Source organism: Teleopsis dalmanni, chromosome X (genome assembly GCF_002237135.1).
Source record: "Teleopsis dalmanni isolate 2A chromosome X, ASM223713v2, whole genome shotgun sequence".
NCBI lineage: Eukaryota > Metazoa > Arthropoda > Insecta > Diptera > Diopsidae > Teleopsis > Teleopsis dalmanni.
Window position 1 is genome coordinate 55,717,406 of NC_051848.1, and position 72,089 is coordinate 55,789,494.

General features: G+C 29.5%; 4 protein-coding genes across 4 annotated transcripts; 2 read left to right on the forward strand and 2 right to left on the reverse strand.

Moving 5' to 3' along the window:
- Nucleotides 1-1,190: 1,190 nt before the first annotated feature.
- Nucleotides 1,191-1,985, reverse strand: LOC119688436. The gene has a single exon (XM_038103116.1). It carries the CDS (start codon nt 1,983-1,985, stop codon nt 1,191-1,193), a length of 795 nt encoding a protein of 264 aa, XP_037959044.1.
- Nucleotides 1,986-6,133: 4,148 nt separating this feature from the next.
- LOC119688437 lies at nt 6,134-6,928 on the forward strand. Its single transcript, XM_038103117.1, has one exon. It carries the CDS (start codon nt 6,134-6,136, stop codon nt 6,926-6,928), a length of 795 nt encoding a protein of 264 aa, XP_037959045.1.
- A 3,052-nt stretch (nt 6,929-9,980) lies between these two features.
- Nucleotides 9,981-39,465, reverse strand: LOC119687655 (very long-chain-fatty-acid--CoA ligase bubblegum). Its single transcript, XM_038102061.1, has 9 exons — nt 39,344-39,465; nt 23,624-23,884; nt 20,540-20,885; nt 19,933-20,034; nt 17,849-18,246; nt 12,542-12,842; nt 12,132-12,422; nt 10,166-10,415; nt 9,981-10,105 (listed from the first exon to the last, which is right to left on the reverse strand). The coding sequence occupies exons 2-9, from the start codon at nt 23,860-23,862 to the stop codon at nt 10,032-10,034; spliced, it is 2,001 nt and encodes a 666-aa protein (XP_037957989.1). The 5' UTR covers nt 23,863-23,884; nt 39,344-39,465; the 3' UTR covers nt 9,981-10,031.
- Nucleotides 39,466-42,759: 3,294 nt separating this feature from the next.
- LOC119688438 lies at nt 42,760-50,033 on the forward strand. The gene is made up of 4 exons (XM_038103119.1): nt 42,760-42,836; nt 48,405-48,509; nt 48,577-49,302; nt 49,369-50,033. Exons 2-4 carry the CDS (start codon nt 48,437-48,439, stop codon nt 50,031-50,033), a joined length of 1,464 nt encoding a protein of 487 aa, XP_037959047.1. The 5' UTR covers nt 42,760-42,836; nt 48,405-48,436.
- The last annotated feature ends 22,056 nt before the right edge of the window (nt 50,034-72,089 follow it).

Sequence of the window (72,089 nt, forward strand, 5' to 3'; positions counted from 1 at the left end):
CACTTCTGCGAACTGGTCTGAGATACTAATTTTACTCAAAACTCTGAAAGTACCCAATTATTTTTTACGCATTATTCGCAACTACTTCAGTACACCGATAATAGCAGAAAAATAAAAGAATATGATAAAAATTATATTTGGTGGATATGAAATATTGTCACAAGAGGCAATAACATACCATGAAGGCAGGATCGATGATTTAAGCTTTACACAGCATTTTACAGTAGTAATCTATAAGGCGTAAATAGTGCACTTACGCGAATCCTTTCCAATACAGATTCAAACCTTTGTTTCACCTCAAGGTGAAATAAAGAAGGAAGGTGTCTTCTGCCTATAATCACGGACTCTATTATATCTTATGCCGCTCCTATATGGGCAGCAGGTAAAAACCATCAGATACGACTGATACATCAGATATACAGACGTAGTGCGTTGAGTGTTGACTGCGCTCATAGAATAGTGTTCAATTAAGCGAATAGTGTTCAATTAAGCAATCTGTATTATTGCTAGAAAGCTGACAACACACATACATGCAAAAGATCTAAGACGCCATTATAGCACACAAGGCACGACACCGACGACAGATCGAAAATCTGCAGAACGCGTATACTCACTTAGAGAATTGCAGCGAAGATGGGAGTGGTCCTCTAATCAACGCTGGACCCATGCACTTATTCCCAATATTAAAGAATGGGTGCGAGAAAACATGGTGAAATGGACTACAATCTGACTAATTTTATATTTTAAGAAAATAGAATTTATTTTTAACATCATCATAGCAAAGCGAAATATTGATGGCACTACTCGAGTACTTCATGAATAATATTTATATAAAGTTAACCACATCTTTCATCAGACATTTTAACATTTTAAACGAGCCATTAAGATGCCCCCAATCTATTAATTCTATTAATCTATTATGACGTATGATTGGAAGTAGAATTTATAAACGCTTACAAATAAAAGTTTTGTTTTTACTTTTACAATTTTTTTAACTTTAATTTCGATTTGCTAAATGAATACAGTGAAATTTTTATCTTACTTGCACCAAATACCAATTTTTAACAGATTCCTTTCGTGGAGCCACTTACGAAAGCGATACAAAAGTACAAGTACCACACACTATGAAATTACTAAAACATCAAGTTTGCCGATTTCAGTATTCTTATCACAATAAGAACTAGCAGTAACTAGTAGTACATACACCGACATGGATCCAAACATATACAGCTTTCGAAATCATTGCGAATATTTGGTTTCGCCAAGTATTCCAAACGGTGCATATGTTCGATCCATTGGCGCTTAGACATTTTCTTCCGAACCGGTATTTCTTCACATTTCCGACCCGATAGCGGACAGTGTATATTGTAAGTATTCGGTATACGTGGTTGCGCTAGTTCCTTCATGTGTGGTGTCGCTTTGTAATTTCGTGCGTTGTAAGCAACAGGGAAACGTAATGTAGACCAAAACTCAGTTTCATTATCAATATGATAAAATTGTTCAGGAACTTTAGGTTTCTCAAAAGGACGACGGGGTTCTTTGCGTGCAGAGTTTTTGGTATTGGTCTTTGGTGAGTAAGAAAAAACTTTCTTTTCTGGGAATTTGTATTTTTCTCGAGGGTTCTTTGGTTTACTTAGTTTGTTCAAGTGCTCCATAGTTTTATTATCTGATTTTTTTTTGGTTTGTTTTGTATCTGCAGTTGCAGGTTCTTTCTTTGGCTCTGGCAGTTCACGTGGAACGGCATTTTTGGATGCCCATTTATAAAAGCGCACCCAATCATTCCGTCCCATGGGACCCGACTTTTGCCATTTTGTTATTTCACGCTTCTCCTGTGGATAATACCAACGTTTCGGTTGACAATTTCTTTCTATCCATTCAGGATCGAAACCTCTTCGCAGATTAATTTCATCTTCTTCATCGTCAGAACTTTTCGTTGCTAATTTGTCAGCACTCGGCGGTGTAAATAAATATTGACTATTGCTCATTTTTTTGTTTTCCAAGATAAATGACAGAAATTTTGCAGAATTATATATTAAACTATTGAATTTTTCCGTTTTTTCATGTTAAACCTCTTTGTTGTGAATAAGATAATAAAAATTTTTTTAGATGTTTAAATTAAATCCTATGAAGACTTGATTAGTTTCAATACAATTTTCTATAGGTTAAACTAATCAAACTGGTCAAGGATCGGATTTGTTATTATAATTAAACCCATGATGAACTAGAATCACAATATATTTATATATGTATATTTATAGATATATATATATATATATATATAATAAATATATATAATATATATATGAATGTGTACTGCATTCCATTTCAATCAAATATATCAAAAATTTGTTTCAAGTAGAAGTAACCAAGATTATCTATTAATTAGAAAAATTGGGAATTAATTTCGGATTATTATCTGATGCAAGGGTTGGAAGGCGGATAAAAACATAAAATCCAAAAGAACATTAAAGAAGTTCTTCTGAACATAGGCGTAAATAAATTAATGTTGCAAAAGTAATGGTTCAGCAAGTACTCTAAGTCAACAAAAATAATAAAGATTTTAAAATGACAATTTAATTAAATCAATACTTTATAAGTGCTCAATAAAGAATATTTATTGGCATAAGAATATTTATATACTATATATTAGTGTAGATTACGTACTCGTATCTGTAGGTAATATTGCAACTAAGCACTTAAATCGGTGAAAATCTTATAATTATATCGAAGCATCATTTTTAAACATCTTCTTTCCGTCTAGGAAGTTTCATCGAACAACCTTGGTTAATATTACCATCTTGTAGAGTATTGCAAATTTTTTATATTATAAATTATATATACATTAGGACTTGTTGATGAAGATACTATAATGTATCTATGTTCTGAAGACGTTTTCGATGACGGATAGATCTCTTTCCTACTGGCTCGTCACTGGTATTAAATGTGCTCTAATTACTTCAGTATAATACCGGACCATAACTGAACAAATATGAAAGTTCATTTTTATTCGATGAGCACACGTAATATTCGAAGACTTCTACGATGACGGATAGATCTGTTTCCTACTGGCTCGTCACTGGTATTAAATGTGCTGTAATTACTTCAGTACAATACGGGATCATAACTGAACAAATATGAATAGTTATTTTTTTTTGATGAGCACACGTAATATTCTTGCTAATCGAAAATTGGTGTGTTCGAAAATTGGTATATTCGAAAATTGGTGTTTTCGAAAATTGCTGTATGAGTTAATGAAACATTAAGTAGTTTTTGAAAGTTTTATAAACGTTTTACTTTTTGTTATGACGATTAAGTATGTTTATGTTGAAGACTATCTTATCTTTGAGGGATAATAAAATATATATGAAGCTTAGCTTGTTTAAAATGAAAGCAATATTTTGTTCACCTGCGTATTTATGATAAAAATAAAAGCGATATAGTTGTGTACTGAACTTTGAAATATATATAATACTTGTGTACTTCGATAATATTTTAATAGAATTATAAGACATTGTATAACTGACATAAAAAAGACGCAATCTACAAAAAATGCTACAAAAAAGGTAACATTAATTATTATAATAATTGCTTTTAGTAAACTAATTAAAAATTTTTTCTGTCCCTTAAAATGCAAATTAAAATTAATTAAATTAATTTTTACGAATCGAAGTGATATAATTATCATTTGTGAAGTACAGAAGTTGTTTTTTTTTTGCGAAGTGAGTGTGACGCTTGAATTGACAAAAAGGTTTACAACACAACAAATAATCACGTACACTCAGAAAAATAATTTAGTTCATTTAACTAGATTTTAACTAAATCTCAGGTCAAAATATTCTTACTCGACGCAAGATTTTGGTTCAACCATGTCAAATGTTGGTTTTCATATTATCTTTAATATATGAACTAAAATTTTTCTAACAAAATGATCTGGTCAACTTAACTAGTCGCTATACTAGTTAGAGTATATTTTTCAGAGTGTATTGATGAGAAACAAAATTATACACTCAAAGCCCCGCTTTTTTATTAGGGCATAATTCACAGATAGTTGTTGATATAATCAATGTGATAGCATAATTGTAGTTATATATTTGCATTGAACATATTAAAATTGAAAACACTTGAAGTCGATGATGGCACTTCAATTCTCCAGATGGCACTTGAAAGTACTCCGATTATTGACTTATTTTAGAATAAATAAGAAAAATATACATATGTAACTACAGTAAAAGCTATAGAAATAAGTTTATAAAATACAACAAGGTTGAAAACCGTTTCATATAAGGTTTTAGTTAATAAATCAATTTTTATTAAAAACTCAAATCTAATCATTACTAATCTTATGCTCCATGAAGAATCAATGGCAGCAAGGAGTACTATAAAATAAGCCAGTCTTATTACTTAATATAGCGAAAAATCATGATACTATCGTCTATGCTAAACTGTGTTTTAAAAATCATAAATAAATAAAAAAAAGCTTGAAAGCAAAACACGATTTATTGAAAATCTATTGGTTAATTGAACTAAAGCCAGCACGGTTTAGAAATCCGCAATTAAAAGAATTTACCTACGGAAAAAATATTAAAGTCATTCGTTATTTTCAAATTGCGCTAAAGTATCTGTAGGACTATTTAGAGAGAGGTGCCAGCCACATTCTTGATGACTGCTTTCTTACAAAGGCAGACCAAAAATCAAGTATTTTCTTAATGACTCATGCCTCATCAGACATTCACAAAATAAAACCCACATGATCGTTTTGTCAATTAGTTATTAAGTAACCTTAAAGAACTCGATGCAATTGCATATTATAATACTATAACTTCAATAATATTTGAAGGAAAAAATTCTGTTTTAATTAAAAAAAAAAGTTTAACAAAATGTAATATGCATTAAACAATCACAAATAACAAAATTGTAAAATTGTAAAATTATCTGCCAGAAAGTCCTTTTGAATGTTAATACTTATTTTTTGATATTATTATTCATTACGCATATATATGCATAAAAATGTTTAATTTTACTATTTGTTTATATAATTATGTTAAGGATAGTTGAGTCAGTGCACCTGAGCACTTTTGCTCTTTAATAACTGCGAGATTTCTTCAAAACCCCTCTTGCGCCTTGACTAGAATATTGTTTATCACTTCATCAGACTAAGCAATAATTAACCTCAGATCTGCATACCTCCCCGAGGAGCCTGTAACCATTCTGAGATTTGATAACGTGGTGTTAGTAACTCTGTCAGATTTCGCAAATAAATTCAGGGCTCTATCCTTTATGTATTTTTTGATCGAATCAATCTTGATGTCCCTGAGGGTGTCATTCTTCCTAATGTACCATGGTACCTTGAAAAGTCTTTTCAGAGACTGGCTTTGTGCAATTTCTAGCCGGCGAATAGTAGTGTTTGAAGCTTTGCTAAACGCTACACAACCATATAGAAATGACGGACAAATTATTTAGTTATATGTTATATCAGTTTTCTGTTCTTAGCATTGAGATTTTAATTTCTAAATAGCGGTTGAAGGTAATGAAGAATTTTGGCACAGCAAATTCTTCTCAGTTTTATAGGTTGAAGCCATGTGAATCGTTTGTCCAACATGATGCCGAGATATTTAACGCTATCCTCCCAGTTTATAATTTACATCATTAACCAGAATCATTCAAAGATCATCTTCTTTTACATATTGCTATTAAACTTCTCGAACAAATTTGAATAGTAGGAATGGTTCAATATTTCTGTAAGACTTCGATTAAATAGTTAGAAATACTGAAGTCATTTCTCCAAATGGTTAAAAATTGTTAAAATTGCGTATTTATTATAAATTAATTCCCGAATATCTAAATTCCAGGAAATCCAAATACGTACTTGGAAAGGAATAAAGCATACATTCATATGTATGTCATAGTTCTGTGAATAAAAATGGAATTCTTGATGAGATTAGAAAGTACTTACAACATTTAAGTTAATTTTATTGAAACTAATCAACTCTTCATAGGATTTCATTTAAACATCTAAAAAAATATATATTATCTTATTCACAACAAAGAGGTTTAACATGAAAAAACGGAAAAATTCAATAGTTTAATATATAATTCTGCAAAATTTCTGTCATTTATCTTGGAAAACAAAAAAATGAGCAATAGTCAATATTTATTTACACCGCCGAGTGCTGACAAATTAGCAACGAAAAGTTCTGACGATGAAGAAGATGAAATTAATCTGCGAAGAGGTTTCGATCCCGAATGGATAGAAAGAAATTGTCAACCGAAACGTTGGTATTATCCACAGGAGAAGCGTGAAATAACAAAATGGCAAAAGTCGGGTCCCATGGGACGGAATGATTGGGTGCGCTTTTATAAATGGGCATCCAAAAATGCCGTTCCACGTGAACTGCCAGAGCCAAAGAAAGAACCTGCAACTGCAGATACAAAACAAACCAAAAAAAAATCAGATAATAAAACTATGGAGCACTTGAACAAACTAAGTAAACCAAAGAACCCTCGAGAAAAATACAAATTCCCAGAAAAGAAAGTTTTTTCTTACTCACCAAAGACCAATACCAAAAACTCTGCACGCAAAGAACCCCGTCGTCCTTTTGAGAAACCTAAAGTTCCTGAACAATTTTATCATATTGATAATGAAACTGAGTTTTGGTCTACATTACGTTTCCCTGTTGCTTACAACGCACGAAATTACAAAGCGACACCACACATGAAGGAACTAGCGCAACCACGTATACCGAATACTTACAATATACACTGTCCGCTATCGGGTCGGAAATGTGAAGAAATACCGGTTCGGAAGAAAATGTCTAAGCGCCAATGGATCGAACATATGCACCGTTTGGAATACTTGGCGAAACCAAATATTCGCAATGATTTCGAAAGCTGTATATGTTTGGATCCATGTCAGTGTATGTACTACTAGTTACTGCTAGTTCTTATTGTGATAAGAATACTGAAATCGGCAAACTTGATGTTTTAGTAATTTCATAGTGTGTGGTACTTGTGCTTTTGTATCGCTTTCGTAAGTGGCTCCACGAAAAGGAATCTGTTAAAAATTGGTACTTGGTGCAAGTAAGATAAAAATTTCACTGTATTCATTTAGCAAATCGAAATTAAAGTTAAAAAAATTGTAAAAGTAAAAACACAACTTTTATTTGTAAGCGTTTATAAATTCTACTTCCAATCATATGTCATAATAGATTAATAGAATTAATAGATTGGGGGCATCTTAATGGGTCGTTTAAAATGTTAAAATGTCTGATGAAAGATGTGGTATAACTTTATATAAATATTATTCTTGAAGTACTTGAGTAGTGTCATTATAATTTTAGTTTAAGATGCTTAACGTGAAAAAAACTCTACTTTGTCAAACCCGTTTAGGTTCACGGATATCATTTATATGTTAACCGTATTATAATCACATCAGAAAAGAAGAAAACCGTGGTAGTATTAATACTTAATATATTAAGTTATTTTACTAACTATAACTGCTGACGTTAAGATACTTTTCAGTTTTCTTAAATGATTGATATAAAGTATTTATTTAGTGAAAAATGTTAATATAATAAAATAATATTTCATAAATATATAAAGACAATTTTATATATCTTCCAGGTTTCTGTAATATTTAATTAATGTTTGGTTTGCTAATTTTGGATTGTAGGTGCATCAGAAAAAATAATTTTTCCACATTTTCAATATATTTAAAAGTGTTAAGTATATCTAGCACATTTCTTAACTTGCTGGTTACTTTTTCTATTTTAAGCAATAATATGGTAATATATATACAGTGCACTGCGATAGGAGAGCAGCCTAAAATACACTATTCTCTTATCAGAATAGAAAATGTATTAATAACATATGACACACTTTGCAATGTGAACTCTTGTATAACAGCATATCTGAAGTTTACAACTCAGAGTGAGGATGTTGATGTTGGACCTCACGCTTTAATAACCGTTAACCAGATTATATAGCCAAGACTTGAAAAAAGCCACAGGAACACACATTTAACGGACTTGAGCCACTTTGAACGGTTTCCGTTGTCACTCTTTATAAATTCAATTATTTATTTGTCTATACTTTGGTTCCAGAAAATTGCTGGATAGTACGCCAGTAGATTCGCTATATCAAAATTTTATGAGTATATAAGATCGTAGATGATAAAATCTGTCTCTTATATAAATATTTATTAGTTTTTTGAGAGGATTTAGCAATTTTTGCGATTTCAGCAAACATGATAGTTTGGTATCCATCATTTAAAAAATCATATATTAAGATTAGCCTACGCAAAGAAACGCGATGTGTGGACACCACATGAATAATTGTTAAGAAATTTGTTTGACCAAATTACCGTCAATGAAATGCAACAAAATAGAGTCATTTATTTCATAAGTCATCAAAGATATATGTATATACTGCAAATCGTTAAAAGGTTTTAAACAAAAGATTATCCAATGCAAGCGATCAAGATGATCCACTATAACCATAACCAACAAGGTTATGTGTTTGGTGCGATTGTTTATAACAAGCTACGCCAACCTGGTGCAACAGCTAATTCGATTCTCTACTACTCACAGACCAACCAGCTAAAGGCATCAGTCAAAGAAAAGCAACTAAATTTCCCTAACAGAAACACATATACACATATCTTTGATAACTTGAAATAAATTGCTGGCACTTGGTTGGAAAATTTTGAGGCATCTACTATATAGTCCGGACCATGCCTTGTTAGACTAACATATTTTTCAGTCCCTGCAAAACTCCATTATTGGTAAAAAAAAAAAGTAACCAAGCGAAGACCTGCTAAAATCACTTGTCAAAGTTTTTCGCCAATAAACCAAACAAGGTCTACACCGATGATATTATGAAGCCACTCGAAACATTCTAAGAAAGGCAATTTATATATAAAAATATACCAAAAAACAGTCATATATATATACGGCTATATATATATGTACGGTTATGTATTGTGTCCATGTTAAAAATATTTTATTGTATTTTGTAACGTTATTATATTGTTTAGATTTACCCTAAAAATGACATGGACTATATAGTCGAAATGTTGAAAAATACTTCTATTTTAATAGAAAATATATATAAATTTTTTTTTAATTAATTTTTACGACCTTAATTATGTTGAAGCTATTTGAGCCAGTCCACTTGAGCACTTTCACTCCTTTTTAACTCGAGGTACTTTTAAACCCGTCTTTACGCCTTGACTGTATTATTGTTTCTCACTTCATCAGACTAAGCAATAATTTACCTCAGACCTACATACCTCCCCGAGGTAAGTCTGGTAAGTCTGTGTTTTAATTAAAAGCAATTCAAAAAACAATTTATTAAAATTAAAAATAAAATTTACTTAATTAACCTATTTTTTTTTTATAGAACGAAAAAACACAAATAGAATTTAACTAAAATAATTCATTTTATTAAAAACATTTTTACTAACAAGTTTTGTAAATATTTTTAAAATCTTAAAAAACTTAAGACTTATATAATTTATTTATTTCAAATCTTATAACAATAAAAAACAATATATGTATATATATATCCTTGGTATTTATGTTGAAAATAAAATTCATTGGTCTTTTTTAAGTCACTGATGCAGTTAAATATATTTCCATCAAATGTGTTTATTTAATTAAAATAGTTTGGAAAATGATAAAAAAAAAATATTAATTTATAGATCATCAAATAGTATAGATATCTGAAATATATAGTTGAATTAGACTGATCATTAAAAACTGAATTTCAATAAGATTTCTAGAAACTTCATTATTGCGTGCGTAGAGAGTAAGTTTACATAAAAACATTAACTCAAATAAACAAGTCAATGTAAATATAATACAATTAAAATATATGTATTTTCCAATAATTCAGTAATTTTAAAAAATATAATATGTAATAAATTTGGTAGTAAGCCTCTACCCTACCTATAATGAAAAATTCATTAATAAAATGTACAGGAGTTAATTTTTGGTCTTTTAGTTTCAGGATTTATTTTTGGTATTTAAAACGTTTCAGGCGTACAATTTCTCAATGACGTCTTCGTATTGCTTAGAAACTACATTGCGTTTGACTTTCAGGGTAGGACCTAAAAATAAAAATTTTTTTAAAAAAAATATTTATATCATATAATCTATATATTTCTTACCTAATTCGCCAGTAGGAATGGAGAAGTCATGTGGCAAAATAGCAAATTTCTGCACCTTTTGCGCATTGGAAATGGAATGCTTATTCGCAGCCTTAATGCCATCTTCAATTGATTTCCAAACCTTTGGACAAGGGCCGGCATTTAAAATATCGCTAAGTGTTTTATGTTCTACTCCTAACTGTTTCATCCACATTAAAGACTCATGGGAAAGCTCATCCAATGGCGCACCAGTGTCACGATCCATTTCTGTCTACAATGCATAAAAATATATATTAAATTATTATACATCGTAATTAAATAAATTAAATTACAAATAATTTTTATCATTATAGCTTCTTTTATATTTTAGACTTAGAAATAATAATAGATTATAAATAATAAATTTTAAAAAATGATAAATAATAAGATATACATCATAATTAAATAAATTAATTTACAAATAATTTTTATAATTATAGCTTCTTTTATATTTTAAAATTAAATATAATACTAGATTATAAATAATAAATTTTAAAAAATGATAAAACATAGTAAAAATATAAAAATCATATTTTTAATTTATTTATTTAATTTTTTAATATATATATTTTAAATTGGTATTTTTTAAACTTATTAACATGTAAACCTATTTATATTTATATTTATATTTATATTTATATTTATATTTATATTTATATTCATATTTATATATTTATATATTTATATATTTATATATTTATATATTTATATATTTATATATTTATATATTTATATATTTATATATTTAATTTATATTTTGATATTTATTATTATATATTTATTATTTATAATTTATATATTTTATATATATTATATATTTAATATTATTATATTTATATATTTAATATTTATAATTATATATATATATTATATATTTAATATTTTATTTGTTATTTATTAATATATTTATATTTATATTTACATTAAGACTGAAAAGTTTTCGGAAATTCTCATTTAAAATTCGCGCGCTGTATATTTTTCGATATTTTAAGTTTATGTAGTTTGGCAGCACTGTCCTTAATTACTATGCCAAAAATGAGCGCGATCTGTCAGACAGTTCGTTTACGGCAGCTGTTGAAACCAGTCCACCTCAGTAGTGCGTTGCGAAATGTCTTCGACGGTCGTACGACCGTCCTGAAAGGCTTTGTACCACTCATAAACTTGAGTTTTCGATAAAACTGATTCCCCATAAACCTTTTGTAGCATTCGCAACGATTCTGCACACGAAATTTCGTTCGAAACACAAAATTTGATGCAAACTCTTTGTTCAATATTTTTTTCCATTGTTTTTTCGCAACGCACTACTGAGGGGAACTGGTTTCAACAGCTGCCGTAAACGAACTGTCTGACAGATCGCGCTCATTTTTGGCATAGTAATTGTCCCTAATTGCTGCCAAACTACATAAACTTAAAATATCGAAAAATATACAGCGCGCGAATTTTAAATGAGAATTTCCGAAAACTTTTCGGTCTTAATGTATTCTCAGATATGCTAATATGACAACAGATGTTATAGAGCCAGCTATTTCAAGCAACAACTTGGTGTATGGCGATATAGTTTAATTTGTGAGATATTGAGGTTTAAAGTTATAAAATTTTTATATTGATTACATTAACAAAAACTACACACATCATCTAGAGTGCACTAGTATATGGAAATTTTAAATCGATTATAGAAACTACGACTAACTACAAGCACCATCTGATGCATGTAGTTGCTGTTGATAATTTTCTTGTAAGATTTTCAACTTTAAATTTCAATATCTTGAAAACTGAACTATAATGACATATAGTATAGTGAAAAAAATTGCTCAAAAAAGCGGTCTGCTCTAAAAGTCCGCTTCAAATGGGTGTCCTTGCGAAATAGGAATTGTGCCAATTCATGTTATACTCGTAGCATCGATTTATATATTTATAGCCACTATTTTTCTAATAGTGATAAACCTACCTTAATAGTAACCATAACAGTTAAATATTTGCGCTGTTCGCCAACTAAGAACGCATTGGAGATGCCATCTAATTCCTTTTTGATTAAGTTCTCTATATGTACTGGTGGAATATTTTCACCACCAGCTGTGATAATAATTTCCTTAGAACGTCCTGTTAGATAAATGTAGCCTTTCTCATCTACATAACCGACATCTCCTGAATGTATCCAACAATCATCATCTAATGATTCTTCTGTTTTTTCTTCATTGTATATATAGCCCATAAAAATGTGACGTCCACGTAAACACAACTGTTTTAAAATAATAAAAAAAAATGATTATATTAATACCTAATAATATATATTATATTATCTACATACATTTAAATATACTTATATTTTAATAAAAAGGGTGATATGAAATAACATACCTCGCCATGTCCGTTCGAATCTTTATTGATTACTTTAGTTTCACAGCCAGGCATAGTTTTGCCAATGGAATTTAAATGTTGTGTATCGGGTTGACATATAGAGTGACAGCCAGCCGTCTCCGACATACCGAAAGCATCCAAAATTTTTAAATCCAAGCTGAGGAAATATTTCTTAGTTTCAGGTGACATAGGTGCTGCAGCACTAACCAATGTAATACAACGATCGAAACCAAGTGCTTGTTTAACTTTTGACATAACCAATTTCTTTGCAATGTTGTAACGGAATCCACCTGAGTTTTTACTGAAAATAACATAAAATAATTTTTAAAAAAGTTTTAAAACACAAAAAATAAATTTTAATTTAATAAGTAATGGATAGAAATATTAAATATTGATGTCGCTGTCCCTGTCGCTGTCGATCGATTGTAAATCTTAGTCTGCCATAGAAATATAGGAACCAACAGCCATATATTACAATATGAGGACAGTATATTATATATTTTTTTCTAAATATACTGGTAGCGCCTATATTATCCTTATGCTTTCAAAAGGCAACAAAAATAGAACACTGGAGCATACTAAAGATTGAAAGTGCAATTGGCAATGTACTTTTCCATCTGCACTTACGACATTATAACAGATCCCATTATATCATTATATGAGCACATGTCGTTGAAAATCATGGCTCAAATTAAATTCAAGTTTAAACATGCAACGATATATCTTAAGAATTTAACGACTTCAAGCGATATTAAGTCCCACTTAGATTCGCCTTTACAGCCTATAGGTTAGTATGGAATTAGTAACTCTTTCCATGACTTTAATTTTGGAACATTAATTATAGTGAAAACAACTGTATGGTCCCGCTGGGACCTGCTTGTAAAGTCCCTTTGGAAGATGTCAAACGGCACTTAGACGTCGATGGTGACGAGTGGCTCCAGATCGTTCTTAGAAGTATTAATCAGTCGCAGTAATTACTTTATCTATTGAAATGCAGGGAAAGCTTTTGAAAACAGTATTCTGAAATATTTTTTTAATAAGATTTACGCTATGATATATGTTATTTTTTCACAATCATCTGAAACATAATGTTACAAAAATTTATAAATATTTTTTAAATGCTAGTAATGCAAAGAATCCAAGAATAAATATTAACCGTCTTCTAAAGGCCATATGATTCAGTGGAAGAAGAGGACTGCAGTAAGGAGGTAGGAGGTAAGTAAATCTCTTAAAGGATTTCTTTGAACTTTTTAAAATTAAAGCAGTTTTTTAGATTAGTTTTTATATATAAAAACTTATTTTTATGCTATAGTTATATATTATATATTGTATTATATATTGTTATATATGCCAATTATATAAAATTGGCAACGCTTCAGAGATATTTGACTTCTCCATCAGAGCAGGATGCTATAATAATTAATAGTAATATTAATTGAATATATATATTTAAAAAAAGTAAGTTATATATATATATTTTAAAAAGTTTAGATAAAGCCTTGAAATGACGAGTACATTATAAAGAAACAATTAACGCAATCAAATAATATAAATATTGTAAATATTGTCATGTTCATCGTAAACCATGTTTCTACTTGTTTCATTTAGCAATTTTACTCATAAAGGCAGCTAATGAGTATAATTTACTATACAAAGAGCTTTTATATAAATGAGTTCATTATAACTAAATCAACTGATTTAAGGTGAAAAATGTAGAAGACAACCATTAAAAAAAAATTACCAAAATTTAAAATATTTATTAATTGATTTATGCTATTTCACATGCATAAATCAGTTTATGTCAATAGAAACGACCAAATCGTAACATAATCATTAACATAAGTAGTTTTAGCTGCAGTGGAAACATGATATTACGATATGTTTTAATCACAACTAGTCATACTGTTTTTATGATAGATAGATAAAATTTGACCTATTGACATTTTGATAGTGCATATATAACATTTATAATATAAATCGATTAATATAATTCGTGGTTACCCATGGAGATCTACTATATATAGTAGATAACATGAAAGCAATTTCCAATACGTATACATCAGTTAGGATACGGTTAGGTAAAGTAAGTGTGAAAGGGAAAGGGTTTGTTTGGGATAACCAGAGAGTACTCGATTGCTATTATCTGAAAAATATGTGTTTATGAATTTTTAATAGTTAATTATTTCTTTAAAAATATTGCAATGTTGTAATGAGTGGTTAAACTTTAAATGTTTAAAAGATTTTTAAAGTTCTTCTGCTATTCGGTTTCCCTATTTAACTTAAACATTTCTGCATAAAAAACCATTTTCATTATTTAAATGTAATTTAATAATTAATATTGATGTATTATTCTACTCTTATAATAATGTTATATACTTACATTATTACATATTACTTCGAAAACACATTAGAAAATGAAACATGATTTAGTAGCTTCCATAATTAGCTAATTATTAGGTACAAGGCTAACATTTTAATTAATAGTAGTAAGGCATAGTGCCGAACATATTTAGGACTTAAATGCTTTGCTGTTTTATCAACTAAAATGCTTGAACGCATATTTTATAGATCTAATAGTGCATATACAGCACTATTGGGAACATATTAGTTCAAGTACAAACTAATATTTGTAACTGAAATCCTGACTTAACTATGAAAGCTATTACTAATTAATCATGTCAGCTGTCCAATCAAATGTCGCCCAAGCCTTTGTTGGCTCCATTACGTAGGACCGTAGAAACAATGCATTTATGATGATATGTGTAACTGCTATTGTATACAAATATGTTTATGCTTGATGTGAAGTCATGTGTGGATGGAAGAAATTTATATGCGCTGATGTGCACAATTGTGTTACTGAAGTACACAACTACTAGAGCAATCTAGTAGTTGTGTAATTTGTACTCTGTCCAAGCCACAACTCGATATTGTTAACCACAAAATATACACGTATGCACGCAAAGCATAGACAGCATTTATACCAGCTTAGCTTGCCACATACAACACCGCAACAGCTTTAAGCTAGTTTACCTACAATAGTTTCAACATCCATGGCAACATCCTTGTTGCTTGTCAAAATGCATGCAACAAGCTTCAATGCAATCTCTCAACGTCAAGTAGGTTTGGTTCCACTTTTTTTTGTTTTATTTTACTACTTCTACTAATGTGAATTTGCATCGAAAGCATTAAACGCAGCCACATTGCCATTGCCAGAAGAATAATTAAATATTCTCTATATATTGGAATTTTCATGGCTAACGAAATTGAGAACGAATTGGTTCCACTACCAGCCATGGTTATCGGAGAATGGCAAATCATTAAACATATCAACATATGGAGTATTATAGGGTTTTAGAAGCAGGTGGGTCTAAGCGTTCACTATAACCACAACAGTGTAAGGCTCTCGACACACAGAGTTTTACTATTTGCAAGATCTATGGAACGACACAGATTACAATAACAGCAGTAATAAGTATTTTCGTCAATCTCATTGATTAAATCGGTGTATATACATATTTCTAATAAAAATAATAAAAAGTACTTTATCTTCTAAGCAATAAATTTAGCACTTATAAGAAATTTTTATAAAAAGTAGCTATTATACAACAGCTATATGCTATAGCTATATATAAGCCCTGTAATAATCCCAGCAATTGGCACTAGAATATTAGTTTTAAATTCTTCAAAATATTATTATTTTAATATAAATAGAAGGATTACTATTATACTAAAACTAATCGATTACTAAAAAAAATCTGTGTAATCATAACTAACAAATTAACAGACATACTTTCATTGTAAACCGTAATATTGGTGCGAATAAAAGAGATTGCATTGGAATTTATATGAAAATATATGTATGAATATATATACATTATTTGATACACCACTTTATACGTTTCAGTGCATTTTCAGTATTAATGTTTATTACTTATGAGATTTTAACTTAAAATCTAACATATTAAAAATAGTGGTTACCACAACTATTTGAAATGGCTAACTGCGAATATAGACGTAAAGATACTATGTTTTTTTATTAATATGGTATTAGCATATTAACATCAAATGATGTTAAGAATCCATAATAGAATACCTTCCAATGCTACTCTTAACGATTATATTGAGCTTGACAATGAAATTTGTACATCAAGCTTTCCACCAGATGATGATGTTATTGAGCACTATAGCTCTAAATTACTGGATCCAATTCTAAGCGCCACTGAAAGTTCATCAGACTTCCAAGAATGAAGTAGAAGACTCAATCAAAATTCTGAATTTATATTTGCAAACGAATGATACTACAACTAATGATCACTATAAGATTTGAAATAAATTGGAATCTCTTTTTACTGAAGATAAGAAAAAAATTAAGGTCCCAAACACTAATTTCTGAATATTTTACTTCACTACAACTTCTCTGCTTTATTTGATTACAAATAAATAAATATGTTAAAATGTAATTCTAGTTTCATTTTAAAATAAAAAAAAAACATAAAAAAATTCTCTAACTCGAAGTCTCCATAAGTCGAACCTTTTCTTTGATGAAGCTGATTTCTGGTTAAATGGCTACGTCAATAAGCAAAATTGCCGTATATGAAGCAAAGATAATTCTCAAGCTGTTAACTATTAAACCGCTGGCGACGTCATCGATCCTTATTTTTTACCGAATGAGGTAGGAGCTGCCGTTACGGTGAATAGCACCTCCGGTGTCAGGCCTACATAATGAAGCCAATTATTATTGTTGTTTTAGCCAGATAAGAATTGTTTATATAGTCCCTGTTAGGTGAGGTAAGCAGTGCTTTTTCGTCGTATTTGATGAGTGTATTCCTGAAACCACATGTCACATGTCGAATCAGTTGCCAACTTCAATAATAAAAATGCCTCATTCCCAATCTACACCTTCTCCCTAATTCCCGGTTTCCTACCCTAAATTAACTATCAACCATCCACATCCTAACCTGTATTTTCGTCTTGAAAATCGTTTCATATTGTCTGCTTTTAGATTCCAGTGGGGTACAATAACTACATGACCATGACAAAAGTGCTGCTCACTACTCTGAAGAATCTAAATCGAAAATCTAAATGAGCTATAAGCAAGGGAATAGATTTCGAAACCAATTAGATCTGCATCCCAAAACCATAAACCTATGATAACAGTTCGACCGTCCTGTTCGATTTTTATAAGGAAACGAGGCATTTCGGTTTTTGTACATGAACATGAACCACAGCAACATCAATAAAGACAACAATATTAACAACAACAACAATAAGAGAAAAATTATAAATTTTATGAAAAATAATTCTTACCCCTGACTTTCCATATAATGTTTGAGTGTAATACCCTTTGCCCAACTTGCGAGCATTTTTTTGAAGCTACCACTTGAAGCGGAAACGGCAACCATACGTTCTTGAAATTTCTCAAACACACGTGGTACACCCATAAATCTTGTTGGACGTGCATCTTGTAATGATTTGACTAATGTTCCTTTAAGTGCATCCTTGTCAGCGAAATATACGCAGCCAGCTATTAAAGTCATTGTGTATATGTCCACAGTTTGTGCTGCCACATGAGACAATGGTAAATATGAAACAAGGACCTCAGAGCCAATAGTGACGCGATCCAATGATTTAACAATAGCGCGTGTGTCATAGCTAATGTTATCGTGACTTAACATAACACCCTTTGGCATACCAACGGTACCAGACTGTAATAAAAACATAGCATTACATACAACGCACATATAAAATATATCCAAAATATATACAGTAAATAAATTTTAATAGTAATTAATTACTTAAAAAATTAAAGGAGAACTAAGTACAAATTAAAAATAATTAAATAAAAATTAAGAGTAATTAAATAATTAATTAATTATGTAATTAAATAATTATTTTATATACTTATTTATTGTATTTTTATTTCATATATTTGTTTATTTTATGTGGATAAGTCAATTTATATAATATTGAATGAAAGTATATTGAGTCAGACCTTCTTAGATTTATATATATATACAGGGTGACCGAAGAGAACTGCAACTAACTTTAACAGCTACTCGTACAACTTTTCAACTGTTAAGTAAACAGTGTCTATATTTTGTTTAATGATAGTGAATATATTTATTTGGAAAAAAATCCCACTTAATAAAATTCAAACTTAATAATTAGATAAAACTATAAAGATATTTAAGTGAAAATTTGAAAGTAACTATTACTAAACAAATTGAGCATCTCACTTAAATGCGCCTTCTGCATCTGAAATCATATAATATATATCATATAAGGAAATCGAAATGCTGATGGTAGAGAAAAGACTCGACCGTTCTTGGAACCCTGCTTAATATTTGCAATTACTTTGGTTGGGTTATCGTTGACACTTGATTTTTAATGTTTGATAATTCTTGAAAGAAAAATTATTTGTAGAAGTCTTAAAATGTTTCGTTTTATAGGATCTGCAAAACAAATATGTACAACTTTCTTCTCACAAACCCAACAAATTAATCTTCACTATAAACACTCATCGCCTTGATGGAAAAGCAAGCATGTTCTTGTTGTAGCCTGCGTGGATTGTGTAGTCCCTTTGGGTGGAGAGGTGGTGGTTTGGTAAACGATACTTGGTTTTTAAAATTGACAAGTGCCTCTAGGACCTAGTCCTAATGGTTGTTGTAAGATTGGAAAAGCAAGAAATCGTTTTTATATCACACTTCGTGCTCATTTTTATCTTCACTATGTGTACACCTTTAATTGACACTAAGACATAAGGGACATAGACTATAAGGGACAGAGCTCTGAAGCTATATGCGAAAACCGACAGGCTGCCATACTTAGCACTATCTAATCTCAGAGTAATCACTAACCGTGCGGAGTGCTACGCAGATCTTAGATCAATCATTGAATAATCATGAAGGGCGGCACTCTGCAGAATCCCCCCCAGCTATCATAGAATAAAAGTGCCCAGATGCACTAACACGGAAAAGGCTTAACATAACTAAGAGCCATGCTATGTGGAGTGCTTCGGGCACAGCAAAATTGGCTCTTTCGAACTATAACGAAAATGTATGTTATGTAGAGTGTCACATAAGTATTGTTAAGTATTGTGTCTAAATTTAAAAGAAAATATAGATATGGTCACCAAAAAAAACCAGCAAGAAAAAACTCATAGAGGCTGGTTGGTTTAATAAAATTGATTTTCAAATACAGAAATACGGCGTTCTGAAAAATTGCTAAACAATTTGACTATTTTTAGTATAATGTTAAGGTAAAAACACAAATTTGTGCTAGTATTACTATATTGTTTCATGTATTAGTTTTTAATGTTGCATAAAGTTTGTCGCTTTAGCAGAGATTTTACTGTGTATCCATTGTGTTTGTTAAGCATTTGTGTTACTCACCGTATAGACCAAACAGCAGCATTCATTTATGGCAATATTTTCCAGACGTGTCTTCAATTCATTCTCCATGTCGTTGACATTCATGGCATCAATTTCTGACCACTGCAAGTAAGGTAATGAATTTTAATGAACTTTAATTAAGTCATAGCACAAAGATCAAGTTTTTTTCTATGTGACACTTGTTTGCGTTCAAAGTAAAATACAGTCAAACTTCCATAACTCGAACTTCTATAACTCGAATTTTCTATAACTTGAACTAAACAGTGCATAACAGGGTTTAGAGAGCAAATCACTTACAAACACAAAAAAATTCTCTAATTCGAAGTCGCCATAAATCGAACTTTCTCTTTGCAAAATGATACTTCGAGTTATAGAGGTTTGACTGTATGTTATTTGAATTTTGAGCCTTTAACTTTATCGAGCTGTTGTGAATGCAGTACTCTAAAATTATGGCAATATAATTTAATGATATCCATATAATAACTGTTTGAAGTGTGAAGTATTTTGTCATTTTGTTATTTTGTTTGCGAAACATTAAACTTTTCACACAATCTCTTTTTATTGTATTTTTGCATTTTGTCACAAGTATCTGCGCTTGTTAACTTACTCTATAGTAGCCGTCTTCCTTCTTCATGAACGGTGCATAAGGCTCCTGTATTTGTATAGCCGCTTTCAATAGTGGTAATTTGTCTTTAATGGAGCGGATTTTTTCCATTTGTTTGGCATCGTCGACCACAACAATTTGTGCGCGAGAATTTTCCAACACATGCATTACAGCCTCCGCTGAGTTTGTGGTGTAAATGCCGGCAATAATACCACCAGCGTGTATGGCGCCCATTGCTGAGTAGTACCATTCCGCGCAATTGAAGGCTAGCACGCCCACAGAGTGATGTGGCTCCAGTCCTAACTTGATAAAGGCCTTTGCAGTCTGATGCACTTTCTGTTCATATTGTCTGCACAAAGTAGTAGAAAATAAAAGTAAAAATAGAAATAAAAATAGAAATAAAAATAAAAATAAATAAATAAAAAAAATTTTATTCACTAAAATTATCTTATTAATATTACATATAGCGAGGAAAAAAGCAAGCGCAGCCAGCAGTGGTCCATGCAAGCCGGGTAAATATCAACGATACGTACAAGTAGACAGACAGACAGATTATTTGCCTACATATTACGTTTGGCTTAAGGGCGAAATAGCGAAATAGAGAAATAGCGAAATGTTACTTAAGTGGCTGGGAGTTAAGTGGGTTTGAAGCGTTGCTGTTGAGCTGGGTTTAAACCGTAAGTAAATGTTATGAAATGTAATAAAATTTGTCTTGTTAGGTTAAGTGGAGCGTAAGAATATGGCGACAAATGTCGAAATATTAAACTGTGCAGAAAAGTGTCGCAACGAGTTATGTACGGGTTGTGCGGGGCGGGGCGGGGCAAGCGTTGAAGTTAGAAATAAATTGCAGGAAAATTAAATTTTAATCGTTATGTCTTCAAGTTAGTAAAGAATATCTTACATTCCCACTTTCGGAAATTTCCACAAATATTTTTATTACCAAAACACCAAAACACCAAAACACACTTAAAAGCAATTTTGTGCATCAAAATACTAGAACACACAAATTTATATTCATAGCCATCCGTGGAAGTTATGCACATTTAAATTAATTTGTCTAAAGTTTAAGGAATTTTAATAGCTGACAAATTAAGTAACGAAGTTAAATAATTTTGAAAACATTTTCAACAACTTTTTCAATCCTTCTGCGAAGTTACGCTCCGGCATATGACAAATGTAGTGCCTAAAATTTAACGAAATTTTAATGGACATTACTCCCTACTCCCTACTCCCCACTCCCCACTCCCATGGTGCGGCAGCAGATTGGTAAAAAATTAACTACTAAAATATTTTATAAGTAAATAATGAATTTTATATTTAATAGAAAAAAATAAGAAACGTATGAAAATAAATTTTAAACCAAAATGTAGAAATCACATTAAAGTAAAATGTGAAGCAGAAAATTATAATTATAGTGTTTCGAGTATGAAAGTTCTCTACTCTTTTAGAACCTAAAAGAGTAAATTAACTTTTTAAACAATTTTTAATAGTTTTATTTTAAAACAAACTTTTTAATTAATTTGTCTATAAATAACATTTCACTCACACATTTTGCAAATTATCAAGGCAAAGCAAAACTACGGACATTAAGCAACAGAAATTACTCCTAATACCACAAAATGGATTTACTATATAATATAGACTTTTTAGTCACTCAACATATTAGATTACGTCTTGGTCAATTAAACTTAACAGTTTATTTAGATGTTCTATATCTAATATATTTAATGAAAATAAAACTAAGAACATTAATCAGTAGTTACTACTACCGACACCATGAAAAGATTTTGACACATAATAGATGAGTTTTAATTAAACCCATTATTTGTTATATTAATATAATAAATCCAAAAAATCCTAATGTAATGGTCAATAAAACTTTAAAGTTTATTTTATTTGATAATATATTTAGTAAAACTATAACTAGAAATATTATATACTAATTACTATTGTCAATATCATAAGACAACCTTACTACATAGACGCTTACTAATTAAGCTCATTTGTTGCTATGTCGCTTCAAATCAAAGGACCTTTCCTTGCTGATTTCAACCTGTAAGGAAATGACTAGCAAGCTCAGATCTTTATGCTCACTAACATTACTAGTAACATTACTACTACTAGTATTACTATTACTACTACTATTACTACTACTACTAACATTCCTAAGTAACATTACTAGTAATATATTAATTAAAAAACCTCTTGTTAGTCAATATGACTAGTTGTTCTTAATTCAAACTCTAAACTCTATTTAAATATAATAAAAAAAAAAAATAAAAAAAAAATATTTGTTGCTATACCCAAAGCACTGAAACCCAGCGTTAGTTTTTAATTAAAAGCGACAAATTTGATACCTGATAAATTTAATTTGTTACATCAAATCATTTTTCAAGATAATTAATAATATAACAATAGACCAAAAACATTCTCAAACTTATAAGAGCACCAAAATGTTCCCACAAGTAAACAGTGTATCCATAAAGCCTAAGTCAGTTGTTCATTTTGTAGGACTGCCTTACTAACCTAACCTAAAGTAGTACGCGGCCAAAGACAGCTTACGTCTGTAATGGTGAATTAAGTAAATACTAGGTAAATAACCTAGTACTGCTAATAACATTTTTTTGTTATCGAACCTAGAGGTAAAATCTTCTAAACATACAAACGGCACATACCATTTGCATGCCCGATTTATACACGACTCATTGAGTCATGCATGCCTATTATATAAAAAGTTCTCACATTCTCAGCTCAAAATCCTGGAGATCCCCACATTTAGCGTGCTTTCAGTCTGATTTCGTACTAAGTATATTGTATGCTTTAACAATGTTTATTGTTTTAGACTTTATGCACTTATAAAGGCTTCACTCTTCAGTGCTTGTCAACATCTGCCTTAACATAGAAGAAGGGCTGACTTTCCCAATTAGTGTCTCGAAATTTTGTCTCTACACCAAAACTAGATGTCTACAAATGTTATACAGTAAAAATATAATTGTGTTTTAAGCTTTGAATATTACTAACTAAAGAAAATATATAAATTAAAAGATTTACTATAAAAAATAACAATAAAACTACTATTTCACTTACTTATATGTGACGGTTGTATATTCCTTCTTTTCATTCTTTGTTTTTAGGGCTGGAAAATCTGGATAATTGTTGGCAGAACGTTTAAGTAAGCCGGGAATGGAAATTGGTTCTTCAGCTCCCAAACCATCTTTGGAGAAACGAATTTTAACTGGTTGTGTAGGGTCAGCGGTGCGGTAGACATCTGTTGCCTTCAAACGATTTGGACCTGGGCGGTTAAATAGTGTATCATGTTGTGCCATTGTAGCAAATTTCGTATTTTATCTATAAGATTTAAGAAAAAATTTTGTTTTACATATCAAAGCTCTTGAGTATCAGCTCTTGAATATATATGTTGCATATACGTATGTACATATGTAAATATAAAACAAATCATTTATATATATATATGAACTTTGCATTTACTAAATACATTTTTTATTTCAGATTCACACGTTTTTAATTAGTTTTCTGTATAAAAATGTGCAAAGTACAATAATAATATGTATACAAAATAATATGTAAATACATATATATATATATATAATAATAATAATTACAAAATTAAATATGTTTAGTAGTCAATTATGTATCTTTTTATATTTTCAGCTTATGACGAAAGTATATTTTTTTAAGAAAAAAAAAAATAAATTAATTAAACTTTGACACATTGTCTAGCAGATATAACTTAAAATTTTTTATTATTTTTACGCATGTAGAAACCATTAAAATATTTACTATAAATTAAATTAAGTAATCTAATGTTTGTATGTATACATTTCCATACTAACATATCTAACAAATCTAACTTTAGGTTTCACAAACGAATGGACGTCATTATGGTTAACGGTTGAATACGACGACGATAATTCGTCATTTAGTTTAAGATATTTTGAATTTAAACTTAAGAAATAAAGGAGTAAGAAATTAATATAATTTTATTGAGTCTAAACAAAGAATATTTAAATTAGAGTATAAAGATCAACATTTTTGTTCTGTTGTAAGAAAATTGTATATCCGGCATTATGGATATACATGGATTGACGTCACGACGACAGCATTGAATAGAATATGATTTAAATCGCTTCTAGAGATCCTATGCTCTAGCAGGAGGAGTTAAGATGACGGTATGTAAGTAAGTAATATAGAGTTAATTTGATCTGTGATTTTACAAAACAAAAATTAAAACCACATTAACGTCTTGCATCTTCTTATGTTATCTCTTACACAAGTACAAAATTATTTTACGTAATTACCTGCCATGAAAGCTTAACACCACAGTGCTCTTAACACACGTATCGGTATACTGCAGTGATAAAAACCCAATTGGAAATCTAATTAAAATTAAACATTTAGATATAGTTCCCTCCTTGGTGAAGAGCGAAGCCTATCTAACACCTCTACTTATCTTTGAGTCACAGCACACGATTGAAACTCCATATCGAATAAAAGTAAATTAATACAGTCATTCTACACGCGAATATTTGGATTTTAACCACATCACTCCCCTAAGGAGCCATTCTCATTGGTAAGAACCGCCGTAGCTGTGGACACTGACCTCTGTGGTCAGTGGGGTGTCTCAAGAGAGAAGGTCACTTGCTATCAGTGATACTTCAAACAGTATCGGAATGGTATCCATCCAGACATACAACTGACAAACATACAGGCAAACAGAGAGGTAAACAGACATGCAAACAGATAGGCCAAACAGATAATAAGACATTATAACAGGCCTTATGCCAATTCAGGGTGTCACAGCTGTTTGACCACTCCATTTACATTCACACTCTCACTTTCTATCACACTCACACACACTATTGCAATTGAGCCATTAGTGTACGGCGACGGTTTTGCCAGATTTGACGGTTCTTGCCAGCACGGCGCTGACATCATACACATAACTTATATGTATCATTCAAGCAATTCAAGCCGCTAAGATCCACGTACAGGGGTACTTCGCAAAGGAGATGAATCCAATTCTCTGCATAATGACCGCAAACACAATTCGGGGATTCAGAAAGAGACCTTCCATGCAAAAATGTATTAAAAGATCCATGTCTCGTGAAAAAATAAACAAGATTCAAACGGAAACCGAAATCTTGTCTTTCTCTAACGAATCTGACATTTCGAACATATTAGTAGGTCACCCTACTGTTCTCGGACGCATCCTATCTGGTATGCCATACTGTTATTATATGGTGAAAATTTAAATTAATGAAACATTACATTAGGAGAGCGATTATTATAATTGTGACTTTATAGCCAAAAAAAAAAAAATTAATCTAATCCAACTTTCAAATTTCGTAAATATAATATCAACCTATATACTTATGTATGCATATACTATCATATGTGAAACATAATGTCTTAAGTGGATTTATATATCAAGAAAAACTAACAAGTGCTTATATCTGCATTTTTTTTTTGTTTTGTTAAACCTAATCAACTGACAAAAAATAAAACTGTTTATCATCATGAATATCTAAATCTTATCAGCTTTTCAAATAATCAGTGGGTTTTATATAGCAGCACAGATTATACCCTGTACTAAACTGTTGATAATTAGTTTATATAAATAAAAATCCATGTAATTGATTAACTCAGCAAATTGTGAAATATTTGCGCCACTCAAACTCAAACAAAAGAATAAAGATATTTTTAATTAAGTTTTTAAGTTAACAACTAAAAATAATTGCTTTATTTTTAGAGAAAAAAAATTTTTATTTTATATAAACAAGCAATAAATAACTAATTTAACTAAATAGAATAACTAAATAACTAATTAAGATATAGAAATAATTTTTTTCGCAACCATTTTTTATTCTAGTGGTTTTGAAGATTCTATTTATTAACGACTTTCTAATATAATGACTTTCTAATGTTTTTCTTTTGTTTTGACTATCTAATATTTCTGAAGTGTAAGAAATGTTATCTCATACCTTCAAATATCTTAATGTGGTTATTGTCAATTTAAGGTACATAAAAAGTGAACTTAGTCCTCAATATATACACCTGGAAGTGTATAAAACTTAAGCGCGTATTACACATGAGAATTTTTTGTCAAACCTTTTTGTCATCGCTTGCTATTACACATCAAAACAGCCGACATTATTTTGCACATCCCCAGAAAAAAAAAAACAACAAGTATACTACAAAATAAAATCATGCATGCATTTAAACGATGTTTTCGCTACCATCTTTTAAAATAAATATAGTTTTGCATATACATAAGTTGACAAAAAACCAATTGTATACGAAAAAAATACAAGCAAATTTGAGGAAAAATCAAAGCTTTTTGATTTCCCTCAAAACTTTTTGTCGAATGTTCGTATTATACATCAAATTTGGTTTGACAAACAAATCTGATGTGGAATACGCGCTTAATTCATGATTTAGTATAAATAGTCAGCAAAAGTGCTCCATGGTATCTATTTTCACTTGAAACGAAGTACAGCTAAAGCTCCCAGCAAGGGTTTTCAAATGTTTCTTAAATCAAGGAATTAAGTTTAGAATTTACAAAATATTTTCTGCAAACGCTCTGTATATTATATGTCATGAGAATTGATTTAATTATAAAAAGAATGTCTTGAAGAAATCTAAAAAAACATGCTGTGTATTTGGAAAAAACTCCATGGAGGCGTCTCCATGTGTATCCAGAATATTGGAAATACCGACCTTAGGAGGAAGCGGACAGTAATAGAATAATAATAGTACAGTAATAGAGCACACAGCAGAAACGAGAGCAACGAAAGCTACAAGCTGAAAATCATTGCTTTATATACATAAGTGAATATAAAATTGTTTTGAAGACTTCACTTGACTTAACTTAGTATTCCAAATGACAAAACCAATGATGATACACTCAGTGTAAATGACAATCAAACATGCAATAGACAGCAAATAGGTGTTACTACCAATTTTAGTATATAGATCTCCTATAATCATGATTGATATCTACAGAAATCAAGCTAAGATTATATAAAACAATAGTGAAATATATATATAATGACACTTTCCAATATTAGTATCACAGCAAAAATAGACGTAATAAGTCTGCTAATCTTCGAGAGAGAATACTTTAATAAATTGATTGACCCTTCAAAATAAGTAATAAACTTTAAGTCAAAAAACATATAGTGAAATTATTGACTTAATCAAAAATAAAAATATTTTAAGGCATGTTGAAGTACAGGAACTTTAGTGGACCGTTCATGTTGTAAAAATTATGTCCAAAAAAAATTCAAAAATTATTATTAATATTAAACCAATAATATCTAAACCAATAACATTGATCTAAAAGACTAAAAACATGATGGTATATATACACCATCAGATATATATCTGTATATATGTATATCAGAAAGAACATTTCTGTATATATATCAAAAAGTTAAAGTCCTTAACTCATTAACTGATAGATGAGGAAAGAGAATGAAGATTCACACTGGACTAAACTGCCAGTGTGAATCTGCCAAAGTAATTAAGAAGATTGTATTATCTATATATATATTTAATTAAAAAAAAACATAAAAATATAGAAAATAGAAAAATAAATTAAATAAATATAAAAATTTTTCATATTTATTATAAATATTATAATTTATAAAAATAACTGTGAATTACTGAATTATTTAAATAAAATAAAAAACAATTAACTTATTTGTCAACGAACTTCGAGATTTACTCACATGCATATAAGTGCATACATAACAGTACCAGACCAATAAGTTTTACCTTTGCAATGATTATTATTGGTGTTTCATTTACTTGGTGTTCAAAATAGTAAACTTATATTTTGATATAAAATCATTATTCGATATATATGAACAAAGGCCGAAGTGCTAAACAATAATCCAGTCAAGACGTAAAGATGGGTTTTAAAAATACCTCGAGTTAAGAAAGAGTAAAAGTGCTCAAGTGCACTGTCTCCAATAGAAATAAATAAGAAAGGTCGAATACTATGGTTTAAATTATATTCTAAAAAAGATATTGAAAAACACTTTTGATGTAGTGTCCGACCTAAAAGATATATTGTGCGCCTAAATGCCCAACTAAAAAAATTTTATTCTAATTATAAATCTTGTAATTACTGTGGGGCTTAATTTTACCTATTTGATTTGGCATCAAGATCCCGTTTTCAAGGTAGTCAAGTCTATGTCTTGTCGTCGCAATATAAAGAAAATATATGAAAAAAATAGAACATATATAATAATAAAAAAGTATAGTATTTAACCTCCGATAACATCTTTTTAATATTCAAAATATTTATTTAACTATAATATGCCTTTTGCCTTAACTATAATGCCTTATAGTTATAACAGTTTTTAGATTCAATTCAAAAGTTTTTAGATTTGTGGTATTTAGTAGAGTTTTAGTGTTAAAAATTGTACTTTAAAAACGATTAAAAATATCGATCCATATAATTTGAAGAATATACACTTTGCCATATAGACCAAACTTACGGATATACTTCCCTTATATCTATCTTCATAAATAATTTTAAAATTTGAAAATAATGGATTATATGGAATATATGTATAGTTTTACAACTCAAAAGGTTTACTCAAGCTATTAAGATTTAAAATTTACAAACAATTAAGCAAACAAATATATAAACATTTAAATATACATATATATATATATACCTAAAAATATGTCTTTGAGTCAAAAATATTATCTTAATTCTTGTAGCACGCCACTCTTTATCTCGTCGGTGAACTTGAATTGAAAAAAAATTTAGCAGTTAATAATACTACATTGTTAAATAAATTTGGAATTGTGTTCCGATAAAAAGGTATTTGAACTTTAATAAAAATATTTCATAACAACTTATTTAACACTGCGTTCTCGTTTTATAACGCCCATAATGCCCGCAGCAATATATATCCAAAATTATTATATACGCTTAATTACAGTAATCGATGAAATAGTTACTGACTTTTATCTCTAAGCACATGGGGTTAGGGTTAAGTCGATAGAAATAAGCCGATATTGCACGGTTAGTACAAGTGATCGATAAGTTTTAGAAAACACTTTACTTCATTAAGTCCATTGAGTCCAAAGTAAAGAACAAAAAACAAAAAAATAAAAAAACAAAAAAAACCGAAAACACTAAAAAACTAACTAAAGAAATATTTTATTTAAATTGTCAGTATAATCAAAATAATAAAAAACGGAAGTGATAAGGAGAAGTTAATAAAAACATATTCACAGAAATCTTATCAAAGTCCAAAATAAAAAGAATATTTTTACTTTTACTTCAAGAACTAAATTTCAATTTGTTGTTATGGCTAAGTTTAAATTTAAAAAAATTTATGCATATAGTGTCTATTTTGATGACAAATGATATCCAACGCACACAGGGCTTAGAGACCTACTCTAAACGCAGAAAGGGGCACAATAGACCCGACGGTCGCAGTGCCACAAATAATCCAACGCACGATTTAATAGTCCAATTATATTGGACTATAGATGACTCTTACTATAGTCCAAATATATTAAATATAGCAACCAGCGACTGGTGTTTTAGTAGCCTGCGGCTACTAAAATATATTTTCTCAACTACATTTTTGCCATTGGATATAACTCTTATGCCATTTGCGATTGGTATAACAATCGAGATTAACATACAACTTTCTAGATATCTTGCTAAAGTATTAAGTTTACCCTGAAATTAATAACTGTTTTATATGCCAGCTAAAAACTATATAAAATTATTAGATATGATAGACAGGTCTTTACATCCGATTGGTAAAAAATGTAAAGATACTGTTTTCTATCTATATCTATTAAAATATATCTATAAATAAATAATTATTACTTTTAATAATTGTTGCTTATATAACAATTAGTTACTTTACTCTTATAAAATTTTAAAATGGGAATATGTGATATTCTAAATATGTAAACTGATACATTACATTATCTGTGTACGACATCTATTTTCACTATGATTGGAATAAAGGTTGCAAATGGAACCGATACAGATCAAGGCTATTGATAAACTCTCCCTTATGCTTCTTAATTCACTGTTAACCTTTTAATTTTTTTTTTTTCATTTGTAGACGGTCGTGATTACTATAAGCGTGTGCAGTTAATAATCTAAGCTCAGATCTAGACTAAGATATATTAGAATTAGTGTTGTTGACACTAATGAAATGCTTAGATTGCCATAACTTTTTGACATTGGCGCTAATACAAAATGTTAACAGTCCGATTTATAAAGAATATTAAACCAATGAATAAGTAACAATACTACTTAAAAATGAATAAGTAGTAATGTTAAGTTAATACAAATTCATCGTTAAAATTTGTTCAATTATTTATTTATCTTTTTAATCTTATTTTTTTTATAAAAATTATATACACTTACTTATAACGAATTTCCTTAAAACCAAACAATTAAGTTAATTTTATTTACTATAATAAACTTATATAGTCTTAACCTTATATTGCTCTATCGCACACGGACTGGGTTCAACGGTAACAAAAAAAAAAAAGTCAGTCGCAAATTATATCTTCCCTTTTTTCTTAACCTCAATAGTTGAAAATTGAATTTTTTATGTATATATAATAAAAATGACTTAATATGAGAATGAAAATTATATACCCTTAATCTGTATGGTTACATCAAATCGGTTGTGATTTATTTCAATCATTGTTTATAAAAAATATTATGACATAAAATGTAATTTTTTTTAACAACCGCTAAAATCGTAGAATTAAACTAATATAATCCAACATATCAATATTCCATATATACTATATATTAAGTAACCTATACTCGTAATGACGTTTTCTTACTGTCTAATAAATTGTTCAATTTTATTAGTCATAATAGCTATTATGTGTGTACGTAAATAATTTATTGTACATAATTAAAAACATCGATAAAAATTATGATAAGCATTATAGGGGCTTATAAAAAGTGGAAAATCCATAAATTACTCAGTAACAGAATAAAAATATTAATAACTTTTATAATGGGTCAAGTTATATGTTACCTATAACCATCGCTCTATTAATAATTTCAATACCAGTGCATTCCTTAGTGCAGAAGAAATGCTATTGTTACTATTATTATTATTATTATTATTACTATTATTATTATTATTCTTATTGTTCCTATTATTCTTATTATTACTGCTGTTATTAGGTCTTATTATTAGGTATAAAGATATATTTATATATAAAAATATGACTTTTATATTTATACATATATTTATTAATATATATTTATATATAAATAGAATTATAAATGTATAAAGTTATATATTTATATATGAATATAATTATATTTATGTAAAGTTATATATTTATATATAAATAGCATTATAAATATATGAAGTTATATATTTGTATATAAATATAAAATATTATATATTTATATTTAAATATAAATATGTAGAGTAACATATTAATATATAAATATATACAGTTATATATTTATAAATAAATATAAATATATAAAGTTATATATATGTACAATATTTATAAATGTATAAATATGTTAATTATATATTAAATTTTTTTTGAAGATGTGGTGAAGTTCGCAAAGTCGCAACGCTTGAGATGGTTAGGACACGTCATGAGAATGCCGGACGATAGACCACAAAAGCGAATACTCCATTTCACGCCGTATAATGGCCGCAGCAGAGGTAGACCACGTATAAGATGGCTCGACAACGTGACTGAAGACATCAGGAAAATGGGTATACAAAGCTGGAGATCTAAAACATCATGCAAAGCAGAATGGAGAAAGCTGGTTGATGCAGCTAAAGCTCACCCCGAGCTGTAACGCTGATGATGATGATGATGATATATTAAATTAATCACATTTCCATATTTATATTTGTATATAAATATATAACAATATATATTTATATTTATATATAAACATATAACAATACATATTTATGTTTATATATAAATACATAACATATATTTATATTTATATATATATTATAATATAAAACATCATATATTTATACATATATAAATAATATTTATTATTATTATTTTATATATATACAATATGTATATACAATATATATAATACAAATTATTATTAAAATATTAAATATATTTTCTAATTAAAAGAACTATCTTTCGGGCAAATTTATTTATTAATTGAAATTCGTGGTAACAAAATGAAGCAAATAGACAATACACGTTGGTAAATACAGTTGGTTCTAAGAAGAAGAAAAAATATGCTGAAGTGGAAGATGTGCATATGGCATGGGGTATATTATAACATGTAAGTAAGAGTAATCAACACAAGAACGATAAAGAGCGAAAAGTTGTGTATGAAAAATTAATTTCAATGAGAAAATTTATGTGTGCGCTTTAATTTGTTATTAAAAATAAAAGAGAGTTGGTTTACTCTTATAATATAAAATTTAAATAGAAATGTTGTGGATGATAGACAATTTTAGTTTAGTTTGTTTTGCTTTTACTTTCGTTGAACAGAACACGTTGTTTGATTTTTGTTATTACTTTTTGTTTATTTGTTATTTGAAACGGTAAAATGATTGCAAGTATTTATTATGTTGTTTAGTATGTTATGTGCGTACGTATGTATTCAAATATAATCGTATTAAATGTAATTATATTATTTACATACATATGTGCATGGGAATTTTTTCAATTAATGGATAATTTCCGGAGTTAATGCAGTATTTATGTACATAAATGATAGTTTATATATATACATATATATATGTTATATATGTTTTTTGTTTATATATGTATTTTTGTTTATGTGCAACATATCGAACGGACACACTAAACTTTTTTACTGCAATAATCAGATAAACCGCGTTTTTATAACCCAATTACCTTGGGACCGTATAGCACAACGGTAGTTTTACCAGTTAGCGATATTTAACATTATTGATATAGAATTGTTGTGATAAGTTTATCAAAGATTACTTAATAACTGATATGGATTGATATCGTATATTACCATTAAGTGAAACAATTAAATTTGTTCTGGGCGCCAGCGATTTTCAAACATTATATTAATTATAGTGCATTAAGTGTCTTAAGACATGACTCAGTAGGGGCGTAAGAGAACATTTAGTTAGCGCCAGTACATATATATGAATATATGTATGTCAAAAATCTATTACAATATGATATTTAGTTAACAAGTTACGGTTTTGGAAAAATAATGTGAAAATCCAAATTCCATATAATAATTGCTTTTTGATAGACAAAAGTGTTGTGAATATTTATTTAATGTTTGAACGTATTTTGGTTCCACCGAAATCAAGTACATTTCAGAAATTTATGGTAACGAACTATCTAAATTAAATACCTAAAATGACAGTTTGAACGCCCGAATTGCTTGAGAAATTCCTAAAAAAAAGTCCACAAAATCATTTTAAATAATCGTGATATAATTTTTGGGTAGATAACTGGCACCTTTAAATATCAAAGCAAAGTAAAAAGAAGAATAGGAAACTGATATATAACCAAATAATTTGTCCGTCACTTCTATATGGTTGTGTAGCGTTTAGCAAAGCTTCAAACACTACTATTCACCAATTAGAAATTGCACAAAGCCAGGCTCTGAGAAGACTTTTCAAAGTTCCTTGGTATATTAGGACGAATGACATCCTTAGGGACCTCAAGATTGATCCCATCAAAAAATACATAAAGGATAGAGCCTTGAAATTATTTGCGAAATCTGACAGACTTACTAACACCGCATTATCAAATCTCAGAATGGTTACAGGCTCCTCGGGGAGGTATGCAGATCTGAGGTCAATTATTACTTAGTCTGATGATGTGATAAATAATAATCCAGTCAAGGCGCAAAGAGGGGTTTTGAAGAAACCTCGCAGTTAATATAGAGTAAAAGTGCTCAGGTGCACTGACTCAACTTCCCTCAACATAATAATAAAAAGAAGTATATTTATTCAAAATATATTCAAAAAAAAAAATAACGCATCGACAATTCCTGTTTTAAGCTATATATATTTTTTTGAAATCAGAAGAATTTTTTAAAGTAGTATGTGATAATTAATAAAAGATGGCATAAACGCTATACTCTACAGTCAAATCGGTAAAAGGGCGGCTTTTGTATTTTGAATTATAAAAAGCACCAAAATACTGGAAAGAACTACCTATAGTGAATATAATGTGAACTAATTGATGCGGTTGAAAAATTTCAACCAAAATTCAATTATTGCCTGAAATGTTTAAGCCAAGATAATGAATGTACCACATCAAATTTTAATTATTACAAATAAAAATTGTTTAGTTCTTTTTTAATTTAATTTTAATTTAAACTGAAAATAGGAAAGATATTTGGTTCCATTAAAGATATGATTACCGAAATCAAGATCATTAGAAGTAAAAAACTATATCATTCTACACAAAAACGTGAAAATGTTCGGATTGTATTGAAATAAAGGTGTTTCTACTGAAATATATTAAGTCGAAGTTTGTTTATAAGTATTTTTTTTTGCTTGAACACCTTCTAGACTTATTGAATAATGGGTGTAACTTAACAAAGATTGTACTTTTATATATCTCAATTCAAAATATATAAGTATTTTTGTTTTTGTTGAAAAAAATGTATACATATAACATAAAAGCATATAAGATAATTAAATATTGTATGGAAATATATAAACTTAATTATATATATTATGCTATAATACAAATAATCGGCATATAAATATGTATATATATATAAATATGTATATGTATAATCGACTTTGTTATTTAATGTAATTACGTATCATAATTAGAAAAAAAAAACAATTATTACACTCTATAAACTTTATTACATTAATTAAATATTCAAAGTAAGGGATTGGGACAGTAATAAGAAAACAAAAAGGCAACAATAAAAATTAAAATAATGCCAAAATTTCATTCGAAAGTAAAGCATTTTCAGATTTTCAGATTTTTTTATTCGGCTAGCAAAATAGCTTAAGTAGAGCAAGAACAGAACTACACCAACATGTTTCCAAATTTAAAACACTTAAAAAAATAGAAAGAAAAAAAATAAATTAAATTAAAATAACAACAATAAAACGAATGCGTATATGAGAATTTAATGGCAATGATAGAGTTTTTGCCGCAGCCACATTCATTGCGAGAAGCGAGTTGACTCAAAGTGACTAAGCGTTGTAAGTATAGTTCTCAGCGAATATTCAATGCGCTATTAATTTATATATTATTAACATATAAAATGTTAATTAATTAACATTAAAAATGTTAATAATTCATATAAGTCTAGTCCAGCATTACCACGTGTTAATGTACATTTGTTACTCATGTTAATTCTTACATATAACATTGCATATGTTAACATGAGCTGTACAAAAAACTGTAAGAAAATATATTCTGTTATTAGAAAAGATTAGAAATAATTTTATAATTTCACTTATTTCCATTAACTTTCGTTATTTACGTTAAAATCTGTACAAATTTCAATCTATAAACATATACAAAATTATATATAAAGTTCTCTAAAATATGCTGGATTCGAGTTTAAATAAATTATTTATTAAATTTATTTAAAAAAAAGTTAACATACAATGCGTGAGATTAACAGCCGAGCAATATGAGAATTACTTGTGATAACATAAAAAGTCCCAAAAAGTAGTATAAAGTAATGATTTTGTATGATTTAATTAAATAAATTAAAATTAATATTTAATTTATTTTTAAAATCATACGTAAAAGTAAATAATTTAATTTATTATTTTTAATTATAATTATTTGTTTTAATGATTAAATTGCATTTATAAATTTTTGAACCGGCTTATTGATTAATTGTTTAAAAGTTGTATATACTTTTGAAATTAGTAGATCACTGCAGGTGAATACAGACTACAGTTAAAATATCGATAACTACAAAATAAAATATATGAAAAAAAATGAAATATATTTAAAAAAATAAAATATATTTAAAAAAATAAAATATATTTAAAAAAATAAAATATATTTAAAAAAATATAATATATTTAAAAAAATAAAATATATTTAAAAAAATAAAATATATTTTTCAAACTATATGTATATGTATATAAGCCAATTCAAAAATATATAAATAGAATTTGGTCATTAAAACAACAAATTAAAATTGAAGTAACAGAATGGTTACAGGCTCCTCGGGGAGCTATGAAGATGTGAGGTCAATTATTGTTTAGTCTGATGAAGTGACAAATAATTATCCAGTGAAGGCGTAGAGAGGGATTATGAAGAAACCTCGCAGTTAATAGAGAGTAAAAGTGCTATGGTGCACTGACTCAGCTAGCCTCAACATATTTATTTAGTTATATATGTATATATATATTGTATATTAACATGAAATCTATATAAAATATATTTATATATTTTAAATTTTAAATATATTTATTTAAAGTATATTTATTAAATAATTATTTTGTATATATATATATATAATATATATATATATATATATATATAATATATATATATATATATATATACTTTATATTATTTATATTCAAAACTATTTAAAACTATTATTTAATAGGTATCTAGTAAATAAATATATTTATATGTATATACATAAAAACCAAATAATATTTTTATAGAATTAAATAAAAAAAAATTTGATTACGAAGATCTTAAATAATGGTTCTAAGAGCAATCTGTTCGACATCTTGAAATCGCTTCTAAAAATGAATAAGTTGGGCTTTCTAAGTGCGAATTAACTGAGTAGGTTGCAATAAAAACAATGATGATACCGAGTCATTAAAAATAGAATTATTTAACAAATTATTTCAGAAAGATATTCCACATTACCGCATAATATTTTAACTGCAGTACTGACAAGTTCTATTCTCTTCCAGGTTATTTAGTAGCAACTAACAAATAAGATCTACTTGAGGAACCTCAAAAATGACATCAAATTTTTATTAACGAAAAAATTAATTGAAAAAAAAAGCTAAATAAAAAAATAGAAATAACAGAAATTTATATTAACTATTGGTTGATTGTAAATGAGCCTTCGATTCAATAGATTAGGAGGAAATAAAAGTTTTAGAAATGAAGATTAGAAATGAACAGGGTACTAGCTTCCAGCGGAGTGGAGCACTACGACTAGATTGATCTTTTGTGCTATTATACAAGTTATTTTAATATATTTGGTGAATCTTCAACAAAATTATTTTATGAGCAAATATGCTGCTAATAGTTAAGAATAAAGTTAAAAACTAACAAATCGAAAGATATCAAGCCTAATTATTTATTTTTTTTTGTTTTTTTTTTACTTTCACTTAAATAAAATACTTAAAAAAATGTTTATTAAAAATTAAAATTAAGTATTTTTTAATTTAAATAAATCAAACAAAAATCAGATCAAAAATAAAACAGTTTTATTTAAAATTAGTTTTAAATAAAAACTTTAATAAAATTTTAAAGCAAAAGAATTATATACATATGTATGTGAGAGCATAAAATTTTATTTTTTTTTAATGAATTAAAAATATGTTGAGAGATCCATTTTTTAAAATTACATTGAGTTTTAATTTGATTTTTTTTTACTAATTAACATTATTTGATATGAAAAAAAACAGAAAAAAATAAATAATGCACAATATAATAAAATTATTATAAATTATGAACAAAAAACTAACAAAAATCAAAATTAAAGTAAAAATATACATTAAATATAAAATTATTAATATTAAAATTAAAATTTTAATCAAAGTTACTTCATATGTAAGAATATATTAGAATACAAAGAAATTTTCCGTGCATATCTAGGGTGCTTTTTAAATAATTCACATTAATACTGGGGTATTAATCATTGGTTCAGGAAACGAAAAAATATCGTATCGAAGGGCAATTTTTAATATTAAACAAAATATATGATGTTAAAACTGTTATACGCGAAAAAAAACATATAATAACAGCTAAAAAAACATATAATATTTAGCTGAAAACGATCTTTATAATAATTTTTTAATAATAATTAATTTAATAATTCATTCTTAATTGAAACTATTAATGGAATAAAAATGTTTTAACATTTAACATTATATACAAATAGTTTTATACATAAACTGAATCTTTTGATTTGTGTTATATGCATTACGTTAACATTAATGTAAACTGTGTGACAATGCAACTATGACAAAAAAACGTGTAGCGCCATAAACCGCCTCTGTACATATTTTAACAGAAATGTTAGACGTGTTTTGGTAGGATAAGTGTGTACATTTCTATTATATGACTTTAAGTACAGTTACTTAGACTAATTATGATTTTTTTTTTATTGTAATAACAGTTTTTTTTTTTTGCCAAATTGTATTATAATAATGTTTTTTGAAAATATTTTTGTAATACTTCTCTTTCTAGAATTTTTAAATGATTTTTTTATACTTTTTTTTATAATAATTTTTAGTTAAATTGAAAAATTTCAAAAAATTTGTAATTTCATATTTCATATTTTTATAAAAGTAATTAAATCCTTAATGTGTTTATTTAAGTGCCTCAATAGAGCAATTCACCAAAAATGATTAGTATTTTTATATTTAATACGGTCAGGTAGGTGGTAGGTCACTGTTTTTCTATTGTATTGTTTTATTATATGTTTTTTGAAATAATTTTTTGTCACTAATTTTGAATTTTGAACATATCCTTATTACAAAATAAAAAACCATTAAAAAAAAAATGCACATTTTATTTGAATAGTTAAAATTATTAAAAAAGAAACAGTTAAAATTTTTTATTCTAAATACCGCACACACGTACCGTAAAAAAGCAATGCAAATTGTTTTAATCAAGAATCGACGCCACAAGCAACTTGTCACGACGGCCACAAACACATCTAACCACTTTAAAGCCAAAGTGCAGACTAAATTTTCTGGCTGATCAGATGCTTAACAAAACTATGCTTTTATCGCTTTTGCTGTTAATTTCACTGCTGATATTGTGCAGCACTAAAAAACACTTTTTATTCACACATACAATACACATATATATGCGTACACACATTTGTATGTATGTATGTATGTACATACATATGTACGTGCAAGCTAAAAAGATTAACACGAAATTTCCTTAGCATGCATATTATATTGATAAGACAAAACTCTTTATTATTTGATTTCTTTATCGTTTCTCTTACATTCCCTCTTTAAAGTGTTCTCAAAAATTCTTGTGTGGATCATGCGTTGGCAATGAAAAATTTATATGAGATTTGTGTGCGTTTGTTTTTGTTTTTGCTTGAAAAGGTTGGTGTTGCTGTTTAACAGCATGTTATTGTTGTTTTTATTATTATTGTAATTATTGGTGGTAATACTGATAAGATTTGCTAAACATATGTATGTATGTATATAAATATGCCACTTAGGCATTTATTAGAGAGCGGGCGGTACTTTGCTTCATGGGGAATGCATTTTATTGAAATAGAATTTTTTAGATTCTGCGGGCTTATCTTCTGTTATCAGTTAGGTCAAAAAAATTTTTTTTTTCTTTTAAGTAAAAAGTAATACTTTTTAGTTTTCTTTTTATCCGTATTCATAGTTTTTATGTATGTGTGTATGTATTTTAAATGATTTTTAGTCTAATCACTGCAATTGCATAAACTTGTGCACTTACTGATTTTTTTTAATTATTCCATTTATAAATATTTCCTTTTATTTTCTTATATGTATGTTTATATATTTTCAACTGATAACAGTGATTTAACAAGGAAGTATCAAAGTCTCTGTTCTGAGAAAGCTATTTAGTGGAACTAATAGTTTTTAATTTTGTTACTAAACACACTAAACGAACGATCACACCATAGCGATTAGTTGTGGCAAACTCAAGCGGTACAAACGATTTAATTTATAAATCACAAAAGCGAGAAAAAATTAACAATTTTAATTAATTATTTAAAAATTTTAAAAATTTCAATTAATTTAATTTATGGTAAATTCCCTTTTTACAAAGGAAACTAAATTCTTAATATAAACTATTGGTTTTAGTAGAGAGGTTTTTATCGAACAGAATTGCAATAAAATTTTTTGTTTATAATTTTTAATTAATTGAATTTTTAGCTCTTAATTTTTTTTAACAGAAAATTAACGAAACTCTAAGTTCGAATTTACAGGTCAGGTACGGCTTTGGGTTAGTTGGCTAATGAACGCTGACTTTGAGCTTCAAATTTGAGAAATTTCACCTCGTACGTCAATCCTTGATACTTGCAGTCTAAAAAAATTATTTACGAATTATTAAATACAGTCAATCTTCTATAACTCGAACTTCTATAACTCGAATTTCTCTATAATCGAATAAAAATATTGTTTTCTTTATTTTTATACATACATATGTATACACTTAACGTCCCTTTTTACGAAAAAAACTAAATTCTTTATACAGTCAAACATCCATAACTCGAACTTCTATAACTCGAACTGCTATAACTCGAACTTCTATAACTCAAATTCCTCTATAACTCGAATAAAAATATTGTCACGTGCCAATAGTAATGTGGGAAAGTGCATTCTATAAGTTGAATTTTTGTTTTAAGTATCAATCCATTTTGATATTACGGGAAGTCCCATTTTCCAAACCAAATGTTTCAATTTTTTCTTTCTTACATTGCTTTTTTGTGCAAATGCCAGTCGTGATTTACAGTAAATTAACTTCCAATGCTACTCAAGCTTTCCACCAGATGACGATATTATTGAACACTATAGTTCTAAATTACTGGATCCAATTCTAAATGCAACGGAAAGTGATGATGAAGGTTCGGTGGATATAATTGTTTATCATCCTTTCAAGAATGAAGTAGAAGACTCATTCAAAATTGATAATCACTATAAGACTTGGAATAAATTGGAATCTTATTCTACTGAAAATGAGAAGAAAAAAATGAATATCTCAAACCTAAATCTCTGAATGTTTCATTTCACTATAACTTCTGTGCTCTATTTGATTTCAAATAAATAAATATTTTAAAATATAATTCAGATATCTTTCAAAAATAAAAAAAAAAAAATTCTCTAACTCGAAGTCTCCATAAGCCGAACCTTTTCTTTGCAAAATGGTACTTCGAGTTATGGAAGTTTGACTATATAAACTATTAGTTTTTTTATCGAACAGAATTGCAACAAAATTTTTTGTTTATAATTTTTAATTAATAGAATATTTAGCTGTTAATTTTTTCACAGCAAATTAACAAAACTCTAAGTTCGAACTTACAGGTCAGGTACGGCTTTGGGTTAGTTGCAGTGGCGTAACTACAGGGAAGCAACTGGAAGCAACGCTTTCGGGCCCCCGAATTTAGGGGGCCCCACTATAAATTTTTGTATTCATTGTATTTCTTTTTAATAAATTCTCAAAAGTGGGATGAAACGTTTTTTGTTGGAATAACTTCATATTGCATTTTATGAAAGATACGTAAATTTTAAATTTAAAGTACATAATATGTATGTATCAGTACTGTATACACCATATTCCATTTGAATACCTTTATTAAAAACGGAGAAACCTCATATCCGATTGTTAAGTTTATATCATAGCTACAAGAAATAGACGTCCAATTTCAATCAAATCAAATGGTGAACAGGGTGCGCTCCCGAAAGTATGTGTATAAAGTTTTATTCGAAGAGTTCAAAAGCTGAGAGAGTAGTTTGAACTGTAAAAGTATACTGATATATACTTAATAGTATTTCCGAAGTTTCCTTTAATGCGTTACGAAAATCTTGACAAACCTTATATACCCTTTTTACATTTTTTCGTGTAAAGAGTACAAAAAGAGAGGCCCCTTAGTATGTTGGTAGGGGCCCCTTAGTTAGAATTTGCTTACAGGCCTAAAAAATGTAGTTACGCCACTGGTTAGTTGACTAATGAACACTGACTTTGAGCTTCAAATTTGGCAAGGTACGTGGTCAATCCTCGGTACTTGGAATCTCAAAAAATTAGTAACGAATAATTAAATATAAGAAATAATTGATGGATATTTGGCAATACTGGAACTGTTTGGTCAGCCGTTTGGTGAGCCAAAAATTCAATTAATTAAAACTAATAAAAACAAATTTTTAATAAGTTTTATGGTACTTCTTTTATACTACATTCTAATACTACTACATATATTCGATCTAGTTAACATATTTTTTAATTTTTTTTTGACAGTTCGGTAATAATACTAAAAAAATTCACTCTGAAAATTTTATCTGCTCTTGTTCGATACTATATTTGTTTACGTGTGAGCTTGTGTGTTATATATTCTAACTCAAAGACCGAAACATCTAAGGTAAATTATAAGCTAACGATTGATTGTATGAAGCGTAGTTAAGTCTGAAACCTTTTATTGTAGTATATCAAAAATAACATCGTATATAGTATATAAAAGTCTTTACGCAGATATCTGCACTAGTTAGACTTGGGCTAGATTTTTGTACACAGTTTAGTATTTTCACTAACACATGCAAATGTGTGTAGTAGACGTAGACATAATTCGAAAGTAATTCCTATTTGTTTGCGTCTAGCCAAAGTCTAGCTAGTGTGAACGCCTAGTTAGAGTCTTAAAGTTCACAAATTCACAAAATAGTAAACCAGCATTTGTTTTTTTTTTGTGATGTCGTAAAATTTATGACTCATATGAATGTTAAATGTAAGGCTTTTATAGCATGGAGGGTTCAGAGTTACTGAACAATTTTCAAATATCAAATAATGTTCGAAAAGTCTAACGTCCAAACATGAAACAAATGTTTCGATACTTAAATAATACTTTAAGATGCAATGTTGAGATCTTGCTTAAGCGAAGGGCATTGCTATGCAGATAGTCCAGTGACGAATAATTACGGCAGTTTTACGCTCTATTTGGTCATAATCAAAAGATATGTTAAAGTAGTAATTAAGGCAGGATATTGAGAATTGTAGTGTGATGTTCTGTGTAACATGCTTTTTGGTCATGAACCTAAGAAGCGTAAAATTACCGTGACCATTCGTCATGTGACTGTCTGCATAACTTGGTCCTAAGTAACACTTACGTATTCGATAGTGTACACCAGATAACTGAAATAACTACTTAATATGGCGTTTACACTGACCGCAAATGACTCATTTTAAACCAGTCATTTGAAAGTGTTTACATTCGTTCATATTTATTTGTTCTCATTTCAAACAGCTGATTTGTCAACGTGCCTTGAAAACCTGTGCCAAAAAAATGTTGGATGATGGTAAAATATATCTTTAAACCTTACAATATAAACTGAAAACTTAATTTAAGCTTCGATTAAGTATACTTTTTGGGAAGTAAAAGTTCCAAAAAGAGGTGCATCACTTTCAGGGAAATGTAACTACCAAATATCTGTCACCTTTCTTTGTAAATAGGTCAAAATCAGCTTTTTATGTTAAATGTGTTCACTTGCATTTGGAACTCATTTGAAACTCATTGGAATTTATTTATACAAAATGAGATCCATTGCGCAAGTGTGGATCTCATTTGCGCATATGAGATTTTGTATGCAGAAATCAGTCATTTGTTTTTCTTTAATAATTTTTAAATTAATCATACTCGGTTGATACTCGAACATTTCACTTATTCTTTCATTAATTCTCTTCCTCATATACTCAACTTCTCCTGACTCATAATAAAACTAAAAATATTTATACTGATTTATATTCTTTTGATACTCATCAATAGTTACTTACTTACTGTTGTATTTCTCTTCTAAGTGGAGCATAGGGTCTCGATGTTTCAGTTTCAATCATCTGGATACTTAAACGTGAATGGAGATATAGTTCCGCTGTGGTTTTGATTGATGTTTGTTATGACTATATGTAAATATTAGTCAATGAGTGATGTGTTCAAAGACTATGCTGACCCGCTTTTTTAGTGAGTTCTAGAATGGTTGCTTGTCCTCACCTACTTCCTAGAACGCTATGATGTTTAAAAAGCCATTCAAATTAGCTGGTCTCCCTCCTCCCTTAGCTCCCTCCTCCTTTTTCAACCAGGCTTGGGACTGGCTACGGCGGAGATCTCATTAATAGTTATACTTGGCATAAAAATGTTGCAAGTGATGGAAGAGTCATTCATGAGTATTACATCGCAGTCGGCATTAATATTTTTTCGTGCGCATGTATTCTTGAAGAATATATTAAGAAGAAGATTAAACTGTGAACTCGAAAGATCAGGGTCACTGGTTTTTGGAGCGAAAATGGAAGTCCAAATTTTAATCAAAGAGTTGAAATTAGTATTCTAAATGCACAATTTGGCACGAATCTGATATTCCGAACGTTACCGGTCGATAAATCTCATTATTTAAAATATCGAGGGTTAAAGTTCTGAACTTTTTATATTGGTTACAATAACTAAAGATATAAACGCCATTTAATCCCAACTAGTATATGAAGTTTTTCCATACATAATACATAAAAGAGGTCGTTTAGGTATCACGTTACTGGAGAAAGGAGGAAAGGGGCAGGTCAAAGGGATTGCTTTATCTCTAACGCAATGTGACATAAAGGAAAGAGAAAATGTGATATAAAGAAATATGACAGTGGGTTATGATGCATTTATTTACTACTGTGTGTAGAGTTCATATAAAATTATGAGTAGATCCCTTCACATTGCTAACTCACCCAACGTCTTCTAAACCCAAATCATTGCTGTCAAAGATCGACTGACAGTTCGATTGGTTTCCGAAATGGTTTCCTGGTTTCCACCAACAGTAAAGCTGCAATTCCCTCGCTTTCCAACCAGAGTTCAAAATCAAATCTTGTAAAACAAAACGAAACCCAACTGAGGTCAGTAAATAACCAGAGCATTTTTAACAGAAGAAAAATTTTATCTAAAAAAATAGTATTACATATGAAGAGCTGGGGCCTTAGTTGAGAAAAAATTGCGTTACTTAATAATGACCACTTAATAGAATTTGATACTTATAGTATTACTTGTTCTTAATGGTTTTCATCTGGAAAATGTTGGTTTTACTGCCTGATATCTTAGGAATTAAGCTGCATTGATATATAGGTTAGTGGAAAAAATTGCTCAAAATAGATATCTTTATTAGAATACGTTGTCTTATAGACTTATTTAGAAGAAATGAACATAAGAAATTGCAAAACAAAAGCAAAACACAGAGAAGAATGGAAGGATGTTGTTAAACAGAGTTAGGTTCTATATAGATTGTATAGTAACGGATGATGTCAATGTCTTGTAGACTTATTCAGAAAATCATAAACACATTTTATATAGATAAAAGAAAATGAAGCATCGTTAAATAAAGAGGAGATAAAGTCAAAGAAAAGGTTCCTTAAAATGATGGACTTTCTGGAAATAAGTCTGTTTTGTTTTGGACTTGATTTATTAAATTGATGTTCTAATGGTTTAATGGTTTCTCTCCATTATGTTTAGTCTTTAGTGTTATTAGTTGTGAAAAAAAAAGTTTTGCAATATTTTGCTAATATTATTCTGTTGGAGCATTTTACCAATATTCTTTAAGTATCATTATAATCAGCATTTGTGTTTAAAGAACACGCTTGTAATCTAATCATTGTTATAGATTACGATTAATTTATTCATTGTGGGTAAATATACTATAATATATTGCAATATTCCTACAATGCTTTTAACCACAATGTACGTATTATTTCAATGTTCCATTAATAGCTTCTCTACATAGTCATATGGTTATATTAATTTGAGTATGATTTTATAAAAAAGAATATTTTTTCTGGTACCATAACCGATTTCCAACTAAAGAATCAAAACATGTTAAATTAGTTGCAGTCTTAGAGCTTTTCTCCTGTGACATTTTCCTAAACCTCTAACCATATCTGCTTCTGCTGTTGGTTTAATGGTAGATTCTTGAGTCTTCTTCTGCTTCAAATGTATCACAACATTTAATCCTTATATGCTTTGTCCGCTTCGACACTCTAAACTAGTTCAAACTGTTTCAACACGTTCGAAGGAAAGAAACTTCGACACTCTAAACTACATAAAAACGATAGAAATACTATGTGGATTGATAAGTACCCCCCCTAAGTAATAAAAATAAACTTTTTGGAAAGTTATATATTATGTTGTAATATAGTCTCATTTTAGCTTGACACGCCGAGTCCTACGATCTTTCAATATTTGGATACCTTTTAAATAATACAATTTATCACAAGTCCTCCAAAATATATCTCTGTTTTCCATTTCACTTTATCATTTGATCAATCTTTTTCTCTGGAGCCATTTTTTCAAATTTGGAAATAGGTAATATGAACTGGGAACCAAATCTGGAGAATACGGGGGATGAAGAAGCAATTCGTATTGTGATTCATTTCATTTTGCTATGGTTTTCATTGACGTGTGAGCGGATGTGTTATCCTGCAAAAGATTCTTTTTTTCGAAAAATGTGGTCGTTTTTCTTTTGATTTCCTAATTTAATCAATTTAATAATATGTATTACTTATTTCATATGTTATTGTAGACTTGGTAATTCTATGTACTTTGTGATGCCAGTTTTGTTCATCTTTCATATGATTGATGTGAATCTGTCAGGCATTGTGACCGATTTATGACAGTTAATGACAATGGGTTCTTGAGCTTGAATTACCTTATATCTGCTAATATGAATACCTTATATAACATGAATATACCCTATATCTGCTAAGGCGAAAGTGAAAAGCCTCGTAACAAATTTAAGTAAACTCTGATCATACACTTTCTTTGAGTATAAAAAAGCGGTATTTCATTCTAATTTTTTTTTATGGTCCGAAAATTGTGATATATACGTTTTGATTAAAAATATAAATAATTGAAAAATATTAATTTAATATTATATATATTTAATTTCAATATTATACGGCATGAAACATTTGTCTCAAACTATGATTTTGTACCTCAATTTATAAAATATATATAAGTTAAATTTATGTAGTACCGGATAAGATCGAATAAGGATCGAATATAATCAAAATAAAAGGAAAAAAATAAATAGATAAATAGATTAATAAGTAGATCGTTATATATATTATAACTAAAAAAATGTCATGTTAAAATTCATCATAGCAGAAGAGTACAGCCTATCGAATTATTATCGATGATTAGGCTAAAAGGAAGTTTTATTTCCATTTCGTGTCACATTCTCTGTCGAAAGTCTAAAACGACTAAAGAGTCGAAAACTGAAAAAATTTGTAAAAAATATCCCTAAGGAACCCTTCAAACATATTAGCCAGTTATAAGCCAGTTATAAGGTGATAAGACGTGTTGTTTCCAATACGAGTAGCATTAAAGCCATGATAAGAGCATAAAAGAGAAAATAAGAAATCGGATCTGATCGGATTTTTTGACTCGTAGGAATTTTTCATAGTCAAATCGTTTTATAAAGTCAGACGGAAGGTTGTCTAAATAATCTATTACAATAATAACCAAGAATTTGTTGATTACGAACGTAATATCGCGATGCTAGCAGATTATTTCTATTATAATGTGTTCTACCATTGCATAAAGCCATCATGTTATTTGGTACCCATTATTCTTATTGATCAACTGTTGTATTGACCTGATTTGGCTGCATATAATTTTTGGGTATTCCTCGAAGTGATACTAACATTGGAAGGATATACTACCGACAATTCCAATAAGTACACAAAATATTTACAAAAATTCATTCAATGTTTTCAGCGCTATATAAATAAAAAATCGAATAACAAAACGCTGTATATATATTTTATAACCAGACTCATCAGAACTAGAACCGACTATGTATTTGAGTATAAAACTTTATTTATGAATTTAAAAAAATAGGTTTAGATAATTTCTGACATTTCTATTTATTACTACGATTTTTATGTAATAATTTAATAAAAAAAACTTTTATTTCAGTTTTTCTCTACATATAATCTACAATTATTACGATGGATACAGATCCAACACCAAATCTATTTCTACATTTTGGTCGGCAAAGATTTGCTATTCACAGCTGTTATGGTAAGTAGATGTTCGGTTAAATTCAAAAGGAATATTTTCATTTTAAAGCGACATTTTCGATTTTCAGAGCCGTTGGTGAAAAGTTTTGGTTCTGAAACACCATCACGCATACAACCGTTCGCAACTCCGATGTCTTTATCCGAACGCGATATGATCCAGTTATTCTTAATTCAATTGTGGAAAAAACGATCTCAAAGAATTTTACATGTAATCCATCAATTTAAAGCTGTTAATGCATCAGAGGAGACATCAGAAGGAAGCAGCTTAGTACATTTCCAAGCTTCGGATATACGATTATTTTCGTATAAAGATTTTGACTCCAGTAGCAGCGAGACAAGCGATATGGAAGCTTGGGATGCAGACGATGAAATGGGCTTTACGGAAAGCGAATTGAGTTTAATGCAAAATGAGATAAGTTTAGAGGAATATGAAATGAATTCAATAGAAAATGAGATGATTTTAAAAGAACACGAGAGCAGTGTAAGTGAAAATGACATGAGATTAAAGGAAAATGTAGAGAGTTTAATAGAAAATGAGAAAAGTTTAGAGAGAAATGAAATGAGTGTAAAGGAAATCAAAACTCCTTTCATTTCAGTTCCATCGCATTCAGTGCCACCTAAACGTAAATTCATTTATCGTCACATAATACCGATAATACAGGAAACACGGCGTAGAGGCTGGTTTACGCTTGATAAGTACGGTCTGCGAATACCACACAATTATCCTATAAATTCCAGATTCACAGGTTGGAAGTATACTCTTTATAGTTCAAAAAAAGTTAAAAAACGAAAGCGTAAGTTAAAAAAAATTTAATTTTAAATCAAATCGAATAAAATTTAATGCTGTTGCTCTATTTCAGCTGTATTAACTGCAAACAGATCCATGATAAAAGTATTCTATAACATGGGTTGGTTTGGTACAATCTCCAAGTTTGATATAACAAGTGGTAAATGTTCTTTTAAAGTTTTAATAATAGAAAACGAAAATCTGATGGGAGGAAGAAAAATTCGTTTTTGTTTAGATGAAATGCCGAAAATAAATGGCTTTCGCATAGGTTTCTCGCCTCTTAACTGTCCAATATTATTGGGCGAAGCATGGAATTCGTTTGCATTTTGTGAATCAGGATGTTTGGCAAACAATTCAAATTATTCCGATTATGGTCTGTCCTATGGAGCTAATGATGTCATTACTTGTACATTAGATTTAAGTGTAAAACCATGCACCATAAAATATGCGGTGAACGGCTTAAATTTAGGTGTGGCCTTTAGTTTTAACAAAGATGAAGTTATTGGCAAATATGGACTAGTACCTCACATTGTCTCCAGAAACTATGAGTTTCAAGTTAATTTCAGTAGTGAAGGACATAGATGGGGTCGTTTTAATGAAATAGATTTGGGAAGCTCAAGATTGATTTACAAACTTTATGAATCAAGATTTTGCAATAATCTAGTAAAATATGATGGTGATAATGAAAATGAGAAGAATGAAGAGACTGAAAAGAAAAATGTAGACACAGCTGAATAAAAATTGTTAATATATATATATAGATATAATGTATATATATATAAATATATATATGTGTTAAACATATATATATATTTATATATATATATATATATATATATATATATATATATATTTATATTTAGCATATATTGATATATATATATATATATATATGTATATACATATGTTTAATATATATTTCTATGTATATATATATATATATAAATACATACTAAACATATATATATATATGTTTATTTATTTTATATATATATATGTATTTATATAACATATATATAAGTATTTATTATATTTACAACATATATTTTATATTAAATATATTAGCAAAAGTAATTTAATTTATATTTTTTAGAAAACTCTTTAGCATGTTTTAACTATAGTAATTATTGAAAAATTTTCTAAAAAATAATAAAAAAAAGACATTCGTATGACTTTCCTTGATTTTTGCTTATAATTTTATTGTAAGTTTTCGTTTCTTAGTGTGTTTTAATTACCTCATGTTAATTACCTCAATTACCTCATGATCTTCAAAACAAAATTTGAAGAGATCGCAGGCTATGTGGGCACCTTGTTTAAAGTCTTTCTCATCGAAAGTTGAGAATGGTTTGATTCTGCCTTGAATTTGCAGTAAGACTGTAGAAGTCGAAAACCAAATGTTAGATTTTGAAGTCAACTCACTCTTTAGATGTCACCCTTTTATGTTATTTTCTAGCATAAATATTGAGGAATTGCAAATTGGTTTTGAAAGTGTTTCAAAAATTGATTTCATAATACTATATTTAACTAGATATGTTTAGCTTATGTGGCAGCCCATCAACGAATACAAATGATTTAGAAGACATAACTCTTTCGAAATACTTGCAATGTGCTTGCGAAGATCATCGAAGACGAACAGGAATATCGCAAAGCACAAAATATCGATACTACAGATTTTGAAAAACTTAAAACTCGTTTTGGACTGGAAACTTCGACTCCGCACAGACATGTCAAAAATGACTCGAAGGAGTCCGTCAAGCATGTCAGTCACTGTAACTAGTAATAAAATGTCATATTTCCAATACGAACCTAAAGTCACAGAAATGCCAAAAGAGAGAAAATGAGAAAATCACACGTTCAGCAGACAAAAGGCACAGAAGAGCTTGAAACGGCTTTCTCAGTAATAGAAATTTCAAGTGTTAAAGAAATACATATGATATGACATATTAAAGGATATTGCGTAAGAACTGTGCCATCAGGAAGCTGATATATAACCAAATAATTCGTCTGTCACTTCTATATGGATGTGTAGCATTAAGCAAAGCTTCAAACACTACTATTCGCCGGCTAGAAATTGCACAAAGCCAGACTCTGAAAAGACTTTTCAAGGTACCATGGTACATTAGGATAAATGACATTCTCAGTGACCTCAAGATTGATTCGATCAAAAAATACATAAAGAATAGAGCCCTGAAATTATTTGCGAAAACTGATAGACTTCCTAACACCGCGTTACCGAATCTCAGAATGATTACAGGCTCCGCGGGAAGGTATGCAGATTTAAGGATAATTATTGCTTAGTCTAATGAAGTGATAAACATTAATCTAGTCAAGGCATAAAGAGGAGTTTTGAAGAGTTAATAAAGAGTAAAAGTGCTCAAGTGTACTGACTCAACTAGCCTCAACATAAATAAATAAATCAACATAACTGATAATCCAATAACTTTTGTTCTTTCCTTGATTTTTAATTTCAAAGACAGTAACTTGGAATTATTTCTTCTCTATTTGAAATGACATATAAAGAAATATAAAACTAACAAGCCTCACAATTAATATAAATTCAAGCTTAACGTTTGATCTGTGAGAGTCATATAAACATATTTTGTTCATTCAATACATATTAAAAACATGATATTTATGTTTACTATCTCTCAGCTTTTACATATCAGAGTGCTCATTTATAGCAATATCCTTAAAACTGAAGTCTAAGGCATTTGTAAGGGTAATGTTATTTTATTTCACTTATTATAATTAATTACAAAGTATAAAATCTTGTGACTTAGATAGGAAAACCGAGCACTAGTTACTAGGGCTTTAAGCTTGATGTAAGGGAATTGTCTCATTATTTAGTGGGTTTTGTGTTCATATAATAAAAACTGTCTTAAAAACAACCATTCTGGAGATACTTAATAGCATCTTTTTGGCAGATCAGGGATAATTGATTAGTAGTATTCACTATAAAATGAACTCACTATTAAAAAGAAGATATTACTAAAAAGTGCTTTGGTACTTATTAGACAAATCCCCTGTCTTATTTCAAATATAACATAATATACGTATCCAAACAAAACTTGATAAACTCGGATAATGAAATACTTATAAAATTCGTCTGTCTGTCCATTGGCTGGATTTTGATTGAAAATTTGATTTCCTTTAATAACTTACATCTCAATGACTCAAACTGTTATTTGAAAATTAAACCTATACATAATTGACTAGAATACAAACATTGTTTTATTTCATATATAGGAAAATAATGCACTTTTGGAAGTGAAAACTAAAGATTACAGAATCTTACAGAATTTTTCTTCTATATTAAAGAACTTCATTCATAAGAATCTTCGCAACTTATGTGGTACATATGATATTATTTGGTGCTTAATAAATGTAGCTAATTAATAGTTCTCTAACTAAAGTCCTTACGAATATTATATATGTCATGATAACCTCTACAGATTATATTATTGATTTACATACATATATATGTATATTAGGGTTTGACGAAAAATGTTTCTGCTCCTTGTGATCAGATTGATTATATCCCACTTATTTGTACTCGGATATAAACAGAGGTCTATAAAATAGTAGTGCAAATCTAATAAAGTCAATAATTATTATCAGTTATATAGTCTATGAAGAGGAGGAAGTTTAAAAAAAAGTAACAATAGTTTGATTTTGATTTAGTTACTTAGAAATTAAGACTTAAGACTACATGATAAAATCCATATAGACTTACTTTCGGACTCCTGAGTCACGCCCTTTTTACATTAGTTCAACACATTTTTGAGTGCAAGAAAAAATTTCAAAAAAGTTGTTTTGTAAATTTTTTTTTATAAAACCTCGACGAAAAATAGGCACTTTTAACAGTCTATATCTCTGAAACCTTTCCAGATAATTCAAAATTATTATGATATATGAGTTGATCATTTTAATATTATATATAATTGACATATGTTTGATATTAAGAAATAATTAAAAACTTTGCGGTGTTTGCTGTGGTTAGGTGACACGCCTTAAAATCAATTTTTTTTAAATTTCTTCACATCTTCTTCCTTGTCACTAGGTACTAGAAAAAGATATAACCAAGCTAATTAGAAAAATAATATAATAAATAATAAAAATAATATTAATAATATTTAAATATATCTGTATTTATATAAAGCTCTCTTATATATCTTAATATATATATTTATACTTGGTTCACACACAGACAAAAAATTGAAAAAATTATCCGTAACAGTGTGAATATCTGTAAGTACTGTTTTCTTACCACACCGATTATCGGACCGGAACCTTTCTATTGACTAGAACACAGTACTCTCCTTTCTCTCATAAAAATCAAGGCGAACCATAAAAAAAGGAATTAATGCGATAATATAACAGGATTAACACAATCCAAATCACTTATCGGTACCTATGACAATAAAAGATACCAAGACTGTATGAACCCATTAAATGAAAAAGTTAGAATCATCATAGGAATCTTAACATGGCACTGTAAACTAAAATACCACCTTATAAGACTGGATATACATACGTAAGCAAACAGTAGATTCTGTGAAAAGAATGTGGAGTCGGTCAAACATGTGCTGTTAGATTGCCCTGCACATACGGAATAGACTCCTGGGAATGTGTATTCTTACGGAAGAGGCAATAAAATTGTGTAAAGTAGGTTCTATATTACTTTTTATTGCCGCTACAGGGTTAGGAGTAGGTCTCTCCAAACACAGAAGTGGGTACAATAGACCCAATGGTCATGGTGTCACATCCCCTAACAATAATAACCTTATATTAAAACTTAAATTCAATTAAGAAATTTTATAGCTTCTGTAATTGCGTATAGACATACATATTAAAATATTATCAAACTTTAGCACTTTAATGTTTTAGTGTTTTAGTACAGCACTTTAATTAGGATGGTATTGCTTGTAGATTAATGAATAAGGATGATTAACGAAAATGCAAGAAATGTTTATGCCCAAATTAAAGGACTCTATGTATAAGACTTTAAGAGTAATGACTGGATGATGAATTTTCAAAAGAGATATGAGATTTGCTTCACAAAAAAAAAAATAATAATACGAAATTGCAAGGCCAATATGTCTTAATAGAACTATTCAAAAAAAGAACTTTAAGATAAAATAATGAAAGCAAAACAAATAAATAATTAAAAATTAAATAATTAATTAACTACGATAAATTTGAATTTTACTAGAAAATATTCCCATTGAAACCACTTGTGTCCCTGATAGAAAAATATGTCAGTTGTAGAAAATCAGAAAATCATCGTGTTTTTCTTATGGTTTGGTACAAATGCTTCTGGTTTCTAGAAACTAAAATTATTTATTATTGAAAATTAGAAAATCCGCTTGTTTTCAATAATCTTAATTGCTCTGACAAGCTCTCAATCATGGATGATCAGCTGGATTTTTAAAATTTTTAGCATGTGTTACACAAGTAAAAAATCACTAAGTTGAGCTAATTGTAGCTAATAATTATTTTATGCTTTAGTATTTTGTCTCTTTTTTTTGAATAGAAAGACTTACTTATTAAGTAGTTTTTTTTCTGATTAACAATTCTTCTTCAAACCCTAATCAAAGAGAGTTAATACAGCCAGAGAGAGTTAATCCTGCATTCTCCTAAGTACTTAAATTCTTGGGCTCAAATTAATTATGCCAGAAATAATTGAATCATACTCGTGTATATGTCTAGAATAAAGATAAAATCTTCCTATACCTTCTTATTGAAATGTTTTTGACACACATATGTGAACGGAGACAATAAATGAGAGTTTTATGTTTAATTAGGTTTTATTCTAATAATTCTATTCTACATAAAACTGCCAACAATTCTTCCTTATCAAGTAGCTTCTTCAACAGGGTGGAATATTACACCAAGTAATCTTAAAATCATTAACCATTAATTAATCCTAATTAGGTGACGCTTCGTGGTAGAGAAGCAGGTCAACATTGTTAGTATTTTTTTGCTGTAGATGGTTCTGTTGATGATTTTGTATTATATTGGCACTGAAAAAGCCCGCTGTATATTCTATTTCTGTGATGTGTAGCCTAAATTTGTTGTTTCTCCATTTCCTTTAATATCGTCTCTTTAAATCTTACCTATTGTTCGTTTAGTTGCCCGCCTCCATATCATCCTATTATGTTAGAAACTTCCAATTAACTTCTATGTACTAAGTTAGAGGTTCTACATTTAAAGTAAAAAAGCAATGTAGCTCGCCACCTTGCTTTGAAAAAAAAATGTGCCTAACTCCGATTTACCTGTCGCAAAAAATGAATTTATAGCAGCTTTCGTCTGTAGTGGTGTAGACAATGAAATTTTCACAGATGAACAGAACAAATCTTCATACTATTGGCGTTCGAAGCATTCTAGTGTGTTTGAAGCGAAGGTGTTCGCCATTAGAGGAGCCATAGCTTGTTTGAAAGTGTGTGATATATTTAATAGCAATACTTAAATACCATCAAACAGTCGTTGAGTTCAATCCATCTATCTGAAACGGTTTTTGAGTGCTAAGCATGTCTAAACCAGATATCAATGCAGCTCAACATTTCACTAATCTGGATTCCCGGTCATAGGGATATTTTCGGCAATTGTAAAACAAACGAGCTAGTCAGAAGAGGAGCTATAAGACTTCACTCGGAACACATAAACATTCTGGGCATATCATTAACATCATGCAAACTGTTACTGAATGTTTTCTGTGCTGAACTTTTCAATAAAAAATGGGAAGACTCAACGATATGCAGATATCTGTATACAATTTGGACACTTTCCACTAAAAGAGATTTGAATTCTCTCAGTGAGATGCCCTGTAGAGATATCAGTCTTGTTATAGGTTTACTCGTAGATTATTGTAGAATAAATAATGATGCTAGAAAATTAAATCTCTCTTTCAATTTTTCCTCTCGTAATTGTGGAGGGAACGATGAAAGTTTCTTCAAGCACATGCACAGCGCTGCCTTATTACGTTAGGGCCTACTTTTTAGAGGATCCTGATCAACTACAAGACCTCCGACTAAACAGAATTTTAAACTCCGCCAAAGGTTCCAGGTGGTTTTAAATGCGAACTTTTTCCATTACACAGTAGCACAATGGCCCAATAGTCCTAAGTGGATTCACTTTGGCCCGCCGATATAATCTAACCTAATCTGATTTTCGTCTGTGGCTTTCAGAAGCAAAACTTGAAATGGAAGATTGCAAAAAAAGGGTGCATGAGTAGCTAGCTGATTGGCACACTTATTGCCTACTATATTAAAATATCCAGGAACCCCAAGTAAAGTAACCTTGCAGCTGCTGCATAGTATGTTGATAATTAGTACGTTTGCATTGGGTAACCATTTTAGATAGGAAGCTGACTGCTGAAATAGTTTGGACAGCTGCATAACTGTCAGCGTGTATAAATTTCTATTTTATAAAAGTCCATTATAGCATTGAGATAACAGACTCGTTTACACTAAAAACTGGCGTCATTCACTTGTATGCTCTATAAATAAAAATTGGTTCAGATAGTTAAACGCTGGAAAATCATGCCACTTATGAATTCGATGATGATGATGACGAATATAACACAAGTGATATATTTAAAGGAAAAATTACAAATAAACTTAAATCAGTATCTGACTTAACTGTTAATGAACTTAAATCTGTTAACTATGAGATATAAGGTCTGATATTATCAGGCACTGTAGTTATAAAGATTGAATAGACCTTACGATTCGTCTACGACTCCAACGACAATGGATCTGTTTTTGGTAGTAGTTTATAGTAAAACACAAATCTGAACGTTGTCGATAACAGGCGAACTTGCCATATCAGTGAAGCCATACAAGCATTTATTCTTTTATTCTTAATGTTCAAGAACAAGAAGAAGTTATTGGGTGGCACCCAGTCATCAGGTGGATGACTGTACGGTGGATGAACCATCAATTCGATATTTTGATTGTTCAAATAGCCGATTGTTAGACGAGATATACAGATGTGTGAGCACTTATCGAAAAAGTGTGGTCCAACGAACTGCCACTTTTTAAAACTTCTCTAAAATTCTCTCAAAAAATTGAGAATTTTCCATGCCATATAACTGACAATTTTGTTTGTTAACGGTTCCGTTTAATGTTGTAAAAATTTTCTAAGACTGGTGTTTCAAATATGTGTTATCATTGGTTACTCTCATCTTTCTTACTAAAGTTACAGCATTGCCAGTTGGAGCTACCTAATACAGGCTATTCTATACATATGTGTATACTATATTGTATACATATACATGACTTATCCTTGCTCAATGTCAAAAAAATATGGACTATGATTTCTTGGTTCAAGCAACGGAGGCAAATCATTTGAAGGGGTTTATGTAGGAGAATCGTTTTCAATTTATATTGCGATTTACCTTTGGAGATTCTGCTGTGATGAGGAAGAGTCTATGAAACATCTGAACACTAACTGTGTTGCACTAAGCCACATAAGAAACAAAATTTTAGGTGCATACCAACTAGAGAATGAAGACCTTCGAAAACTTTATTCGAAGGAGCTGGTTCGATTCCTTAAAATACAAAGTATATAAATATCAAGGGATGCACAATGGATTAAATTGGTCGCAGTGCATAGGGGCCTTAGCCTAATCTGAAACCCTCAAACACCATTACCATTACCTTTTATTTATTGGCTATTTTGTTAGAAAACACTCAGGTATGTGTAATATAAGATATGCAAAAATCTTTTCGAAAGTTTATTAAAATTTTGCATTACTTAATTAAAACTGAAATTATTTTAATTATTTCACGTGCTCCACTTTTATTTTGTAATTGCAATAACAAAAAGTTTGCCATATTACCGCATATTTTTAATCAGACCCATAAATAAATATAACATCTATAAATGCTAAACCGGAAATTTTCAAAAAAATCCAATAAATATTTAAACCATTTTTAATTTAATTTGGGGAAAACAAGCAATGCGAATACGTCATTTGAATATATTTTTTAAAGATATTAACTTATTTGTTGAGCGTATTATGGAAAATTAATTAAGATTAAATTTAACTCAGTTAAGATATGATAGCAAATATTTTACAGCGCAAAGTTCAATTGTAAAAAGTTGACAGTAACTTGATTACCAGTCGGTGAAGATATAAATTAAAACTTTCGTAAGATTATATGAAAAGACACTTTGAATAAGTCAAGCGTTACCTGTTCTGGACTAGTTCCAAGATATAGAAAAGTGGAAATTTGTATTTTTGTCATTCACAATGCAAACTTCCGTTTTCGGTTTAATTTAAGTTCAATAATTAAAAAAATTATTAATAAAATAATATTAATTTGTTATTGTTATTGTTGGTTTAAAACACTTACGCTTCATACGCTACTCATATATATACATCTGTATATATTATATGTACATATGTGTATATCTATATACATACGTATAATGCATATATACGTATAATTCATTGAAAGATTTTTCAAAAGATTTTTAAACGTTTTGAAGTGCTCATACGAGTGTTTATTTTTATTAAGTCCAGTATTGTTGCTCAGTTACTTCCCTAATCGCACCTTATCAGAAGCAGAGTTTTGGACTTTATCATCTGATAATGTGGGCATGTCGTGCACTTTGTATTTTTATTATTTTACAATTTTTTTGTTGAAATTTTTTTAATAGAACATATTATGAAATTTTTTTATGATTATTCCTTAACAATAGTTAAAGTTACCTTATCTTCTGCAGTGTGTAATGAACAAAATAAGTTCTTATATAGAATATATTACTAAGGTAAATAATAATGTATTCAGATAATATACTCCATATATCTTAAACAGAAAAAAAGTATTTACTGTTAAGTATTTTTTTGCGACTGAAGATGTTTTTTGTGCGTTTATATAGAATTTGTTTTTTTTTTTGCTATAATCTGGAACAGCCAGTCAATTGCAGAAAAAGAGTATGTGAGGAGTATAAACATTTTTTTTTAAACGGAAAGCTCAATGAAAAATAAAACCACTGTAGCTTAATAACAAATATAGATCTACATATATTCATTATTCAGATTTTTAACACAGTTCAACATAGTATTCAACGCCAAATTGTATCAAATGATATAGACCCTTGTACTGCTAGCCAGTACTGCCAGTACTGCCAGTATTCATTATTCAAATTTTAAACACAGTTCAACATAGTATTCAGCGCCTAATTGTATCAAACAATATAGACCCTTGTACTGCTAGCCGATACTGTCAGTATTCACTATTTGGATTTTAAACACAATTCAACATAGTATTCAACGCCTAACTGTATCAAACAATATAGACCCTTGTACTGCTAGCCAGTATTGCCAGTACTGCCAGTATTCATTACTCAAATTTTAAACACAGTTCAACATAGATTTCAACGCCTAACTGTATCAAACAATATAGACCCTTGTACTGCTAGCCAGTACTGCCAGTATTCATTATTTGGATTTTAAACATAGTTCAACATAGATTTCAACGCCTAACTGTATCAAACAATATAGACCCTTGTACTGCTAGCCAGTACTACCAGTACTGCCAGTATTCATTATTCAAATTTTAAACACAGTTCAACATAGTATTCAACGCCTAATTGTATCAAACAATATAGACCCTTGTACTGCTAGCCGATACTGTCAGTATTCACTATTTGGATTTTAAACACAATTCAACATAGTATTCAACGCCTAACTGTATCAAACAATATAGACCCTTGTACTGCTAGCCAGTATTGCCAGTACTGCCAGTATTCATTATTCAAATTTTAAACACAGTTCAACATAGTATTCAACGCCTAATTGTATCAAACAATATAGACCCTTGTACTGCTAGCCGATACTGTCAGTATTCACTATTTGGATTTTAAACACAATTCAACATAGTATTCAACGCCTAACTGTATCAAACAATATAGACCCTTGTACTGCTAGCCAGTATTGCCAGTACTGCCAGTATTCATTATTCAAATTTTAAACACAGTTCAACATAGTATTCAACGCCTAATTGTATCAAACAATATAGACCCTTCACTATTTGAATTTTAAATACACTTCAACATAATATTCAGAACGTATAACTGTATAAAACAAGGGTATATCCCTTGTACTGCTAGCTGCTCACCCGGGTACCAATCGACATGCATTTTATTGAATAATTTTGTCTTTCAAAATATAGCTGATAATTGCTCAGAACTTAACGGTTCGATAGTGTTTTCTTCTGTTACACGAAAAATCTGAGCGTGGATATTGTTTATCTAAAGAGTTCCTTATTCAAACTGCCTAATAAGCTGGTAATGATTATTATTATTGTAGGGAAAAAAGGCACTGCGACATGAATGGATCTATAGTGCATAGCCTTCCTCCTTACTAAGAACATAATAAGGTTTATAATGTTGTTGCTGTGTGTGGTGTGTGTGTGAGCACAAGATATATACCCTTAACAAGTTCGAAATTATAGTCTCCAGCAACCAATTAGTCTCCAGCCTAGTTGACGTGTATTTCTGTCAGTAATCGGCATTTATTTCATTTTATACTCAATTAAATTCAACTATACTCAACGATATCAACTATTTGAGACTAGGTGCAATTGAAATCAGTTTTGAATAGAAATATATTATTATTTACTGAATAGAAAAATATATAAATTACTATAAGCATTTCTCTTTCAGAAAAATTGAACTTTTATTGGAATGGAATTATTTAAGAATTTGTGTAATTGCAAAAACAATTACGTTGATTCATGAAAAGTTATTTTTTTTTTCGGATCAAAGTTACAATTCGACTTATCGTAAATCAAAAGGAATTACATCAATAAAGCAAAATGATAATCAGTATTTATTATTTAATGTGCTAACTAGAAATAAACACAAAAAAGAAACAGAATTGGACTGCTTCAGGATTTTGAGATAATCTATTTTTTTTTCATACTATTCTGAAACACTTAAAAAAACCCATGACAATAGTTTTGTGCAGTTTTAACGACTACAACTTACACACAATGTAAAATATTAACAATTATTTGTTAAATTTGTTTAGGTATTTTTTAAAGTTTCTCGGAATTATTAGATTAGGTTAAACTACATGGTGTTACTCCCCCAATGCATCATCATCATATACAAATAAAGAACACAAATCCCATTCGAATCTTAATCATGATGCTTTGGTAAAATTCTTCCTACAATGTTTGATATATATTAACTATACTGCTATAATACCCATGAATAATGACAAAGCCAACATAAGCCTCTTTCCTCAACTTTCGCACAACTTAGGCGTTCTGCTGCTAAAATGGCACTTAAATTACAAAAGAGTCAAAGATATGGAAATCGGACATTAACACTGCAAAAATTTGTATGAAATCAAGAAAAGCAAAAGTGTTCCTAGGGAAGATCATAGTCGGAATCTGTGACTGATAACTCTAAGGTTATCATCTAACATATACAAACGATTAAAAGATGAAGAGAAATACGTAAACAGCTATCTACTCTACTGCAGATAAGGCTGTTATACCATTACCCCGATTTTCACAGTTTTATTCAAGCTTAGATATACGCGACCGTATACGACTAATATCAGCGTAGAACACCTTAATGAGATTCCTAGGTTTTGTCCTATTTAAGAGAAAATTTGTTATTAATATTATAGAAAATGGAATAGTGCACTAGTGACCCAAAAGGTGGAAAAACACTCTGATCCGAACAAGAGGCACACGTGTTTGGATTAGAGTATTTCTCCAAGTCAGATTTCTTTAATGAAACAGAGTATAGATCCTATTTTTCTAAGTCTTGAATCCTTATGTTACATGAAATACCCTCCAAGATATTTTTTCCGCTTGTGCATCAGCATCGGCCACTCCGTTTGTATATGATATGTGATTTCTCTTTATTCTCTACAGTATCTGCAGTCTGAGTTGTATTGGTTCCTAACTTTGTTAGGTGATTATTTTATCTACAGTGATCGATTAGTAATCCGGTAATAATTCTTAGGTTATTCTTTGTTTATTCTATGCAATCATAGAGAATAAATTGTTCAGAAGATTTATTATTTTTTTAAAGCAGCCTAGTTAATATCATAAGTTCACAAATTGATTTTATGGTCAGATTGATCTTATTGGCTATACTCATAGTTCGGATATGTTAAGTTTTAGATATTTCTTAGTTGTAATTAAGAATTAATTAAATAATTAATTATGAAATTAAAGAAAGAAAGTAGCATTATTTTAGAATGGATGTGGGCTATAAGTCTCGACGTATTCTAATTTTTATAATAAATCAGAATAATCAATAATGTGATGGAATTGCTTCCAGGAAAAGCTTATTTTTCCTGAATGAAACTGAAGACAAGATGTTATAAACAAGCAACATGGATTGTTGTTCTCTGAATATAATAAAAACCTTAGAAGTTGAAAATTTAACAGTTTGACTTATATATAAATAGATATTATAATGAAATGAAATTAATTGTTAAGAATTAAGTTTCAAAGTTCTTAAATATCGCTTAATTCCTATTATTCTCACTAAATTTATTTGAATTTATTATTAATTAAATATTTTTGCTTTGACTGTATATCTCGTATTAAATAACTTAAACGTCAATAACGGATCCTAATCAGTTTTTAGATTGGTGAGAAAGTGCTAAGTACATATTTTTGCGATTAAACCAAAAGCTGACATTGGATCGTAAATCAAAATATTGACATTTTTGGAAAATCCTAACGAATTCGGAAAGCATTGCCCACAAATAAATCAAATTTTAGGTGAATAGTCACTTACAAAGACTGTTAGCAATTTTGGTTCTGAAATTGAACAATGACCAGATATGGACTTAAGTTCAAAATTTTGGTTTTCATCAGAACTTTTAATTTCATTCAAATGCAAAATAAAAACGTTTGCTTAACGCCCACTGCCCTGGGGTGCGAGATTATAATTAGCAAATTTTTAAAGCAGTATTTTATATGCATACATTATTATATACATCTATATATACATATATACTCGTATGTGTATATTTAATGCGCCTGTTAAATTATTATTAAAATTTTAAAAAAAATTATATAAAACATATATTAGAAAGCAAGCACAGTGATATGTTGAATATTTGAAATTTTTTGTATTTTATATATATAAAATTACCGATCTCTTGGACAGTTTTATTACGTACCCTACATCTATATGTGCTTAAATTTTATACAACATTGATTAGCATTTTCTGACTTCAAAATCGGCTTACGATTAGGTACATAAACCAAATTTGTCTGATATAAACGTTGACATACAAGATGAACTATGTTTAGAAGCCATAGTTTTTTATCATTTCGTACAAAGAATAAGTTATGTTATGTTATGTTGAGCCTTTTCCGAGTTAGTGCATGGTTGGGGGTTTCTGCAGAGTCCCACCCATCTCACTGACTAATTTGTGTATTCAATTGCACTTTTATCAAATTAAAACCAGAATTCGCTATTTTTCCATATTGTATTTCGACTATAAATAGATAGTAATTAGATAAAGAGTAGACCATTCGTGCTCTAACATTCACTCCTAAGGCGTTTTCGTTTGTTAAGTCTAAATGCAATTTAGATTGACTTAAGATCTGTCAAATTTTGTTACTCAAGCAAAAAAAAGTACCCGGATTTTTAAAATAAAATAAACAAATTTAAATTTTATCCCAAATTTATTTTATCTCCTTCAAAATATGCTCCTTCTGAAGCGATACACATATGCCAACGCTTAACCCAATCTTCCATACACTTTTCGTAGGCCCGTGCAGATATGGCTTTTAGTTCGTTTGGCGAATTCTCTTTTACCGATTAAATCGACTCATAACGCTTACCATTACCATGAAGGGGCAATTTGAGTTTCGGGAACAGAAAATTCGGAAATCGCACGGATCCAGATCTGGCGAATGTGGTGCCTGAGCGATGACAGTGGTGCCGTGTTTGGTTAAAAAATCGCGTACAACAAGACTTTTCCATAGTAAAAATCGCTAAATGCACTGAGGTAGTCTCACTTTAATAGCTTCTGTAAACAAACTAATTGACAGATGGCGCTCAAATTCGTACCATATGTCAAGAAAGGGTGTACCAACATAAGAAAAAAAATTATTGAAAAAGGTCTATTACTTAAGGAGCAGGTCTATTACTTTGAGCAGAAGAAATATAATCACACTTCCTTTCTCAAGTCATAAAAAATAGATGTTAATTTCAGAGTAATCTTGCTACTCTGGCAAAATATCTAGAGTGTTGTAAATATATATATATATATATTTTAAGATTTTTGAGATTTAAGATTTGTTGTAAAAGACATACATGAGATTTGACTGTATTACTTAGAAATAATTATACATTTTGTGAAGAAAAATAAAAATATGAATAAATATAATTGAATGATGCAAACTTATTATAGAATCCACGTTATTATAGCTGCAAAATTCAAATTATAAATTAAAATTAAAATATACTATATTTGTAAATATATGTCGTAGAGATAGCAAAAATTGATTCCAGTACTGGCTCTTGTGCTGATAAGGAAATATTGTACGTCAAATTCATGAATGTGAATTTAAATGAAACTTGCACTTTAGCGATTTCAAGTGCAAATGTTTATGAATTCAAGCTGTTGATTAATGACTAAAGGTTCATGGTCAAGCTAAATAATTTAAAATAATTTCGTTATATACATAAATTCACTTAGCCTCTCTGGTGAGATCCACATATTAATAGCAGTTTCAGCTACAGTACCTAACACATCTACATTTGAAATTCATGATATAAAAACTTAATACTTCTGTGTACTCAAATGATTTGAAAAAATCGTGGATCTAATCAAATAAATACCATTAAACATAAAAACAAAAACAATTGTTAACAGGTCAACTTCAAGGACAATAGTGTGACCATAGCACGTACTATTATTCCTGTTTGTTACACTTTATTTGGATGAATTTTTCTAATGACTGACAACGTAGGTTATTATTCTTAAGTGTAGTAATGAAATCACTATATCCCTATAACTATTATCTGACGAACTTGACAGAAGCTCATTCACAAAGTTGTGAAATTTGAGCGTCATATATCAAATTGATGTCCAGATCTACCATGGATTTCAGCAAAATTGGATAACAAACAATGGAAAGACGTTACCAACCATATATATTGCATAATCATAGCAGGGTTAGATTTATGGAATGAAAAATATGAGAACGAAGGTGGTTAACTCATCTCCTTCCGTCATACCCTACTCTTCGTAAAGCATAGAACCTTGACGCTTCGTCAAGGTGCACACCATACTATAAAGTGTTGAAAGTCAATCACAAACTCGCCTCAAATATCAAACATTACTCTTTAGAAAAATTATAACTGCCCAGCTAAACCCAAAAGAACAGGGTTACCTACCTATAGAGAATAGCAAATCAGTAGTTAAGAAGAACTTTGAGAACTCTTTCAACATACGCTAATCTTGGTATCTAACAATGTCAATATAAGCATTATAGATGATTTTATTGCTGAATTACGTCCGTATAACGAACTCTAGATTATTTTGTGAGTCTGGTTTTATTAATTGATCAGATTCAATCAGCAAAATAGAGTTTTCCCACAATATGCAGTATTTAAATTTATTTTCGTACTCAAACACAGAACACAATCAAAGAGCAAGAGTAGATATACAATCGCACTCTGCCCTACATATTGTGTATATGTAACTATGATAAACTTTTGGATTTCAGAGGTATATAAAACTGTGATCAGTGGCGGAGCTAGACTAATCCTGGACGTCGGTGACATTCACTAATATGATGAAGCATGTGTGGAAGTTTTATTGCTAATCACATCAAAATAAATAAATGAATTTTCCTACCTTCAGTCTCACTGACCTTTTTTAAAATAATCTAATAATTTGGACCAGCTGCTATTTTCACTTCTATTGACAGAATTGGTAATTGTTGTATATAAAGTATATTCATACATTCGATGTCTTCGATAAATTATAGTAATGAACCTTAATTATTCTTTCCGAAAAAAAAAACAATACTCAAATTACGCGGCATTTTACAGCAATTTCTTGAACTGTTCACTGTAAGCTTTAAAGCTCTTAATAGCTTTTAGAAGAATTTCAATACCTTTGTAACAAAAACGGTCTTTACTTACGGTCTTTATTACAGATTTTAATTAAATTAATTAATTATTTTATGGCATTCTAAACTACGGTCTTCAAAAAAGACAATGCGGAAAGCTTGGAACGTATCAGGTCTTTGCGGGTAGGTAAAACGTGCTCACATTGTTTAGAAAACAAAAACCACAATCACACATCGTAAAATTTTTAGTACAAACATCTAATACCGTACGGTTTTTGCCAAAATTTTAAAGCTTTACAGTAAAAGCTTTTTCAGTTTGTTCTAGTACATTATCCTAGACAAATAAAATATCGAATAGTCGAACCCAAACATTTCGCGAATTAACTTGAGAGCCTTTAGTATTCTAACGACACCTTAGAGATAATAATAGAGACTTTAATAGTAGAAACTAATAATAGAGACTATATAGTAGAGACTTTTTGATTCTGCAATGAAAACAAGTGTAGTAAATAATTTTTGTTTCTATTTATTATTCATTATTTTTAAGTCTCATTGTATTTATTTCTTTTGATTAAAATAGGTTGTGTCCTAATCACAAAGACATTAGCTGTTCTCTAGCAAATAATGAATTGCTCTGCTAAAATGGCTAATTAATGAAAGTAATTCGAAATTTGTTACACAAAATATTGTTTAACATTTTTTTCTTACGACTCTTATAATTTTTGCAGAATTAGAACTCAGAACTTAGAACTTAGCACTTAGAAAAAAAAATTCAGTATCATCCTGAAGACAGCACAATTATTATACTTTAAAACAATAACTAACAGCAACGTGAGTATGCATCATACTTATTTAAACCGATACCGTTCCGTTTTTCGTGATATCTTCCAGAATTCTAAAAATCAAAACTCAATTCATATCCTTCGTAAAAAATTCCTAATAGCTAAAGACACCATAGTAGTCAAACTTACATATATAGGCTTTCGTCTTTTTAACCAAAAATATGCTAAATTTTGGACTTTATATGGTCGGATAAACCACTTACTGGTCATTTGATAACTAAAAAAATCTTTACCTAACCCACTTTCACATAGTGTAAGCCGTAAACTCAAATCTCTGCAATATAGTTTGGAACCATTATCAGACTAGTTTTCGATTATTATAAATTTAAAGAAAAATACGGGAAATAAAACTGATACTGAATTAAACCGATTGGCACAAATTCATTGAGATATTAACATTCACTTAGGTATAGTGTCATTTTTAAGGAGTGCATGTGAAATCGATTCTGAACTTCTTATATGACACTGTAGAATCAATAATCACATGAAGAATATAAGTGCGTTGAAAAGTGATTTTTATCTACTCAGTCATGAGAAGAAGAAAACATTAGAACAAGTGTTATGCAATTCCTCAGCGGTGGCATAGACATAGACTTGAGTACCTTGAAAGCGGGATTTTCGTCCTCCTTATGGTGGGACGTTGGGACAGCGCACCGTTCAACAAGTGGCCCCACTGAAATGGAGGGTTAGGCGAAGTAGACCACGAAACTACTTGGATCATTTTTCATCCTTCTATTCTCGGATGACGTTATTGAGTTAAACCTGGAGTGACTTTCGTTCGCATAACTACTTGTCTTGTTAATGCTAGCAGCTCATTTAGCTTGAGGTTGCCTGCCAAGTCATTACCAACCCAATGGTGTCGCAAGACAGTCTTTCTTCTACTTGCCAGTGCTAAACATTGGCACAATATATTTTCTTTTCTTCTATACATAGTCTGCAAGTGTCTTCCTCAGCAAGAGTTATCTTTTTGAGGTGATACTCCCTGTCCCACGGTTTCGACAACATGACTTTGGTCTGTCTACAAGTGCTCAACTCTCTCCATCTATTGAGGTGAAGTGAGGTTATCCATTTATAGATATTGGTTCTAAATCAAATAGGTAAAATTAAGCCTACAGCAATTACAAGATTTACAAATAGTCTAAAATTATTTCAGTTGCGGACAATAGTTCTTTTAGGTCAGCGTGCATTCATAGCATATTACTTAATAAATAAAGAATAAAATAAAGTAAAATTGTTAATAAAAACTTTCATAGTAATAGTAACAAAACTCCAGAAAAATATGTGAACAAAAAAGTCAAGTACGGCTTTGGATAAGTTGGTTAAGGTGCGCTGATTCTGAGCTTCACATTTGGCAGGACCCGAGTTCGATTCCTGGTACTTGCAGTCTCAAAAATAATTATTTACGAATACTTAAATACAAGAATTATTTCCAAGACCACTGATGATGGGTATTTGGCAATACTTGAAACAGCTGTATGGTCAGCCAAAAATTCAATTAATTAAAATTATATAAAAAATAAATTTTTGTTGTTGTATTTCACTACTGTTCGAAAAAACCTCTTTATATAAATAAAGAAATAAATTTATTGATTTAGAAAGTTAGAAGTATGTATAAATTTTATTTTATTGGCTTTTCTCTTATTCTCATTTTAAAATCTTAGTTAAAATTATCAATGACGTTTCCATATATTTTCAATTTCAATATCGCATTTAAGATTCATATAAAACTGTAAATCATAAGTTCCTCGTGACTCACTTTAGCCATTCACACAGAACATTTGTATGAGTGGTTTTACTGTTTTAATTCCATTTTAGAACGCTGATTTATATCTAACCAAGATTTACAATATCATTTGCCATAAAACAACCATGATAAAGTACATTTCCTCTTTTGTGGCATCAGAATAAAGATAGAAATAAAAATAAAAATAAAAATAGGCAACCCAAACCCAATAACAACAATAACAAAAGGATAAATACTCGTATAAAAACAAAATGTTAAAACAATTTGTTTACAGTTGACAGAGTGTTAAAGATCATTGGTAGCAGTGCTGGTAATGGTAGGAATGGCGCTAAGGTTGGTAAGGGTGTTAAGGGTGGCACCACTGGCACCACTCGTACGAATGTTTTGACTAAAAATAGTGGAGTTCATAAGTGAGCGTACGTTTGTGGCTGTGGCTGTGGCAGGCGTGTATGTGCTTCGTTCATAGAATTTTATGAGTTTGCTCCTGCTGTGCTGCTATGGCCATTTTGTAAGGCAAACTGCGGTTTAATTTATGGCAAAACAAAATGACAACAAAATCCACCATAAGGTGGTTGACGATGTATCTAAAGCAATTCAAGTTCGAGTTATCTACCAGAAGGGTAATTAAAATTTAAAAGGATATTAAGCAGCGAAAAAAACTAAACATTTGCACTCATAAATAAACCCAAAATAAAAACCGCAAACACCACACAGCTCCAGAGATTCTGCGTAATACAGGACCAATGTGTCCCACCTCAGAACTTTCACAGCTAACGCCAAAGTAGCAGACTTTGCTTATATCCTTGCTATGCAATTGTTAGCTGAGCAAACTGTGATTAAAGCAATTATCGTTTCGCCAAAAAGAAATTCTTACTTCTCGCATAAATAGTTTGAAAATTTTACACACAGACATTTGTGTTGTATTTCTGTGCGACTTTAACTTTTGCAATTGAAATTCATATAAAAACATTACAGATGGCGTGCCATTTGAAAGGAGGTAACTATCATGCCATCCATGTCTGTTCCTATGAGTTTACAATGTAATCTAATTAGTGGTTAAGGTTGTTTCAGTAATTTGAAAAAAATTTCAGTCTTGTCGCAATAACAATGTATATACATATATATAGACATAAGTTAACACCTGCGCCCTCTTGAATCCGTTACCTGCGCTTGGTTTTATTAACGGCAGAATCATGCGATATTCGATTCGAACGCATGATTGCTGCCAAACGGGACTTCAACTTGTTTTTCTGGAAAAGTTACATTTGGTTTTGGTAGTTCTCAACTCCACGAAAGTGTGCTCGTTCACTTTTATTTGAGCTATCACAGAAGAAGCCCTAACAATCCTCAAGTACACTTCTGGATTCTCAGGAAGATATACTGATTTAAGGTCCGTCATCAACTAAAAGACAAATAAATGATATGATTTCTTAGTCTAGTTAAAGTTACTCATTATAGAGTAAAAGTGCGTAATAGCACTAACTTAAGAACAAGAAGAAGAAGAGAAGAAGAAGAAATACATAAAACAAAACATTGTTATAATATTATTATTATTAATAATTATAATTAATATTAATATTATTATTATCCCCAGAAGGGTACACAAAAGACCCGACGATAGCAGTGCCACATCCCCTAGTAATATTAATAATATAAATGAATGTACAGAGTTAAGCGATTGAAGTGTTACCTATTCAAGCTAACATATCTTTTCTGTGTGAAATTTTTTTTTTATTGATTCAAATTACAAAAATTTCTGGGAATAAGCAAAACTTAAGAACCCATGCACTCCAGCTCGATGTGCATAAAGGCTACCTTTTGCCTTGACTATGGTTTTCAAACAATTAAAATTGAGTTGCTTGCTTTACGAATGATCTTCCGATATTTTTTCCCATTCCTGAACAATGGCTTTCTTCAGTGCATTCATACTGACATATTTTTTAGTCCTCACCGTGTTCTCTAAAATGGCCCAGATAGAGCAGTCAGATGCATCGGTTTTGCATTTGGCGAATTCGAAAACCATTGTGTGGACGGAATGAAGTGTGGAACATGATTTTTTAAACATTCTTGCTTCACACGAGGTATATAAGACTGAGACCGGTGCCGAGTCTTGCTGGAACTTCCATGGTCTACAACTGAAATGTTTGCATGCGCACGATTCTAAAGCAACTACCAAAACATTTTCCAGATAATAAGTCGCGTTGACCTCAAATCAGGTTCGATGAAGATGATTGTAGAGCGTCCATCAGCATTCACAGTTGTCTATACCATTACTTAAAATGGGAAATTACTTCGGGTGGCCATTCGTAGTCTCAAATTTTTGACAATGCGTTCAGTTAGGTAAACACGATCATTTTGAGAGTTTATGAATTGCTCAATGCGGAAATTTTTCTCATCAGAGAGCACAACGTTTGAAAATGCGCCACGTTTGTGCCAGCATAACAACTCCATTGCTCTTTCTAGCCCCGAAAGTCATTATCCGTTATACTTATCTATATATGAATATATATCTTTCATTACTCGTATAATTATTATAACCCCAGATTATCATATATATCAAATATATCAAATTAATTATGAATATTGTACAAGAGAGTTCCTAGTTTTTGGAATCCTCATATGTACAGATATAAAATCAATTCGATCCAATTTCTGATAACCTCACGATGCATTCTTAGATGAACAGTTTGAAGTATCAATATATGATAATGAAAATATGATATTAGATTTTGTTTGAATCATTTAGAATTAGATTCACATAAAGTATAAGTGTATTAAGACATAAGTAATACCAAGGCGTAAGGATATGTCATGTATATGTCATACAACGAAGAGCTGTTCTATATTACACTCCACATTGCCATCTATACAAATAAATGCGTAAGCTTGCTAAAAAGTTTTAAAAACATTTTCCTGTCAACGTTCGTCAATTTATCCATATCAAGTTTATAACATTTTTACAAAAGTAAAGTATTAATCATTTATCAATAAAAAAGCAGAAATTTTTATAAAACTTATAAAAAAATTTCATTAACAGTCGCCAGTTAACTGAAAAAGTATAGGCCCATGTCCTAAATACATGTCCAGTGTTTTCAACTACATCTACTCAGGTATATCAATACAAATACAA

Bases quoted from the DNA above. Each gene is read 5' to 3' on its own strand.
- LOC119687655 (XM_038102061.1), bottom strand. From the start codon at position 23,862: ATGGCACAACATGATACACTATTTAACCGCCCAGGTCCAAATCGTTTG. The intron at 18,247-19,932 runs GTGAGTAACACA...TTTTTATTACAG, and splicing joins GCTGCTGTTTGGTCTATACG to TCTGGTACCGTTGGTATGCC. The intron at 10,416-12,131 runs GTAGGTTTATCA...TATGCATTGTAG, and splicing joins CTGTTATGGTTACTATTAAG to ACAGAAATGGATCGTGACAC.
- LOC119688436 (XM_038103116.1), bottom strand. From the start codon at position 1,985: ATGAGCAATAGTCAATATTTATTTACACCGCCGAGTGCTGACAAATTA.
- LOC119688437 (XM_038103117.1), top strand. From the start codon at position 6,134: ATGAGCAATAGTCAATATTTATTTACACCGCCGAGTGCTGACAAATTA.
- LOC119688438 (XM_038103119.1), top strand. From the start codon at position 48,437: ATGGATACAGATCCAACACCAAATCTATTTCTACATTTTGGTCGGCAA. The intron at 48,510-48,576 runs GTAAGTAGATGT...TTCGATTTTCAG, and splicing joins TGCTATTCACAGCTGTTATG to AGCCGTTGGTGAAAAGTTTT. The intron at 49,303-49,368 runs GTAAGTTAAAAA...GCTCTATTTCAG, and splicing joins AAAAGTTAAAAAACGAAAGC to CTGTATTAACTGCAAACAGA.